We start from the raw sequence: 72,089 nt of genomic DNA, 5'->3' as shown, positions 1-72,089 counted from the left end.
AGTATTCTCCAAAATTGACCTTAAGTCAGGATACCACCAGCTTCGCATTAAGGAAGCAGATATTCACAAGACTGCTTTTCGAACTCGTTATGGGCATTATGAGTTCACAGTGGTACCTTTTGGATTGACTAATGCTCCATCGATTTTCATGAGTTTGATGAATGGTGTGTTCCGATCTTATCTGGACAAGTTTGTACTCGTGTTTCTTGATGACATATTGATATATTCTAAGACTTAGAAGGAGCATGAGGAACACCTACGGTTGGTATTGCAGTGTTTGAGGAACAATCAGCTTTATGCTAATGCAGCTAAGTGTGAATTCTTCAAAACGGAGATTCAGTATTTAGGGCATGTTATTTCAGGTGATGGTATTTCAGTGGATCTTGCAAAGATTCAGGCGATAATAGATTGGCCGACACCGACTAATGTGTCAGAGATTCGTAGTTTCATGGGTTTAGCTAGTTATTATCGCAGATTTGTTCAGAACTTCTCTAGGATAGCACATCCTATCACTTCTCTTCAAAGGAAAGGAAAGAAGTTTGTATGGACAAGAAATGCGAGGAAGCTTTCCAGAAGCTCAAGGAGATTTTGACCAGTGCACCGATTCTAGTTGTACCTGATCCAGAAGGTGATTTCATGGTATGTACAGATGCTTCTCTTGAAGGGATTGGGGCAGTATTGATGCAGAATGGATGGGTGATTGCGTATGAATCACGCAAGCTCAAGGATCATGAGTTAAATTACCCTACCCATGATCTTGAGTTAGCAGCAATAGTTCATGCCTTGACAAGCTGGAGACATTTCTTGTTGGGGCATAGATTTGAGCTACATAGTGATCATCGTAGTCTTCAGTACATTTTTACTTAGCCTAATTTGAATGCTAACCAGAGGCGATGGATGGAGTTTCTATGCGAGTATGATTTTGAGGTTAAGTATATTCAAGGTAAGGAGAATGTGGTGGCGGATGCTTTGAGTCACAGGAGACATGTGTTATCATTGATGACTCTTAGTGTGGATTTGAGGAGTCGGATTCTTCAGGCACTTCTTATGGATTCCTGGTATCAAGAAGTGTGCAGAGAGATTGATTCAGGAATATCTTTGGAAGGTAAGTTTACAGGTTACGTTTGAGAGTCAGATGGTCTTTTGAGACAGTTGGGGAGGATTTATGTGCCATTTTCGGATGAGCTTTGCGCCTTGATACTAGCAGAAGCCCATCGTACACCTTACTCAGCACACCCAGGTGTCAAGAAGATGCATGCTGATTTGAGGCGTTTGTTCTTTTGGTCTAGGATGAAGCGAGATATTGCTGATTTTGTGGCTAGGTGCCTTGAGTGTTAGAGGGTTAAGGTAGAACATTAGCACCCGGCTGGACTTTTGAACCTAATTTCATTCCTTCTTGGAAGTGGGATATCATCTCCATGGATTTCATTGTGGGATTACCTATGACAGTTCGACGTCATGATGCTATCATGGTCACCATTGATCGGTCAACTAAGGTGGCACATTTTTCATCGATTAGGTCTTCCTACATAGCAGTTTCTATAGCTAATATCTTTATGCGTGATATTGTGAGATTACATGGTATTCCTAGAAAGATCATTTCTGACAGGGATCCTGTATTCACATCCGCATTCTGGACATCGCTACAGCATGAGCTTGGAGCGCAGTTAAACTTCAGTTCGGCATATCATCCAGAGAGTGATGGTTAGACAGAGAGGGTGAATCAAGTCTTGGAGGATATGTTATAGATGTATGTGATGGATAGGCAGACACATTGGGAGGATTATCTCTATCTAGTGGAGTTTGCTTACAACAACGGGTATCATAGTTCTATTGGTATGGCGCCATTTCAGGCATTATATGGGCGTCCTTGTCGTACACCATTGAGTTGGGACAGTCTTGAGGATCGCATCCTGTTGGGTCCTGAGATGCTTCGTGATATGGAGCAATAGGTAGTGCGTATCCGTGAGCATTTGACTACAGCACAGGATAGGCAGAAGAAGTATTCCGATGCTCATAGGACTGATAAGCAGTTTGCTGTGGGTGATAAGGTTTTCTTGAGAGTGCGACCACGAAAGAGTCTGATCCAATATGGAAAGGGTTCTAAGCTAGCACCTCACTTTGTGGGACCATTCGAGATTCTAGAGAGGATTGGCCCGGTTGCTTATCGTCTTGCTCTACCGCCCAGCCTAGCTCGCATTCATGATGTTTTTCATGTTTCAGTGCTTCGGTAGTATATTCCTGATATTGTACATGTTCTTGATTGGAATGTGTTGCAGGTAGAGGAGGGGCAGCTGACTTTGGAGCCGGGTCGTATTCTGGAGCAGCGGGAGTTGACCCTCAGGGGTCGAACCATCGAGCAGGTAAGGATCTAATGGGACCCTACTGATGATTCTTCAGCTACTTGGGAGGATGCAGCTAGATTGAGGGAGTTATATCCCTACTTGATTGTAGGCTTCCAGGAGTAAGCCTAACCCAAGGGGGGGTGGATGTAGTGCCTACCCTCATTCACATATTTTCTGGACATTGTTATTATCTTCAGACTATGATAGACTAGTTTTATGTTGATGGATTAGTGGTATTGTTTTGACACTATCAGACATTATGTTATGGATTCAGTGGTTATATGATGAGATCATTTAGATTTTACATTTCATGCATACATGATGATCATTATATTGTTTTCAGTTATTATTAATGATTAGATGGATGGTTCATTATCTTATGTGTTTTATTATGGATACTAACCCCATACTTGCATGTGTATGGTGTGTGTGTTTTCTTATTGTATGGCGTTTCTAATGTGGTTAAGGAAGGGAGTCGTAGTCACCTGCTTAGTCGGGATCTACACGATGCACCACTTCCTGCCATTGTCTGTTTAGCTTAGCATTATATATATATATTGTATGTACATGCATAGTTTTTCTGCAGGTTGCAGGTACCGGGTATCGACTTCCCTGAATTGCCAGGATGAGCGTACCCTATTATACTATCTCAATGATAAGAGAAGGGAGATAAATTCTCAAGTCCAAATCCCAAACCTTTAAACCAATTGTCCTAAAGAGGTAGGACAAGTATCTAGATATTTTACCCACCGAATGTGTCGGATGACATGATTCGTGATTTTTAACCCTTTAGACTGATTTTGAGTGATTTGCTCTATGATGGGTTTTCATATTTTATCTTGGAGGTCTATGGTGAATTTTCTATTAATTAAGTCTTAATAAATGAATTTAATTAATAAATTAATTATTTGAGAAAATTAATATAAAATATCATGTTATTTGATATTTTGATTATAATTAATTAAATGGAAATTGATTGAGGAAAAATGAATTAAATAAAATAAAATTAGAAATTAAAATTAATAATAATAATAATAAAATAATAAAGTAATAAATAAATAATAATAATAAAAGTTATAAAGTTAAAATGAAAGTTATAAATATTTAAATAGAAATTATATAAAAAGTGAATTGGAGTTATGAGCTTGCATGGGAATTAACGCACTTCTCTAGTTCTCATGTGTCAACAACACGGGGGTTTGTGCATCAATTAAGCACATGGTGTCTACAACCCTAAGGCTCATCTTGAAGGTTGGAAAAGGCCCATGCTTAGTTGGTGACACCTTCCAGTTGTTTCTAGAAGCATTCTAGATGTTTCCTGAAAGCTCTTTATATTGAGGCATTCATAGAAGCTTAGACAGAGCGTTGGGAGAGCAATTGGTCATTGGAGGACTCGGAAATTCTGAAGAAGGGAGGAGCTTGCTCTGCGAATTTTCTGAGGAAGAGCGATTTAGCATCAGAATCCGAGTAGATTTTTGTGATTTTACTTATGCTATTTTTGCATCACGCATTCCCTGTCTTCTTCGTGTCTTCCATATGTCTTCTAAGAAGTTTCATATTTATATGCATTCTATAATTCGAATATCTTACTCTTAATTGTAGATATAATCTTTGTGGAAAAACAAAAAAAAAGAGGTTATATGTTCAGATATGCATCCATATACATATATATAAATATATATTTATATATATGCATATGTATACATTTATTATGGATCTATTGTAAAATTCGAATATATATATATACATATATACATACATACATACATATATATATATACATACATACATACATACATATATATACATACATACATACATACATACATACATACATACATACATACATACATATATATATATATATATATATATATATACATACATACATACATACATACATATACATACATACATACATACATACATACATACATATATATATATATATATATTGCACCGAATGAAGCGATTAATAAAATCGCAGTGGGAGAATTTATTAATTCGCATCGCGATTTATATCGCATGAAACAAAGTATAGTATATATCATATGCCGTGGGCATGTTTCGTTCCCCGCACCGGCGGATGGCAGAGACCTGTCGTCGCAGGTCTGCGGCGACAGGGGTACTACGTACCCTCTGTCGGTGCAGTGCCTGCGACCGCAGCCAGAGTTGGGGGGAGGGGGGGGGGGGGTTTAATTGATGTTTATGTATGCAAAAAAATAATAATAATAAGTAACGTTTATGTTAGAAACGTTTGTATACAGTCGATTTCTCATTACTATGTAATATGAAGTCAATTGAAAATTGTTAATTCGATTTTATGAAAACGTATTTACATATGTATGTATGTATATATATATATATATTTAAATATATATATATGTAATATGTAAATATGTTATTTAAGTTATTGTTTGATAATGACTTATATTGAAGGTTATTTTCATAAAGATGACTCTTTAATAATTTTCAACTATTTAATAATTTAAATGTTTTAAATTATTAAATAAGGAATTGATAGTTGAGTGGGGGATTTATCAAACAAATGTTATAATTTGGAAAATGGATTTTTAGTTCTAATAAGGAAAACTTTTATTTATCCAAAAACAATATATGTGTTCTTCCATTCATTCTTCAGATTTGGAAACTTAAACTGAGATCTCTACATTTAAATTCAAGTTGTAAAACCAAAACATGTGTTTACATTGTGTATTCTTTATGCTATTGTTTTGAGTTTTGGGTTGACTAGTGTTGACCAGTATAGGATGTCTACCAGAGGCTTGGGGGTTATGTGATTGTGGTGACATGATGATGTTTTAATCTCAATGTTTATAAACCCAACCATGGTTATGTGATGGAATGCTCTATCTATTGGTTGTGATTACTGATTGTTATAGTTGAGATTCTTATGTATGAGACACTTGACTTAACCATTATTTTTGGTCATCGATTAGTTATCCTTGGTTATTTTTCTAGTCGCCATGATGGGATTGTAATGTGGATTTATTTTGATGATGTCATGATGTGATATGTTTGACTCAACCATTTTTGGAGTCTTCGATCAGTTTGATTGAGATATTTTGGTTATTGAGAACCATTGGATATTTGATTATCAGTGATACTTCAGTTGCCAATAGAGAGCTGTTGTGTTCATGAGTTTCTATGGATGTTGCTCATGGAGATTTGATGCTTTTATGCATATTTGATGATTTTATGGATTATCTTTTGTAATTTTGAGATTTATGAGTCCATGAGCATTAGGGTAGGATATCTGCATGTAGTGACGGGAAGTAGCTTGCAATGGGGGCCGGGGCCCTAAGAGGCTGCCAGGGTAACTCATTGTAAGTTGGATTAATAAGTGATAACATTCACACCTAATACTAACTGAATGAACCTAAAAAGATAAGTGTTTTGTTCTCGCCCATGCCTTGAGCGCTTGTACAGGCTAGGATGGGAGTAGTGAGACGCATGGTTGCGACCTTGCATTCCGTAGTATGCCTCGTCAGTATGAGAGGATACTAGTGGCCGCATGAAATCAGTATGGACCCGTGGAGTTTAGCTAACTGCCAGGGTAACTTGTATGTGATAATTGCGATGACACTTTCTCGCTTGCATAGTAGGTTCCTACATGTCATTGTGTGCCTCTGGGATTAGATGTCAGATTTTGTGTTTGAAACCTTTGAGTTAGTATACTTTTAGGATTCCTGGACTTATAGAGATATAAGCTATGTGATTTTGATAGTCTGTTTGGGACTTGAGATTATCTCCTTAGCACGGTGGGAGTGGACCACTTAGGTACCACGCGGTCGGGTGGTAGTGTATTTTCCACTCTCATCATTTTGAGACTTATAGAGACATCGTGGCTGATGCGTCTTTCATAATGGTGGAAATGTATCCTTTTTCATTGATGATTAGCATATGTTAGATGATGTTGTCTTATGCTTTTATTTGCATATTAGATTACTTCTACACATGATGTTGTATTTATTAGGAGTGACATTCCTACTATGTAATATCGATGATCTCTTCGGTGATTTGGAATGTTACGCACGGAGGGATGGCTAGGATCCACGATGGTCTAATGATGCTATTGACGGTTGGGAGGAACCGTGCACTTAGTTTATTATGTTTGATCTTTATGATGGATGTATATGTCTTCTATGATGTTGTATCATGTGTATCATGTGATTATCTCTACTTTGATGTATCATGGATTAGAATAGGATGATGTACCTTATTCTATGTATGTATATTCTTTGAGCTTGTCATACCCTATGACATGTACAGTGGATGAATGAGCATTTGAAATGTAATGTGTAATCATTGGACTTATCATTATTATTTCATGTGGATGATGTACTAGATGGATTCATGTATGTAATTCAACGTTAAGGGATCTTAAAGAATGTAATCTGTTATTTATGTTATGTATACTTTCAGATGGACAATGCTATTGCTTCCATTATTGTGCATAAGTTATATGTGATGTTTACTAACATGGAAAAAAAAAAATGTTACTAAACTTAGTGAAATTCTAGGTTAATTCTTTGGATCCCTTGGCGGGGCATTACAGATTAGGTATGGGAAACAACTGGGGGACAAAAAAATAGTTAAGTCTCTCATCAGTTACCTACATATCAGTTGCATACCTGTCAGTTGCAGTTAGTTTATGGTTACTTTGCAAGAACCTCTTTCATCAAGGGTATCTATTTAGGCAAAATCTTTCTGGAACACAATATCAACCTCACCATCTTACATTCAACAAGACTCAATCTCCAATAGACTCATTTAGAACCAACCAACATAACAGCAGACAAAAAAAACATATTTTTACCAAATCATTTTGAACAAAATAAACATTTTTAACACTCAATTCATTTTTTGTGATTTCGATTTTTTGTGATTTCGATTGAAAAATGGCTCTGTTGAATGAAGAATATACTTATCCATCTTAAAAGACAATATTAAAATCCCAACAACCCAAAATTAATAAATGATAAAAGTATTACAAGATTACTTACTATCCAAAAAGCTACAATAATACCTAACTAGTTCGAAGGAATAAATGTATAAATAAGTTTTGCTCTGCTTGATCTCGTAAATCCCATTAAATTTATGCAACTAGGAGTAGTAATAATAGTAATTGAATCGTTGCAATGGTTGTTTATTGTGCGACGAATGATTATGCTTAGTTTGACTCTTCCTTGGTAGCTTGCGGAATATTTCATCATTCATTCAGTCGTTGATACCGATGCCTATGCAATTATCTCTTTTAAGCTTCTTCCTTCGGACGCCCCATCGCGCATATGAACATCACACCCCCCTTTGCCATTTCCTTCCCTCGGCAACAAAGAATTTACGCAGATCCCTCTGTGACTGCAAGCCCTCAACTACATTCTGAACGAGCTATGTCTGGAAGATTGTGTGCAATATTCCCGACCCCCGTTGGATTATTTTTTGCATGTATTTTGACTATTTTGTGACATTTTTGAGACTATTACATAACAGCTAAAAAAGCTCTTAAACACTAGAGTAGATAGAAAACAGAGCAGATCTACTATGAAATATCATACGAATTTGACAAATGTGAGGTTTTGCTTGACCTTCAATTGAGCGATCTCCTCATACAAATGAAGGAGAACATTTGCAAAGTTCCAATTTCTTCTCCGTGTATCCTGCATACATCAAAATCATACTAACTAGCGAAATTCATACTTGGCGTGTATAAATTTGAGATTGGTTTTCAGGGAGCATTCTAAGAACTTATAAGAGACTGATTTTTCCAACAGTAACATTGTTCTCAGGCTTTTTTTTCACACAATAAGGGTGGTTTTCCATTTTGTAGCTTAAAATTAATCTTGTAAAGAGGAGCTTATACATCTTTAGACAGATGTAGACAGTTGTACAGTTGTCACAAATTGCTAATGAAACATCATGAGCGTGATTGACCTCGAAAGACATGTGGCTGTAACTTCAAAAACTATTTATCATATTCTATACTATGGTTTGAACTATTATTACCATACTGTTGTTCATTTTTACTAAAAACATGATATCGAGATTTTAGTTTATTTTAAAATTTAATAGTATATTAATTCAAGCTATATTTTAAGATACAATTTACTTGTTGAAAAGTTTGAAATAAAATTAGGGAAATTAAAAAATATAAAACAAAATTTTATGATATTTTTATTAATTTTTCGTTTAAGTATAAATTTTTTCACTCAATAAACTTCATTTATTAGAATATTAAAATTTTGCAAAATATAATGAAAAGTGTAAATGAATAAATAAATTTTATATTTTTTATAATGTTATGATTATGAATAAGATTTTGAAATTCTCAGATTAAAATAGTTTGACCTTGCTTCAGTTATGCTTAGTTTTTAATACTCAATTTTGCTTTCCTATAATTTTTTATTCTTGGAGTTCCATTTAAATAAAAGTTTCCTAAAATATATTTTCAAAATAAAAAAAATTGTTTCAGATTTTATGTCTAATGTTAACGATGTTCTTTGATCAAATCAATTAACAAAATGTTTGTGCAGAACGCTTGAAACGCCACTCTCATTTCCAACAAACTTTTGCATTGGCAGATTGCATACACAAAGGTATGGGTAGATGTCACATTGTCACTTGATTTGCTACAAAGTTCCAAACAAATGCAATGCAAAAATGGAACAAAATTTTCTCAACCTTTGTCTTCTTCCCTTAAAAATGGGAAAATCAGAGTTATGGAACAAATTTATGGGCATCGCTTAAAGTACATGTGATGGGGATTTTCCAAATATCATAGATGGAAATGCTTGGTGAAAAATGAATGCAAAATGTGAAAGCTATAGCAAAAGAAGAATATTCAAACATCAATTTTTATTTAAACAATGTTTATGATACTAGAAAAATTCATAGAAAACAAAGTCATGCACCACTACTTAGAAGTAAAGATTTATTTACAAAATAAGCATTTAGAATTACTAAACCAAATGTTAACTTATAGCCTTGTCTTATCAATGGCCAAATATTTACTTCAATACCAATTAAGACATTAGTTCTAGATGGGGTTATAAAAAAATTAATTAATATATGTTATTATATAAACACATGTTCTCAATCCTATATCTTTTGTTTGAACAAATGATTTTATAATTTCTTATATCAGAAAATTACACTAAACTATTAGAAAATTTGACAACTACCAAAGAATTTTTATAATCTACTTTCTAATGCTTAGAAGGCAAGGACTCCAGCTCAACCAGAGCTCTTGTTTTATGTGTAATCGTGTCAAAACTAGTATGAAATGATGCCTACTAAATATGCTTAGTCAATCTAGTTTAGTACATATATTAGGTCAATTTTTTGGTAAATATATGTTTATAAATTATACAATTTTGTGTGGAAATAGGAATAAATTTTAGTTTTCTTTATTTATTTATGTAGATACAAAATCTTATATATTTATCATATTTATCTAATTATAAGTTTATTTTTGGACAACCTACTATATTCTTTTATTAGACAGGGACAATTAATCTGATCAATACAATTTTATTTTTATCAAAAATTTAGATTTGTTATATAATTTATAAATTTGTACATAGTTTTAAATTCTAAAAAATTAACTATCAACTTTAATATTTGTTGTTGAGAAAAAGAACAAGGAAAAATAGAATAATAAATCTAATACAATTTAATAATCAAAACTTAAATAAAATATACTAAAAGAAATAAATATTAACATGAAATATAAATATAAATGTTAAAAAATGACTTTACTCATAAATCTAAATCAGTATAGTAATAAAACTGTTTTAAGTAAATCATATATTAAAAAGATGAATTTTTTTAAGTATAAATCATATTTAAAATGAAAATTTGTAATAAACTATTTGATAATTGATTTCAATATATTATTTCAAATTATGTTTCTAAAGATTGTTATGTTAAATTAGTTAATCAATGTTTGTGCACTTCTCAAAAAATATTTAGTTTTTTATAATTTATTGAATAATATTCTCTTCTCTTTAAAATTTATTGCTATATGATATTTAAAAATTTTAATCTTCCACTAGTAACACAAGGAAAGAGCTCTTTAATTTTTAGAAACACTCATTCTTTCATTCAAATGTCATTTTATTTTACTATTATAATAGTATATAAATCCTAGTTTTAATGTCTCCTTTAAGTAGACTTATATATATATTCAAATTTTTAAAAAAATTAAACAGATATAATTACTTTATTTGCAATTGAGAAGCTATCATAGTTTTATGATTATTTCAATAGCAATTTTATTTTTTAATAAAATATAAGTAATATTATGTTTATTATTAAATATTAATAATTTAACATTTAAATGGTGTCAAATAATAAAAGATTTTAAAAAAATTGTTGACACAAAGGTCACTAAAAGCTACATTATTACAATATTTACATCACCATTAGAATCTAATTCTTCTTGTCATTAAAGTTCTATGCAAACTTGATCTATACAAGCAAGCCCTTGGACACTGCACCACAGAATACAACAGAAAGCCATCTAGTAAGTTGTATGTTCTATGACCAATTTGCGGAGTGTGGATGTGTAATAGCTTCCAATTCATTATACAGACTAATCACATAAAATGCAATAGATTTCTTATAGCTGAAACAGATTTGATGAGAGAAATTGCTACTTACATAACCACGTTCTATTGGTGATATAATGAGCAGTGATATATATTGCCATTTTGTGTGAATGCTTTTGTCATATGATTATTTTCATTGTAAACCCATTAGCCTATTGACATTGTTTCTCTCCCAAAGGTTATACAGGAAACCATTTTTTGTTCAACATTGCTGAGATCTACTAAGAAAGATGCTAACAAAATGAACAAACTTGGGTCCCAAAAATTGACTTTGCCAAATCTGTCTGAACACAAAATGCATTTTGCAAGCCATGCAATTTACTTCCAAATTGGTTGCTCCCAACTACTCTTTTTATTTGTACAATATATATTACACTAGTAAAGAAAAATGCTGCTGCTCTTACAATGCAAAATGCTTGTATTAATAATGCTATAACGAATCAGAAAAGCTCTCCAGCCGATAATAGCTGGACACGCTCATTTATACCATGAAGAACCTTCAGAAAACAGGCATATCATAACATTCATTGACATGTTGCGGGGTTAAAAGCATTCTTATCTTACCATTATCTTTTATTTCCACAAGCTGACGTCAAATGTTATCAACCAATGCTCTGATAGCCACTAGCCTTCTAAACAAATCGGAATGTCCTTATTTTTTGGAGATAACCCTCCTCTGTCAGCTTAGTACACTAGAAGCACCGTAAGTTGAAAAATGAAAACTGTGGACTTTGTGAGATAAAAGCAAGAAAAAACACTGCCGTATATTTCAATCAAAACAATTTTATTGGATACCCAATAAAGCTTTTTTTTTAAAGATTTATAGGAAAAATGAAATATTAAACATAAGACAACTGGATACTGCCCCATTTTAGCTATTAATTTTGCAAGAGATAAAACACGAAAAAACCACACTAATTTCAATCAAAACAACTTTAAATATAGCTTTCTTGTAAAGGTTGGAAGGAACAATGAAGAAGCATTAAATATATGAGAACTGGATGCTGCCCCAATTTAGCAATCATATTTACATTATGTACGAAGACCACCATTTTTGTCAGATATATGGACAAATTAGTATCCCATATGGAGCAAGTCCCGCAGCATATAGGCAAGCTTAACCATCAGAATAATGCAGGTATGTATAGCTTCCAAGAAGCTTTCCAATTTATCATCTGTTACAAATCATTAGAATTCTGCATATTATATATAAGCCATCGATCAACCATCTAAATAATGTAAATGATTCAGGGACTTTTGTTGCAAATTATCTCCTGAAGCATTACCACCAACTACATATGATGAATATGCCAATCAAAATTACTCAAGGCATACCCAAAAAGCTTTCTTAAAGAAATTGCAAGGAACAATTAGGAAACATTAATTTATATAAGACAACTGAATGCTCCCCAATTTAGCCATCGTATTTACATAAAGACCCCTCACCATCAGATAGATGGAAATATTAGTATCCCATACAGAATCAGACCCGCAGCAAACTGACAGGCTAACCATCAGAACAATATAGTTATATATTGCTTCCAAGAAATCCTTCAACCAAGGAAGCCTCACAATTATCATCTGCTAAAAATCATTAGGTTTATGCATTTTTTTGAATGAGCAATTGATCTGTCATCTAAATAATGTAAATGATTCAAGGACTTTCGCTGAAAACCATTTCCTGAGAAATTATCGCCATATATAAAATATCAGTAGCAATCAAAAAAGAATCAGCTATAGTCATTCTAAGAAGGAAAATTCTAGTTTGAAAGATTATAGAGCAACTGAATCTAGAAAGCAATGATTTAACTAAAGAATAATTCAGTACTGTGATATTGCTATCAGGATTTAACTGTGTAGTTTTTGAGTCAAACTCATTGACCCATGTTTCATGAGTAGTGATTCAACACGAATCCATTTCTCATGAGAATAAATAGAACACTTAGCACTCATTGGATCTAGGTGATGCTCATAGAGGTGAAGCACCAGGACTTCCTGGGAGGTCACCCATCCCAGTACTACTCCAGCTTAATTTAAAAACAGAGGCAGTTCATGCCAATGCAATAGATAATCTCATCTTTCCTACCAAACGTATTTGCCAACTTCAGGGCAGTATAAATTAGTCGATCTGCTTTGGTTTCATATTGAAATATATGACAAACTGAACAACAAATTCAATAGTTGTTTTTAATAAATTTTTAAAAGCATGTTACTCTCACAAAAGGTAATTTACTTGTTCTAGTAGAGCGGATTCAGTAAATCTCCAATATGGCTCCAGCCAGCCAATGCATAATAATTCATAGACATACAAGTTTTCCACAGAATATTGAGTCACGTCATCTGGTAAATGTGGTATCATTCAAAAAAATTATATATTGAATAGACTTGAATCGTACCACATAGATTCACCCTTTGCAGGTGGAATGATATGCAGAATCAATAGTAAATTCTAAGTAGAGTAATTTCAAAGCTTATTAGAGGATTTTGACATGGATTCAAGGTACAGTTCATCTAGGGATTATGTAATCACAAGAAGTTGGCATCATTCATATGGAGCATCAGAAAAGGAATGTGGATCAGAGGAAATCTCCTTTTGAACATAGCAATCATTTATTTTTAGATCTGTCACTTGAGTATGCAAGAAGCGGGCCTTTCCTATAGCCACCACCAACACAAAATACATGAGAACAATGATTGCAGCAAGTGAAACTACAATCATCTGTGAGTTTTTGGTGGAACTTCTATTCCCAAGGATCCTATGAGCCATTCCAGATATTGTACTCAGAGGTCTTTGCAATCACTCAGAATCCTACAGAGAACCAAGTATACAGCAAAGTAGACACAGTTCAGTCCGAAAATCAGGTATCAGGCTTCATTAGCAAATCTTCACAAAGCCATTAGTACTAGTAGAGAAAAAAGTAATTCAATTGTGGGGACTTGATCAAGCTTTCTGGATCTATCATTAGCAATTATAAGGACTGAATCTTTCCACTAAGGAAGGGAGTACTGAACAAATTAGATACCATCTTTCTCCAAACTCCCTGTGTAGGGTCATGTTACTACTAGATTTGAAACTTAGTAACACAGTCATCTCTGTTATCCCTATAACACAGTCATCTCTGTTATCCCTAGCCAAGTTTTCAACTTAACAAATATAAAATTTTGGGACTTATACAAGGCCATCAAAATGCATACATCCACTGTTAAAAGGTTAAACCACTGCCCCCTCTAATTTATGGAAAATGAGGGAATTTATTATTTAACCAAAGGTATAATAAGGCAAATGCATATATGAAAAGAAAAATGGAAATTTTATCATGCAGCAATTGTATTGTAGTCAGAATAGTAATTTCAAGACCAAATATTTCTTTTAAGTCAACAATACAACAGCTAAAAATACACACAAAAAGCCTTAACAGAGTGGTATGATTGGGGATACCTTTCCACAGACTGGGCAGTTATCGCTTCTCTCCATCCACTCATATATACAGCCAAGATGAAAATGATGAGCACACTGTGTAGAAATTTTAGGGTTTTCGGCGGTATATTCTGCAAAACAGTAAGTGATTAGCTATAACAAAGGTTCTCATGCTTTATTTAAAGAGCGATGCTTCATTTTTTTAAATGGAGCTCCAGTATTCAATATATAAACAGATAGTGACTAGCAAAACAGTTTCTTAATTTTGGGGGCCAATGCAGAAAAAGAAAGTTGTCTAGACTTTAAAAATTAAGAGTCTTCTATTAAAAACAAGTTTTTTTTTCGTACTAAAATCGAAAAATGAAAACAAGTATAGATGCCCAAAAGTTGTTTGAGCCCAACATTCAGAGTGAAACATATTTTAATGTGTGTGATTGAGCAGCTGTCATGGCTCGACAACTTGTGGGCTAAAACTCCAGCCATCTTTGTACAGCCAAGGAAGCTTGACCTGATTAAGATTTATCATATTACACAATTTAAACAAAATAGAATAAGCATCCTCTGCACATAATCTAAAGAGCTTTCTTCATTTTTGAAAGTGATCAAATCAAAATATTGATAACAATCAAATTAAACAACATACAAAAGAATCTGTCAGCAGCTTATCTTTGGAACATAAAATTACTCAAACAGAAGACCACTGCAAAAAAGAAGTCACCCTGATATCTAAATATGCAATTCCTTACCTGAAAAATAACTTTAATGGCAACCAATATAAAAAACCTAATATATATTGCACCAATATTTTTAGTTAGTCCTTTGCATATTTTTCCAAACAATGACCAAGAACATTCATACAGATCAGAAAGCCAGTTTCCATTTCCTCACAGGACCCCAGGAGGACACCCTATAAAATTTTGTGTGGGGCACATCTCAATTCCTATCTTTGTACTTGGTCCTACTAGTAATAATTATACCATAGCCAGCTGCAGGCGAAGCATGCCCATCACTAGATTCTCTCATTGAATCCAGTGCATTTCCTTGGTTCATTCCCGATAATCATTTCAAACAGAAAAACAACCGTGTCTTTGTTGCTGGTTGTCTAATAACTTTTATTATTTGGTGGTTTTTGATAATTTTTTATCCTTAAAAAAATTCTGGTAGGGTTTATAATTGTGTCCCTTAAAAGTTTATTTATGGGTTCTAATAATTATTTCCCATTAAAAAAACCTGTTGGGTTTTAATATATTTTTCCTTTAAAAAATCTTGGAGGGTTTTATAATTTTTGTCTACAAAAATTATTGTGGGTTTTGTGTGATTTTTTGCCTTCCAGATCATTTTGTGTCTTGGGATTTGATCGATTTTCTCCTTGGAAATCATGTTTTGGTTTTTCAATTTTATCCTCAAAAAATTGTTTCTAGGTCTTGCATGATTTTGTCCTCAAAAATCATGGGTTCGATTTTGTCCTCAAAAAGCATGGATTCTTGTCTAGAGGGTCTTCTAATTTTTTCCACACAAAATTATGTCAGATGTTCCTGCTTAAGGAATGCTTATTAAAGATTAGTTTCAAGGTTTGCAAAAATTGTGGTTTCTTGCAGTTTGTTTTGGGTCTCACTTGGAGTTGCTAGGGCAAACTTCTCCAAACATTTTTTTGCAATTTTTGAAAAAATTGTGTCTAGAGGGTTCGCAAATGTTTCCACAAAACCATTGTCAATTTTTTATCAGTTTCATCAGCTAATCTCAGCGGGATGGCTTTAATACCCAACATCAAGTTGGATGGATCCTTATGTTGGACTAATCACCAATGATCCCCTTTGGGATTCTTGACATGGCTTAACTGCCTCCTATATTCTTTAAGTCTAGTGGTTGCATCGGGCATTGACAAGTTGATCTTTTGGTGCAATGGCAACCTTAGCTTGAAACACGTGGTATAAGAGCTTGGTCACATGTTCAAATCTCCTCAGATGACACTGCGGGGGGATCGGACAAACCACCAACATTCCCTTTTGAGATTTGTTAGATGAATTAACCACCTCTTGCGTTTTATAAGTCTAGTGGTTGTATTGGGCATTGACATGTCGATCTTTTGGTACAACGGAAACCCTGGCTTGTAACACCTTAATCATTAACATTTTGTAGATCTAGGAAGGGTATCAACAGCAAAAGAGAATTCTAATGAGAATGGGGAAGCCTTCTTTGTATTTGTGACCAAAAGACTAAAATTGTTAAAAACTAAATGAACGAAAAATTGGAGTGAATATCGCATTAGCAATGAACTTTTAAATAGAATTTAAAATACTAATAATAGTGTGAACAAAGTTGTCTAAATAAGAAAAATAACAAGAAAGCATAAATGACCATTAACCAAGGTTCGAGAAGAATGAACTAAATATAGCGAGAACATTAGATGCCAAATTAATCTAATACCCTCCCTTAATGGCCATTCTATCAACTACCCTAAAGAAGACAATACATGCCTTGCAGTCACAAATACTTCAAAACATTCTACTGTTGTTGAGACCGTCAATAGATCTAAAAAATGTCAATGACCAAGAGTAGCCTAGAAGACAAATAGAGGTGGTCCCCCTTCTTCAAAATGGTTTGCAATAATAAAGTAGAGCCTAACACAAACTCTTCCACTAACTCTCCTAGAATCTGCAAAACCACTGATCAAAAACTATCACAAAAACATGCAACCTAATGTCAGATAACTCAGTTGCCCTTCCCTGTAGACAGACACACTAAGAAGAGTTGCCAAACCCTCCAAACTATTACGGATGAGCAGCAAGCCCCAAAATGGACAGCCAAAAACTATGATTGAAGAGTACAAAGCATCTTTTTTTTGGTAAAAACAACAAAAAACATTACAATAGCATCTCACACAAACTTCATCTATTACTGAAACCAAAAATGACTTTTGAGGCGAAAATTCCACTTAAAACAAACATGATTTTTTGAGGTGAAAAATCAATCAAAACCAAACAAAAATAGAGACAACTCAAAGAATACACTGTTTTTCCTCGGTAAAACCCAACATAATTTTTTTAAAGAAAAAGTAATAAAAACCCTCCCCATAATATGAGCTGATCAAAATGCATAGGAGGCAACCTCCTTATCTGAATACAGAGCAGTTAGGGCCTTCAGTTGAAATTTGTCCTGTGAAAACCATGCGGCTGCCAACGATTTCCTCCAATCTTTCTTTGATGTGACTAAGCTTGTGGAAATAGTTGCACTGAACACTCTTCTTCTTTGAAGTTGTCGACGGTTTACCTGATCCCTTCTGCTCAAAGAAGTGAGAGCTACCTATGTTTTTGAATGAGGCTCACCCTAGAAAGGTCACTTGTTGAGAAGAGGAATGATTGTGACTTCCAAACTGTTGCTTCCATCAATCCTTCTGCAGCTTGTTGTAGAGATCGGAGAATATTTGAGCAACACAAGTAGAAGTGATATTGAGTGTGTCTATGAAGTGCTCGTAGGATTGGTGCAGACTTTTAAGCGCAATCTCTACCATATCTTTTTCCTCCATCTTGCAGCCAATAGCCTCTAACTAGTCACAAAGATCCTTGATTTTTAGCAAATGTGCCAGGAGAGATGTTTGCTCATCCATCGCGATAGAAAACAATTATTCTGTTGGAAGAAAGTGTGGCTCTTATCAGATATATCATTAAGATCCTTCAAGATATCCCAAATTTCTTTAGCTATTCTACTAGAAGGCACCTGAGGGAGCTGATCATCTGTAACTAAAAGCTTGAGTAGCATGGTAGCTTCCTGATTAAGTTCATCCTATTTATCTTGATATATTTAAATTGTGAGAATCGTGCGGCTGCCAACCATTTCCTGCGATCTTTCTTCATGTGACTAAACCTGTGGAAATAATTTCACTAAACACTCTTCTTCTTCGAAGATGTCGAGGGTTCACCTGATCCCTTTTGCTGAGCGAATTGAGAGCTACCTAAGTTCTTGTTTGAGGTGTGAAAACTATGCGGAACTGTGCGGCTGCCAACAATTTCTTGCAATCTTTCTTCATGTGACTCTGCTTGTGGAAATAATTGCACTAAACACTCTTCTTTGAAGATGTCAAAGGTTCACCTGATCCCTTATGCTGAGAGAACCAAGAGCTGCCTATGTTCTTGTTTGAGGTTTTCCCTAGAAAGGTCACTCATTGAGAAGAGGAATGATTGTGACTTCCAAACTGTTGCTTCCATCTATCCTTCTGCAGCTTGTTGCAGAGATCAAAGAATATTCAAGCAACACTAGTAAAAGTGATATTGAGTGTCTCTATGAAGCAACCTATAGTTTGTGTGGGAGATGACCACCCAAGACTGGAGTGTGCAAAAGCCCTTCTGAGGCAAGGTTCAGTTCTTTCTACAAAGAACTCATGTTATTGGTTCTACTATGTTAACTTTTTCCAACATAGAGGCATTCCAATCATCTCCAAAACAACACAATGTTGAAGCTCGTCTGAGGATGTGCATATAGAGTAGTCCTATCAAATCAACATCTGTGAAACACATTTGTCATGCATATCGAAGGCAACCTTAAATTTATCAAGATTATTCTTGAACCAGATGGATTAGTGGCATAGATATAATGCTCAAGGTTGAAGTCTCAATTTGGATCAACTATAATGTGACATTAGGATCCAAAAGTAGATGTCAGGAACTGAATTTTGAACAAGGTTTTTTCCATAAACATAAGATCATAAAATGTTCTATTGTGCAATAATTCTGTAGATAGAATGGAGGACACTAAAGAGGCTCCATTTGGAGGTCCCAAATAACAAGTTACGTGTCTACATTGAAAGATACGAATGATTGCTCCACAAAGGGAGACTTGCCTCTTTCTACTGCAAATTGGGTCTATATGACGACCAGGTGTGGAAAATGTTGAAGTTCTCCTTTCCCATGTAGAAGCACCTAGTAGGGAGTAATAGAAACTTGTGTCATGACTCTGAGCACAATTACCAAGAAATGAGAGTCCGTAAAGGTTTAATATCCATACTTTGTGCCTGCTTAGGTTGAAGACAGAATGATAGTGGGGGCATGAAATGATGATATTAGCAATGGCAAATAGCAAATAAGTCTACAAGCAATCAAACCCTATGTCAAAATGGTGTCAGCCGAAGACTAGCCAGTATTTCATGAGAATAGTTCATCCATACTGCATTGTTCATTCAAGCAGTTATTTTCCATCCATACCACTTGATCCGCAAATTCAAGATATTTTAACAGCAAACTCCTTCAAGAGCAGTTCATGGTGATTGAATTGATCTCCTTTGACAGTAATTATCCATTCTACCTTGATATTTTCTTCTTCAACAGAAAAGCCTCTTCATGGACTTTCTCACTTGCATGGCATAACCTTCTTGGGGCATGGCCAATCTAATACCACATATTGGAAAAATGAATGTATGAATTTGGGAAAGTTACTTATATTTCTTATTGAGTGGGAAAGTTACAAGGTGGTTGTGCCTTAATTGTTCCTTTCAGGTATAACAAATTTATTGTTATTATATCATTGAGATTAGTGATAAATGTCTTCGTAAGTGTACTCTGAGTTCTCACATTATATCAAATATTCATTCCTTTGTTTGCAAAAAAGTTAAAAACCTGATTAATGTAACTCACAAGAGTATCTGTTAGAAGCAAGCATCCCAATGATCTTCACCGGTTCAATACATTCATGTGGTGCAATCCTTCAGACCACTTAACAGGATATAAGTCATTACTAAGTCGGCTTGAGAAGAGCAATTACCATTTCTTTACCCTTCAGATCCATAAAGGAACCACAGTCATGGCTCGGTAACAAATATCAACACTGCTGACACAGTCTTTTAAGTTTTTGTTTGAAACCTTAATAAGTGTCTATGTTGAACAACGTGAAACAATGTCCCTGAACAGGGTCCTAGAAATATTTGTGTGCATCTTCTATACAATTTACTGTGACTGCTATCTAAACTTCAAAAATCTTAAGAATCATCATTAAAAGTAGATGTCTTACAAACTGCAGCAATAATTGGAAAAAGAATTTACAATTACAAAACTGTTTCATAGTTTGCTAGGTCAAAGACACCCCACACACACACACACAGAGTCTATGATTCCTACAGAAGTTCCATGTGTTCTTCAAAACCTTAAAATATAATGCTTCTATAACAATAAAATATTAGAATGAAAAAGTGAAAAAAACAAATAACAAGCAATACCATCAAGACAAGTGGGACAGATGTCTTCCTCTTCTATGAGAGCAATAGCGGATTCAACAGTCAGTGTTGTCTTTGAAGATTGGCACTTTTCTGGCTTTTCAGTACAAAATCCTTGGCTCTGCTCTTCACTTTCAACTCCAATCTTCTTCTGCAGTGTAGTTATAGTTTCACAACTGCCATTATCTCTTCTGAGAGGCTCAGACTCTTCGTGCAAATACATACTCGTCTTTTCACGCCTTGATACCAACCCATCACGCTGTAAGTGAAGATATCTAGGATCTACATCATATGGTAAGGGTCTTGGAGGTGGGCGATATGTATCAGGTGGAGAGGTATCAGGAGAAGAAATACCTAATAATCCAGCTGATGCAGAAGATGCTGAAGCAGCACCTCGCCGATCAACCCTACCAAAGGCCGTAGAATACTGTATTATGTAAGAAAAAACAGGAATGGATATATTAGCCCATGCTTTTACTGAGTTCTAAATTATCTATGACACAGGTAATGCATTTAATTATTTTAATCACAATTACAACGACATATATATCATATTCTAGCAATGTCAAAATTTCAAAGGAATATAAAGCTTTGACAGAGTATTTGGCTACCATTCTGACAGCCAAATTTCAAACATAAGTTTGCATGCATCACAATCCTGATAAACCTAACAAAAAGCAGGCACTTTCCTTGTATATGCTTACAGTTTACCCATCATACAGACATACATAGGTACTTAAATGTCTAAACATTGTATAAATATGTATTTATGTATAGACAAATGTACATATCTATCTAATGACCCCTAATAGTCCAAGATTTCATGTAGATACTCTATTGAATATCTATGTGTGTGTGTCTGTATAGCTCTAAATCTTCATCTCAAAACCCATTTATTTTGAAGAAAACAACATGAGATGTTCTCAAAGCTCCACAATTTGTATGGAATAGCAGAAGAAAGATAGTACAGCCAATTCGCAGTATATTGTAATAGTAACAGTTCCAATGCTCTACCCATAAGCTTGCAAATCCAGTTGCAGTACACGTTGAAACCAACTTTGGCATGCATCTCCAAAATTAATGCTAAAACCGCCAGCACAGACATGGATATGAGAACCGGGGACATGGTTACAGGCATAATGTTTGGGTACGCGTGGGTATGTGCACAGAAATTTTGAAGAAATATACAGAATTGTAAGACTCCATGCAATTGATAGCATGATGCTTCATCCTTGATCAAGGCCAAATGCCAAAATGGTAGTCATAAAGAGAAATATTAAATGGTACCAGACAAATGATAGTTAAATATTTAATATTTATCTTTATCGATTGGCATTGATTGTGGTCTCCACTACCAGACCCCCCCTCATTGCAATCAAATTTCTTATATAACAAGAGACTCCACCAACTTGTAGGCCCTAATGGGTGACAGGGGCAGCAATGGTTAGTATGAAAATTAGGGACTGGAGAACCTAAAGCCAAATCAATGCTATCTTAAATGGATCTAAATGGGAGGCAATCTTTAAGGGTAATCAAAAACATATAAATATGCATCAATGCTAATCCAAATGCTTGAAGAAGGCAAATTCCCTGTGCTGTCCTCTAGGGGTCGCTGGAAAGCACAGAGTGATAATTACAAGTTGATTTTCAGTAGTTTTAGTGTTTCCTTTCCTAGTGAAGAAGAGCAGAAGCGAGTCTGAAAACTTTCTCCTAATTGTATGAACTAGCTTAAACTAACTTTTAGTTTTATTCCCATCAGCATATGCTTTAGATATTACAAGGAATGTCCCACAAAATTAATAATTCAAACAATATAAATTTTCAGATGTTACAGACTGCAGAATCACAGGTGAATAGAGCATGCAATGTCTGGTCTAAAAGTGATAATCCAAACAATCTGCATATATCAAGTGTTTCAGTTTGCAATAAACAGGCAAAATAGAATAATTCACAACTTCACACACAGGAAACAAATGGTGATATAACAGGAGTTACAGTAGTTTACAAAGGTAACCTTATTACAAGAGCAGAATGAGAACATCGAGAGTGAAGTTAGCAAAATGATACTTGTATTGGGCGAAAATAATGCTTCAGGGGCATTTTATGGTTCTTGGATGCAAAAAGAAGTTAGGAAATGTATTTTTTGATACATTTTGGCTTTGGGTGCGCTTGGGTACATACCTGGGTGTACCCAAACTCCTGCTTAGCTATCCCAAGGCATACTCCTGGGTGAACCCTATGTATGGGATGCCTCAAGGTCATACCCAGTAACTAAGAAGTCTAAAAGGCATAATCCTAGGAGACACTTAGCACAAATAACTATAGAACTTTTCAGATTCGAAGGAGAGAAGTGAGCCAACAATTTTATGTGTTTCCCTTTGCGGGATTTACAGTTCTAGTTACGATATCAGTTATATTTAGCTGGACAAATTATCATGTCTGTAGCTGATAGTTTCGAGTCAACTGCATCTAGTTCTCTTTACAAATGCCATTCAGCATATATAGGGGAAATAATTAATAAATTTTCTTCTAAATATCACATCAAGCAGTTTATTACAAGATCATAACCCTTATTGTAAAAGATCAAATGTGGAATTTTCCAACAAGCTGGTAAGTATATAAATACATATAAGAACTCTACATTAGGATATTAACTTAATAATTGGCAAACACATAACTGGGAGCTTCCTATCCCACACAGCAATCTCTTTTACACCCACAAATTACATTAATTGTAAGGGACTGACGGTTAGGAATCAGGATTCATTAGGCAATTCAACCTTCTGAAACTTAAAAAAAGATAAGTGGCAGTTCAAGGAAAAAAAATTATACAACTAAGAGTAGACCAGAACTGGGATAAACAAATATAAAGATGGCTGCATCCTTAAAATGCAAAAGTGAGCAAATCATGTCAACTGTATTTAAGACAAATAATGTTTTATAGCAGAGAACACTCACAAAGAAATATCTTAAAGATGTAACCTCTACAAATTTCAACCTAACTTTACACAAGAATTCTGGATGAGAACACATGAAGCATGAGAAATTCAATTCTACAAATTTCAAACTAACTTTACGCGAGAATTCTGAATTAGAACACATGAACTGCAGAAAATTCAATAGTGTTGGATCAGAATAGACATGAAACATAGGCCATGCATGCCACTGCCAAACAATGAACATTATATATCTATCCAGATGCAGAGATTTTCACAATATTGAGATCAATGCAATTTCATTAGAGCTTGAAAAGAATTTGTCAAACATAATTTAGCCTTGTTTTCCTAATTATTCGTGCTCAGAAAACAATACATCTTGTTATCGTTGCCATAGTAAAAATATTATCATATGGAAGGCTTATTAGAAGCATTTTAATAGAATTTTCAATTTTTGTAGTTGATAAATAAAGCCCTCAACCTTCACCACTGCAATGGAAGAAATTTGTCCTAATTCCCACTAAAGGTTTATGTAAGTCAATGGAACTCATAAGGTAGCATCAGTTTCCTTATCATCATATAACATGAATACATTGTCATTACCCATGTTTATTATTATAAGTTCTAACTGCCTTCGATTTCCTGAGCCATGCTGCTGTTTCTGTTCACATGCATCCCCTGCTCCTCATGGGTTTTACTTTCTTTGATCCATTTCCTTGGCAATCCATATAGACGACATAATTCACCATAAGTTGATGCAAGGACATTTGAATCCACAAGCAATACCCAACCCCTGAGATCATTAGTAGATTTTGTTTCCAGCTTTTCTTCAGTTTTGGTATAGTCACAACTTTGTGACTTCATGTAAACATGCATCCTTGGGAGTGCTGTAAGAAACATACAGCTTTCCTTGTTTAATCTACTTGTACAATGCTTCAAGGTACCTATGGGTTGCTTCAGTCTCCTTTTAAACTGCTATACTCAGTCTCATGTGTTTATAAGCTGTTCTGCCACAGGACCTATATATTTCTGCAACAGGGACCATGTGGTAGATGGTTCTAGAGGAGGAATGTATGTGTTGTTTTAAGTGTTTATGCCCAGGTGACATGCTGAACAGGAATTATTAGGGGTGGTACAAATCTTAATATAATGTGTTGATAAGGTAATTGTCATTGCTTTATACAATACAATCAATATAAGGACGTACTTTAAAAGCTACCAGCTGTCTTCTTTTGACCAAAAAGTTGCTTGTTGCCTTATCCCAATCTTGGTGGCTCCATGAGACTTTCATTGTTTTAGCAGTATGGTGACTTTTTCTATTCGCAGAGTTTTTACATGTGGCAGTTGATTCTGAAGCTCATGTTTTTATTTCTTTATGTTTGGACTGCTAACATTTACTCTGTTCTTGACAATAGCATTCTACTAATTGCCGATTTCTTTTGCATTCCCTTGGGGTAGGTCTTTTCCTGGCCCTTTTCTTTGCTGCTCAGACTGTTCATGCATTCCTTGCCCATGCAGTAATCTCCTATCTTGCATTAGTCAAGTTTTCTCTTCGACAGAAAGGCAATATTTCCTTTACTATTTATCTTGCACCATCTGGCCGTTACCATTATCTCTTGCTGCATCTTAACTGCTCAACTATTCCTTGGCCTGCATGGTTTCCTTTCCCTCGTGGCTATGATCCATTCCCTGAACTCAGTAATGATTTTCACTACAGACTTCTATTGTTTGCTGGTGGCTATTTTCTTGATTGCTAGCATGTAAATATGAGTTGGCGACAGGACCTGTAACAGCTTCTTCACTAAGGTAGTTACTGTTATATATGACATATATTTTATATTTAGGGACTCTCAACAAGAATTCTTTGAAGGCATGGTTTGGTAGGGAGAAAAGAGAAGAATATCTCTGTTCATGAGAGTATACAAGGCTCATGGAGAGAGAGAGAGAGAGAGAGAGAGAGAGAGAGAGAGAGAGAGGGCACCTCGGTAGAAAGAGAAGTAAAGTTAAAGTGATGACCCCTGAACATGAAAAGGGGATGTTAATAAGAGTGAGACTGCATGAAGCCTCATGGTGAGAGAGGATACAGGTTATAGAAATTCTTTTAGTTCACTATGGCCTCGTGTATTTGTAATGCTTATTGTTTGCTGCTACAGGCAACCAATAAAAGTTATTGTAGCATTTTAAATTTACATCCATTGTACATGGGTGTGTGATTAGTTCTGTAGCCTGCTAGACAGGGTAACTTTTTCGCAGACTCCCTAGTCTAGACTGCATCATAAGTAAATCTAGATTTAATAGAAAAAAACTAGATTAAAAGAAGACACTAGAAGATGGAAAAATGACTAAAAATAGAACATTAAAAACCAATAAAAGAAAAAAAGGGTGGCAATCCCAAATCAATTAAACACTGGTTGAAATGCACTAGCCATGTTAAAAGACAATTCCACGAGAAATGTACCAGCAGACAGCCAAAAGTAATCAAAATGTCCTGACCATGCCAAGAGAGTATTCCACAAGAAAAAGAAGCAAGCTGAAAGACGGCCTGGAAATGAGTGCTTCCTGATCCATGTCAAGGTATGAGAAGGATGAACCCACTTTCATCACCACCCAACAGCATCAAAGAACCAATGCAGGATCTAAAAATAGTAAAATACCAACGTAACACCAGCACTGAGGGGCATTGGACGAGATTCTGGAACTGGAAAAAAGGGCCTCGATTTGTGGATGGCAGATACTTGCACATAGCAAAATTGCCACACAAACCAGAACCATTGAACATTCAACATAGTAACATAGTACAAACCCAATAGTAACATTCAAAAATCTAAACTTAAATAGAAATCCAAATTATCAGCAAATAGGATTTATAGTAGTTCTATCAAATATCAATTATATCATAAGGATAATTACAATGAGTAGCATCATGCATGATATGAATCACAATCAATATCAAAAGGAGTACAAAATCATGTCAAAATGACAAAATGTAGTGACGGCAAGCCTCTAATCATTCCCCAAGCAAAGGTCCTCATCACTAGAACTACTGGACTACTCACACTCAAGTGCCGCAAAAGGAACAACCACCAGCCCTACATCTGTTCCTACTGCAATCTCAACCTCATTAATCTAAGATGGATCCTCTAGCTCTACATCCCATCGTGTTGTTGGGATCTTTTAGTACACGTGTGTCTTGCAATCTACAATACACAGGACACTGTGTACAAACACTAGCTTCTCCGCTCTTTAAGTGGTAAGCCTATTCATCTTAACAAAGTGGATGACGCACCCAAGTATAGCAGTACCCCTAACATCCCCAAGCACCCAAGCAATGCGGCGACACTTGGGCTGTGTGGGGGTACTTGGGTACTAAGAACTCCCAAGGACACCCCTGCACCAGGTACTCTTGAGTTTTGTGCCCGATGCACGTCCCCGGGTTTCACTAGAAAATACCAATTAGAGTGTGTCCTAGGCTAATAAGAGGAACAAGTTGGGCAATCTTAGAAGGATGTAGAGCACTTCTCCTTGAACCTCTCGTAACTAAAATTCTACAATCATATCTTCAAACTAAATCGGAAACAGGAATTTCCAGTGTAATGTCCCCTCTTTGAAAATGAACCCAGACTAAATATGTCCAAATCAAATTTGATGATTCCTATCTGGGAATTAGAAGTATGCTTTATTGAATTCAGTTCTGAAACTGAGATATTCAGAAATACTATTTTTTTGTTAAGACTGAGTGTGAAGGATTAATATTATTTTTTTATTAAGACGGAGTGTGAAGGATTAAAAGAATTTGAAAATGGAGGCAGCTATGAGTGGCCTCTGCAAGCCAAGGAAGAATAACATGCTAAACAGCTGCTGATATCAAGCACTGAATAAGGCAAAACCGAATCAGCAAATAAGACAAAAGAAGAGTCATGTTGTCCGTAAAACTATACTATAGTCGTCGATGGTATTAATTAGTGTCTGAAAGGTTGCGTGACGGTTGAGTCACCCCTTTAGGGGATATACGTACATCATCTGAATGGAATTATGAAGCATCATTGTACTCGTGATTGTATATTTGCTTATATGAGTAAAGTAGCTTGTTTTGTGTTACATTCTAATTTCTTAATGCGATAACTATCTGTTTACCCTGTATAATAAACATTTGGCATCATTGCCTTTTGAACCTGGTACAAAAGATGTGTTATGAAGATTTATGCCAAATTTGCTCAATAAAGATCAAAATAAAATCAAATAAAAGGATGATGTACGCAATAACACGGGAAGCATTAATTCTCACACAATAAGCAGAACGAAAGTAGAAATTGCAACTCGCTGATGGGCATCAAAGTGGTGACAGAGCACAGAGAGACAAAGTGCATTCACCTAGCAAACCGAGAAGTGTTGAAGACTTGCTTGAGGAGACGCGACAAAGATTGAATTTAGTGGAAGAGACAAGGGAGGAGTTCCTAAACTTGTATACGCCAAGGGTAGAGAATCCGGATGGAAGAGAAGGAATCCGCACGATTCAAGGTGTCAAAGGAACACAAGCGTGGGGTGAACTCTTTGTTCCCAATACATTAGATGAACGGATACAAGTTGAGAATCAAACAACTTCGCCTCTTCACACTACGAAGTAACACGGTTATCCAAAATAACGCAATTGTCCAGAGTAACATGTTAGAAATAATAGTCCACCAAGATAACTGGGGGGGGTGAATCAATTATCCAATAATTAAAACATTTATCAACCTTAAACAATCTTATCCATTCAACCAAAGTAAACAACAACCATAACAAAATGCACATAGACAATTACACTAGATATGTTAACTAGGGAAACCCTTGATCAGAGGGAAAACACCGATGGGAATGATACCCACAAGATGATGTGATGAAGGTACGCTCTAATACCACTGACGAAGGGCCACACTACCCTTACCAACTCACAACCAAGAATGCAACGATAAGGAAACAAAGAGATGACAAAATACTTCCCAAGCAATTTTATTATACTTGAAAATCCACTAGCAATTACAATAACATGTCTGCAAGATCTCTCAAGATCCAATCCAAACCCAAGCTAGTCCAGATCCACACTCTGGTAGAAACCTCTGAGATCTCAACTTGTGCTCGCAAGCCACCAAGCAACCTCCTTGTTTCTAAACCGCAGCCACTAGCTCTTCTCCAACCTTAATCCAAGATCCAAGTGTAAACTGCCTCACATTCGGCGCTTTGTCTACACACTCACAAGTCCACCACAATCCTGCTGTAAACTGCCTCACATTCGGCGCTCTGTCCACAGACTCAGGAAAACTCACTCTTCACTTCCTCCTTCTCTCTCACAACTTCCAAGCTTTCCAAGCTTCACCTTCCACAACTTTCACCTTTCCAAGCTTTCCTTCTAAAGCTTCTACTTCCCAAGCTACTCCTTCTTAAGCTTCTCCTTGAGCTTCTACTTCTCAAGCTACTCCTTGAGCTTCTCCTCCTCGAGCTTGATTAGAAATGCTCATATGCCTTGCTTAAATAGGCACTTACCACCCCATGCATGACTTATCCACAAGCTTCTAGAATTCCTCCACAACCTTCTACAATATCCACAACTTTCTACAATGTTCATAACTTTCTAGAATTCTACCACACACCTTGATAAATGAAATGACAACCATTTATTGTTTTATTTTTTCTATTATGCCACCTATGCACCTCAAAAATAGAATTCCTCTTTTTCTTTCTTTTCTCCTTTTTCCCCTTTTTTATTTTTTTATTATTTCTCCTCTAATTTTCGTCACTTTCTCTCTCCTCCAGATGTTTTTTTTTTTCAATTTTTTTTTTTTTTTCAATAATTTTCCCATGCAAGATGCTCCTGCATCAAACTCCTCCGGTAGATAGAAAAGTGTGTCCCACACTTTGACGCCAAAAAGAAAGGTCTACAACCATCTTCATCTTCACCAAAGGTTTCCACCTCAACGGGGACAAGAAAACCAACATGCAAATCTTCCACATCTGCATTACTCTATCAAACACCAGAATCTCAACCATCCAATCAACATGCTCATTCCCAAGAACAAACTGAACATAATGCTTCATTACCAAACTCCCATTCACAACAGCAACTAGTGAATTCACACTCATAGCAACAAACCCCACATCAACAGCTTCATGTAGATCTCCATCAACACATGCCAAACTCTCAACACCAGCAATCTCATTGCTCACAAGAAGATGCTCTGCAATACATAACTCACCTCCAACAACCGGATCATCCATGACCAAGTGCTCTGCAACATACAACTCACCACCAGCATCAACTAGATCGTCCACAACCGAGTGCTCCACAATCTCCATGTCAGTCTCAACCATTTGATCATGAACACCAACCTCTGTGCCAACATCAACAACGTTAAGAATATCTTCAGCAACAACCTCTAGTTGCTCTGCAGGTTCTGCATCAGGCTCCACAAACTGATCAGCAAAACCATCCTCTTCCACCTCAACCTTGCGATGCCATCTTCTCTCACGAACCTCCTTAACTTGATCAGCCAATCTATCATCCAACCGAGAAATCATCTTAGAAAAATTCCTCTCCACTATATCATGGATTTTCGCAATCATCTTAGGGTCCAATCCTCTTGGAGCCATCTTCCAAGATCTTCGTGAACCCTCTGCAACAAATCCTTCCCACGCTCCTTGTGACAACCTTGAATTGTTTGCAAGTCAAATCGCAACCTGCCACCTTGCATGAACAATCAAGAACCACATCACAAGTCTAGGACAACGAATTTGCAATCCACCAGCTCTCTATGATCATGCCTCAACAAGTTCAATCTTCCATCTTCACATCCATCAATCTTTATGTCCTCCCAAGGTCCTGGTGCAAACTGCTTTAGCTTCGGCGATCTGTTTACACGCTCAGGAACTCCCACTCTAATAAACTTCACCCAACCAAGGTCCTAGTACAAACTGCCTCACACTTTGGCGATCTGCTTGTACACTCAGGATCTCCTGCTCTGATACCACTAATGAAGGTACGCTCTGATACCACTGACGAAGGGCCACACCACCCTTACCAACTCACAACCAAGAATGCAACGATAAGGAAACAAAGAGATGACAAAATACTTCCCAAGCAATTTTATTATACTTGAAAATCCAATAGCAATTACAATAACATGTCTGCAAGATCTCTCAAGATCCAATCCAAACCCAAGCTAGTCCAGATCCACACTCTGGTAGAAACCTCTAAGATCTCAACTTGTGCTCGCAAGCCACCAAGCAACCTCCTTATTTCTAAACCGCAGCCACTAGCTCTTCTCCAACCTTAATCCAAGATCCAAGTGTAAACTGCCTCACATTCGGCGCTTTGTCTACACACTCACAAGTCCACCACAATCCTGCTGTAAACTGCCTCACATTCGGCACTCTGTCCACAGACTCAGGAAAACTCACTCTTCACTTCCTCCTTCTCTCTCACAACTTCCAAACTTTCCAAGCTTCACCTTCCACAACTTTCACCTTTCCAAGCTTTCCTTCTAAAGCTTCTACTTCCCAAGCTACTCCTTCTTAAGCTTCTCCTTGAGCTTCTACTTCTCAAGCTACTCCTTGAGCTTCTACTCCTCGAGCTTGATTAGAAATGCTCATATGCCTTGCTTAAATAGGCACTTACCACCCCATGCATGACTTATCCACAAGCTTCTAGAATTCCTCCACAACCTTCTACAATATCCACAACTTTCTACAATGTTCATAACTTTCTAGAATTCTACCACACACCTTGATAAATGAAATGACAACCATTTATTTTTTTATTTGTTCTATTATGCCACCTATGCACCTCGAAAATAGAATTCCTCTTTTTCTTTCTTTTCTCCTTTTTCCCCTATTTTATTTTTTTATTATTTCTCCTCTAATTTTTGTCACTTTCTCTCTCCTCCAGATTTTTTTTTTTTCAATAATTTTCCCATGCAAGATGCTCCTGCATCATGATGTACTAATATAAATATTCCTTGTTAGAGGATGGACCCTATTATGAGTCTATTACAACATTTAGTACATAAGAGTCCCTATTAGGAGACTTTGAATCCCTATTAGGAGATTCCAACCCTGTTAGGAGTTATAGAAGACAGAAGGACCCACTGTCCAAATAGCTTCTGGGGCAAGACCACTGAACTCACTATCCAACTAATCTCTCAACTATTCCTTACAAAATAATTGTGTACACTGTATTTCAACTTCTTTCCTCTGTCCTGTCAACTAGACCAATGACCTTGTAGACCAAGTCATGAACCTCAGATCCAAGTATTCAACTTTGGATCACACAATAAAACCTCGGCAATAAAATTTCCTTCACCTCCGCTCTCCTCTGCTTATCTTCGCATTCTGCTCTTCAATCATTCGCATTCATCCATACATACTTTATTCATTACTTTGTCTCATGATAAAGGAAAATGTCCTTCCTTTATACCAAATCCATTAAACAATTCCCTGAGTCAGCTATTACACCACCTCAATTAATTATTATAGGACCACATTAAGAACATGTTACACTTAGCGATAACATTAATCTTTCACCTTGCAACTTGAATAATTTTCCATACAAATAATATTATGACGACCGAGTTTAGCCACATCATCACCAACATGTCTTATTCACATTTATAACTTCGCTTTCTCAAAATAATAACTCTGCTATGAGATATAACAAATTTACCAGAACATGCCGCTGTAAACTCTATCTCAAAACAGTCTTCACCAAAACTTGCATAACTTCTTCCAGACTTAATATCTTAAGCTTCTGAGGTTACCTTCGTGTACTAGACACAGTATAATCTCCCTTTAACCTCGCTACAGAAAGTACCCAACGATTTGTCCGTACCAGCTTGATCTTTCCGTTGTTCTTCTGTCAGATACCACAAAAAACTACTATGTTGACATCAATAACAAACACAGTCATGAATGTAACATATCATCATGATAATGATCTAATCATGTTCCTATAATACTCCCCCATAGGAATATCATCAGTCTTCATGTTTCCAACATAACAAGGTTGTCCAGAGTAACGCGGTTGTCCAAAGTAGCACAGTTGTGCAGAACAACGCAAGTACTTACAACAACGCGGGTGCACAAAATAGTGTGGGTACGAAAAAAGTACAACAAATACAGAAGAAGTTAACAATGGCAAGGCCAAAGGAAAAACTACCAAAATTTAATGGCGATGGGACGGTCGATCCAAATCAATTCGACATTGTAAAACATGTGAAACAATATAGACTGTGAATGGCGTAACGGACCAGGATGACTGGATATGACAATTTCTAGCTACCTTACGAAGTGTAGCAATTGATTGGTTTTTAGACATCGATCCGAAGAAGCTAACTACATGGGCGGACCTCAAGAAGGAATTTACAGTAGAGTTTTGACTACTCAAAGATGACAATGAGATCGTAGCAAAAATTTAAAGTACAAAACAAGGAAAGAATGAAACAATCCGCATATACACGAGGAGACTAAAGGAGATGGTAGGAAAAAATGGAAAGCCAACAAGCAGACGGGTTGAAGAAAAGATGGTTCATCAAAGATATAATCGCGCGATGAACTTAGAGGGTGAACACAAAACTAACAAAAAGAAGAAAGACAGATCTTCGGATTCTAAAGACTCATCCTCTGAAAGCAGCAATGAGGAATCGAGTAAAAAGGTTCAGGCATCACAGAAGGATATGCTACGTATAACAAAAGAGTTTTAAAAACATGAAAAAGAACCCTAGCCAAAGTAAAGAAGCAGAACTATGGTGTATGGATTACAAGGAGGGCCACACAAAGGGCTCTTGTCCTAAGAACCAATTCTGCAATATCTACTAGCTTGCGGGACATTCCACCAAGGAATGCACATTCAATATGAAAACAAAGGGACACCAAGTGCTACTAACGCAAGAAGTGTCCACCTCAGAAGCAGGAACAAATACAAACAATGATGAGGTAACCTCAAAAGGGTATCGAAACAACCGAAGTGGACAAGGCGACAACAACAATAACGAGGATTGTAGCCAAATACAGTACAATCCAATCGAACGGCCAATAATACAATGTCATGCGTGCCACCTCTCGGGCCGTCGCGCCAAAGACTATACTACGAAGGGAACACTGCAGCTATTGTGCAGATGGTGTGGTCCTAGAGACCACGATGACTCAAAATGCCCTAAACCTGGGGTGAACCTGTTGACCATAGAAAGATGTGATGAAGAAACATTAGCAATCACTCGCGCGCAAGCAAAGAAGGCAACATACCTAGATCTGGAAGAAGAAAAGAAAACGATGCAATAAGCAAAAGCAGGAATAGAAAAAGAGATGGAGGCCGAAAAAAACGCAAGGACACTGTGGGCACCTCAAAGAGGAAACAGGCAGAACAAAACATCATACGACAGGTAATGCAAGCTAAGGCTCCTATGATGCTGAATGACCTTCTTGCCATGCCTCAGTTATAGACTACAGTCTTAAACACGATACCATCCCCGAAGGCGGTGGAAGAGCTAGAGAAGAACACACAAGGTGGCAGCGGAACAACTATAGTAGATCCAATGCTACTCGCACTAAACACAAGAAGACACCCTATAGTAGTTGAGATGGGTATTCTCAGAACTATACTCACAGACACCATCGCAGATGGAGGGTTGGGCGTAAATGTGTTGCCAAAAGAAACATGGAAGAAGTTGGGACAACCTACCCTATGGTCGCCTACATTCGAAATGCTCACCACCGATCAACACAGAATCAAACCCCTTAGAACTCTAATGGTACAACCTGTAACGATCGCGACACAACCTTTCTTACTCAACTTCATGGTCATTCCGTTGAAAAGAAAGGTTACGACACCATACTCAGAAGAGGTTGGCTAGTGCAGGCAAAGGTAAAACATGAATGGAAAAAGAACACTCTGTCCATGGAAAGAGGAAGTCGTAGGTTCGTAATTGATCTACATACCTAGATGGTGGAAGAAGAAGCGACGTTAGATTTCGAAAGTGAAGGAGGAGACGACGAAGGAAAGAAAAGAATGGAACCCAACGAAGAAGGAATCCTAAAACAATGATGACTTGGACTTGGTGAATGGCCTACTCCATTGGCAAATGGAGGACTACGAACTATTTCTGAGCTGTCACGTGCTAGGGCTTGAAGAAGGAAGAGAGGAAAAGAACAAATTTCCAACTAAATACAGAGTAGTCAAAGGAGAGGCACAGATAGATGAAACACCTGCACATACATTCAACAACAAAAAATCTATTAAATATGAAGAACCCATGGTGAAGATGGTGAAGTAAAGGGACAAGGCTAATCCAAAAAACATATTTGTGGGAGACGATTGGAATCCAGTTTTGAAAGCAACAACATTTAAGATATTCATGGAGTATAACGATGTTTTCATGTGGACATACAAAGACCTGAAGGGGGTTTCGCTAGAATTGTGTGTCCACTGCATCCCACTAATACAAGGAGCAATACCCATATGGAAGCAACCATACTGCATGAACAAAAACCATGCCGCACAGGTCACAGACGAGATTAACCAGATGCTTGAGGCAGGTATTATTTTTCGAGTACAAATGAGTGAATGGGTATCCCCAATTGTGATATGACTGAAAGAGGATACCACTCAAATAAGGATGTGTAGACTTTCGTTGTCTAAACATAGTAACAATGAAGGATCCATTCCCAATACCGTTTACTGACAATATTTTGGAGGAAGTTGTGGGGCATGAAATATATTCATTCATGGATGGATTTTCCAATTACAACCATATATCCATCGCAGAGGAAGATAAGCTCAAAACAACTTTGTGGTAGAAGATGGAGTGTACGCCTACAACAGGATGTTGTTTGGTCTGTGCAATGCCCCGGCAACATTTCAAAGAATCATCTTGCACATCTTTGACAAGATGTCAGTAGGAAGCTTCAAAGTGTTCTTGGACGATTGGTCAGTTTTCAGTGTGGAGAACAAGCATCTAAACACACTCAAGGAATGTATGGAAAGATGCAGACAGGCACGACTAACACTAAACCCTAAGAAGTGCAGGTTTATGGTACCTCAAGGAAAATTGTTGGGACACATCGTGTGTAAGGAAGGATTAAAGACAAATCTAGACAAAGTTGATTCCGTAAATGTCACCTTCAACCGATGTGACTAAAGTAAAATCATTCCTAGGACACAGGGTATTATCGATGGTTTATTAAGAACTTCACCAAAATATCTTACAGAGAACCCTACAAATGGGAAACAGAGCAAGATGAAGCCTTTCAGGGATTGAAAACACGACTAGCCACAACACCTACTCTGGCTTATCCAAATTGGGGCAAGGAGTTCCATGTACATATCAATTCATCAAACTACGCAATCAGAGCAACGTTGGCACAAACAAGTTATCACGGATTGGACCACCCGATGTACTTCACAAGTACTCCTATCAAAAGCAAAAAATAATTATAGCACTATGGAGCAAGAGACTCTCAAAATGGTGTACCAATCAAAAGTTCAGACACTACTTACTGGCGACCCCATTCATGTTCTACATAGACCGCCAGGCCCTACTATATCTCGTAAATAAACCAATCATTCAAGGATGGAGAAGTAGATGGTTACTGCTCTTGCAAAAATTCACATTTAAAATTTTGGTATTGCCTAGGAAAAGCCATGTGAGCGCAAATCATCTATCTAGGATCAAGTCGAAGAACCTCTAAAAGGAGTCAATGATGACTTTCCGAACGCACAACTATTTCAAATCATTGTACTACCATCTTGGTACGCAAGTATGGAGGAGTATCTTTCAACAAGGCGATTTCCTAGAGAAATGCCACGAGAGGAGGAAACTCGTTCGGAGAAGGCGAACGTTCCAATTGATCAACCGGTTGCTATATAAGATGGGACCCGACCAGATTCTACAACAATGTGTTCTGGAGGAAGAAATACCAAAAGTATTGAAAGAAGCACACAAAGGGCCCGCAAGAGGACATATGGGGCTGAAGAAAACTGCACAGAAGTACTTCTTGCAGGATTGTGGTGGCCAACTCTACACAATGACGCCAAGGAGTGGGTTGTTGCATGTGATACATGCCAAAGAGTCGGGAAGCCACTGAAGAGGGAATTTATGCCTCTGAACCCTCAAATGCGCAAGAACTATTCGAATGATGAGGGCTAGACTTTGTCAGGCCATTGAAGGTAAGCAAAGCTCGAAGATGCAGATACATTGTTGTAGCAATCAAGTACCTTACAAAGTGGGTAGAAGCACGAGCACTACTAGACAACTCTACACTAAGCACAACGAGATTTATCTACAAACAAAGCATTACAAGGTATGGAATCCTAATACAACTAACAAGCCACCATGGAGGACATTTTGTCAGCCATGTCATCTGACTACTCACCACGAAATTCAAAATCTACCATTCCCTATTGAGCCCGTACTACCCGAGAGCAAACGGACAGGCAAAATCTACAAATAAAATCTTAGTTACAATAATTTACAAGTCTTGCACAGACAGTGTAACACAGAGACGTGTCCCACCCACCAAAACTGGGCCGCACCCAAGATGAGGGGATGGCATCTCAGGCGGCACCAGTTAAAGTGCCACCTCCACGGAAGATGACAAGACAGCTCCGTGTCCTTTGTGGGTGCAGGGGGACGCCGGGTCATCTCCCACGACAACAAGATGGGGGACATTAAAAAATTTAAAAAATAAGGCCTTATTTTAATATTTTTTTGCTTCTATGTTTTCTTATAATGGGATGTGGGGCCCATTCCTTCCTCTTTTGTTCAAAAGCCTTTTATTCTTCATTTTTATTCACATTTGCATTTCTATATTTGAAGAGTGATATATATTATAAATTTAAAATTATATAATTTGACACTCTTTCATTTGCTGATATTCAATGTTCATTGTTTGTTATTTGATCATGAATCATGATGTTCCAATTCAAAACTTCAATACAATGTTCAATGTTTAAGTTTTTTATATCTTTATATCTTATATTGTATAATTGTAGTACATCTTTTCATAAGTAGCATTTTAAGTACCATATGTATAGTATGTACACCCTTGCTCCCCTTCGTTCCCCCGTCTTGGAAACTTGTCCCCCCATCCCATTGTCTCGCAGGGCGGTGTAACTATGTATAGTTGAAGGTGAAGATTGGAAGAAAAAGTTGTCATCTACGTTATGGGCATATTATACTTCTTACAAAGTTACCATGGGACACTTTGTTTTGGTTAATGTATGATCAAGAGGTCGTACTAAAAGCAAAGTTCATGGTACCAAGTTTGCAGATAGCAATTGAAAACAAATTGAGAGACATGGAAAGCCTCGAAGAGAGGTTGTATAACCTGAATAAGCTAGATGAACGAAGATTACAAGCACAATAGGCCATCAAGGTTTCACAGTGTATGTGCAAGGTTTAGCATGACAACCACATGAAAATGGAACAAGTTCCAATTAGATCAATTAGTATTTAAATACAAAGGGTGTAATGAAATCAAACCTAGCGAATTCAAAGTAAAGTGGGTTGGACCCTACAAGATTTGTAAAGTGGGCGATAACGGAGCAATCAAATGATAAACGTTGGATGGGAAAGAGGTGGCCGATGCAGTAAATGGGTCAACGTTAAAAATCTATCACCAACGGAATGATGTTCCGCGAGATAATGGCACCTGGATGAACAATTCAAAAAGAATGTAAATAATACTAATAATATAATTAATAATTATTGTTATTATTATAATAATGGTAATAAACTAAAGAAGAATACTGACATTAGAATTATGAGACAGAGATAAAATAGTAGTACAGTATGACTACATTAGTCATACCGTACAGTGTCTTTGCACTCCACATAAGGAAATGTACTGTATGGTGATTGTAAATTAGAAAAGGCTCTATGAGGTCACGTGGAACACCGTATAGTAGTATAGATGATACCATACAGACACACAATTACAAGCTATGTAAGGAGGCACGAGTATACATAGAGTATGGCCGATTCGGGAAGGGAAAGAAACATCACTATATGGAAAACCATAGCCACCGTACGGTACTCTGGCATTATAAGGAAAAATAAACATTGCGTAGAAAGAAGGTAACCGAAAGGATTAAAGCACCATACAAACTCTATCATAAGCACATTGTACACCATACAGAGCTAAGTAAGGTGTACACTGGACGGCAGAAGAAGAAAGGTAACACTAGCACCGTGTGTATCATGTAATTGACCGTACAAAAGCACATCCATTATATACATACCGTATGGTACAAGAAATCAACAAGTTTTTAGTAGCAGACCATATTGACCGTACAGACTGCAGAATGAATAGGAGGGCACAAGAAGTGTTTATTTAATAATTCATTTAGTCCATATAGGCTAAGCATTGTACGGCCACATAGGAGAGCACAGTAATACAAATTGGAACACCGTATGATCATTGATAAATCACCATTGAGAGGAGCATTCTGTATGTCATTTGGATACAACAAAGATTCAAAGGAAAAGTTATCATTGCAAGGGTTGCATTGCTCTCACTATTTATGCAAGGAAAAGGAGGGAAGTAAATTGTACGACCTTGCAAGAAGGCGAATAGGAGAGTACATTGTGCAGTTGCTAGAGAAAACAAGGAGAAACATTGTAGGACAATGGTCATACGACACACAAAGTGCCTAACAAACGTCAGGCACAATACAAATTTGAAGGAATCGAAGTAAGGGATCAAGAAGTTGTACGAAGTTGTGAAGGGCCATTTCGAAGTGAAAGCAACAACCCTAATCGTTGTTGCCTACCATTTTTCTTCACACAAAAGGACAATAAAAGAGACAATTATGCAATCAATCGGGAAGAGAGCTTGGAAGAAGTTAGACAAAAATCTGACAACCAACATGAAGATGAATCGAAATGTGAAGACATTCCCTCAGGCGTTCGTGTTGCAAGAGGCATAAGCACAGGCACAAACAAAAAGAGGGGAAAACAGGCGGCACAACTAACGGCTACACCAGCACACCTCACACCACAATATTTCTTTCGAAGGCTTGAATGGAGTCGAATGCAGGAAATGGTGGCAGGATACTTCTGCGGACCATCCAGTGAAGAATAGCATCAAAAAGGCACAGGTAGAGTGGGCGATACAAATGTCAGTTTTTTGCATTCGTGATTACAAAGGCTTCTTGTGCACAATGGTAGAGACCTACAACCGGTTCTCTAGAACAAGTTCATTTGCCTATCTCGGGTGTGACTTGGTAATCTCATTCAGAGCACCAGACTTCACAGGGGTATTTGGAATACCTTGTATGTGTGAACTATTGCAAGTGAAGGTGCAGCTGATAGAGCTTGTATATGGTGAACTATTGTAGGCAGAAAAAGAAGCCCTAATGGACACTTTAAAGGGCAGAGGACTGAAGAAATCTAAGATCCAGGAAGGACACTGGGCCTCTTGGTGAAGAGTAGGCTCATAGGATCAAGTCGCACGTCTGATATCTCATTTCCACAGGTAGCGATGATGAATGGGATCTTGAATGGGAGTGTACGACTAGGCCACACTACTGGCCGAAAGAATGTATGAGTTCACAATGCTTCAGTTCAGGACATTCTATACGCCCCAATACGCTATTGGGTTATCCTTGGATGCAACAATGCAGATGATTCCTCTCAACAGGCTGAAGGTCAAAGTTGGCCCACTCCCGCTAGGTGAGCCCCCATCATGCAATGGAGACAAACACACCAAGCGAGTAGAAGGCCACAATCAGGCAGAAGCGACCTAGATAGGACTTGGATGCAAGTTCGGAGCATGGGAATACGGATAGTGGTCAACAAGAGACATCTTTTGACAATAGTGAGACTGATGGAGAGGAGGAAGAGGATGACGAAGAGGTGGAAGTTATTACGGCAACACCGTTGCTATTCCCAACGGCCTGCACTTTTGACGACAACACATTTGGTTCCTATGGGTACACATAGTACACACATTCCAAGATTTGGACTACTCAAACAACCAATAGTGATGACCCCTGTTACAGTAGTGGCTTGACAGACTGTAGCAACCCCAACCATTCCAAAGGTCCTGGCTATAGTTCAAACAGAGTCTCACCCATCACTGCTTACAGCCTTGCCAAAGGAGGTGATGGAGTTACTGGCACACAAGGTTCCTAAGAGTTCGAGGACACGATAGGTCAGACTGGAGGTAGTGGGATCTGAGGCGGTGGTCACTATCGTTGATGCAGTATTGGCTACCAGTGAGGGTGTTGCAGCAAAGGACTTGAGTGAGCGAGACTTGAGCGCGTACTTGAGTAGGAGATTCAACATTAGACCAATAACACCGACATCTGCCACTCACCTATGAGAGAAGTATCTCATGCGATGGATCCTCCAGCCCCACCAAAGGAGAGTCATCCTACCATAGCAATTGAGACACCACCCCCACCTCCAACAAGGAGTACTCATGAGAGGATGTTAAGAGCAGTACAGTCAATAATGGCCACGGAGCACCCCACATCACCAGATCCCTCGATAGCTATAGGGGACAATGTCAAGACGTACTTAGTGATCATGGTGACTTGAGGTCGCCAAGTAGTAGTTTCAACACAGAGACGTGCTTTAGAGGCAGTGGTGCGGAAGTTGGAATAAGTTTTGTCATTCATGCAAGTTGGTTGTCTAGCAGCCTTCTCAGTATGTTTCAAGGCACGAGGATGGCCGAACATAGAGACCCCAGTAATGCGCCAAGAATTAACTGCTACGAAGCCTCTAGCAGAGAGCAGAATTGTGAACCTGACGCAAGAGATAGTACAAGTGTATCGGGAGGCGTACTGTGCTCTACAAAGGAGTGAGGCGGATCAGGTAGCAGCAACGAGGACTTGGAAGGAGACAACTACCAGATTAGCCGTAGTAGAAGCCAGTTTAGCCACACAACAGTCAACTTGGGAGAAAGACAGGGCAGCACTCATTGCTGAGAGGGAATCAGAGAAGGCAACATTCGTATCTCAATAGGGGGACGGGAAGAGAGAGTCGGATGCAAAGGAGGTGGAGCTCCAAAACATAGTTCAAATGATGAAGAGAGCATTAGAACTTCAGATGCAGGCTAAGGTGGATTTGAATGCCCGAACACAACAGGTACATGAGTTGCAGGCACAACTGAATGAGCTACAAGCATAGAGGACATCTACTACACCATCCCTACCAGGTACACACCCCTCTTCTTAATTTTGTTCTTAGTGTTGATGTACTTAGTAGTTTAGTTGTCTCTTTTTGTCATTCGGAGACAACTTTTCTTTTGGGGGGAATGGTGTTGTCAGTAAAACTATACTATAGCCGACGAGATTAGTTAATGTCTCAAAGGTTGCATGATGGTTGAGTCAACCCTTTGAGAGAGATATGCACATCATCCAAATGGAATTACGAAGCATCATTGTACTTGTGATTGTGTTTCTGCTTATATGAATAAAGTATCTTGTTCTATTTTACATTCTAGTCTCTTAATGCGATAACTATCCATTTATCCTGTATGGTAAACAAGTCATAGGTTTTTATCCTAGGCATAAGAAGACAAAGGGTTGTCACAAGGGAATGGAGTCATCAAAATTAAAAGGCAGCACTAGGAGGAAAAAGATTAAAAGGCAGCCAATTGCATTTAACAATATTACCAAATGAAATTATATTACGTTTTTTATGGGAAGACATTTGACACTTGGAGGAATACTCTATTTAAGTGAATTCAAGTAAGGAGCAGAGGGCATCATAGAGAAACATTTTATTATCTGACTTTGCTCCCTGTGGAGCAGCAACTATGGTTCACTAAACCGGAGGACAAAAATCCTCTAAAGCCTGAAAATTAGAAGACAAAAACTTTTTAATTTTCCTTGTACAGTTGATGTACTAAAACCCCTGATTCAAGTAGACTCAAAGACATTTTGAAGGCATTTTAATGGTGATAAGAAATGAGCCAGGATCATGACCCATACGAATTTAGCAGAATGGATACCTCTCAGTCCTTGGCTCTCAGCCGAAGAGATTTCTGCCTAAAGGCACATGCTCCCATATCATGCAGCTTAAAGTTCTGTGTGGATGATATAAAATCCTCCATCCCAAACAGACATTACCAAGGTATTTTAATCGAAAAAATCACTGCAGATTTGAGACAAATTAATAACAGATGTAAAGTTCAAGTCCTATCCTTCTGAGATACATTCTAAGCATTAAATCTTAAGTACATAATGAACTGTTGAAACTACAATTTCTAGATTGAATGCATGCTTGCAATTGATTGTGCAACTATTATTGTGAGGTAAGGTTTATTGTATATAAAGAAAACATCAAAAATTTCAAGACGGGCATTACATCTGGCTAATATTTCTTGGAGGCAAGGCACTAGTTCACAAAATTCTACAAACCTAACATTTTTAACACTATCTTGGTTCCTTATTCGGTAGAAAATATAAAATCTCTGGCAAGATTTATAGAAAGTAAGTCCTCCAAAACTCAAATCTTGTCCTGGTGTGATTTGACATAAATGTGCAAGGAGATTGCTTCTACGAAAATTTAAACCATGCTAACCAGCCTCAGTAAGAATCCAACAGATCATATAGCATACATCCACGAGATAGAAAAATACAACTTAACATTAACTAATACCTATAGAAAGGCAGAAAAAGGAAATGCTTCTACTGACTCAGCTCATCCTGGACAGAAAACATTAGTCGTAACTCTAGTATTTATGTGATGCTAGTTGCTCCTTTTGGCTGAAAACTTTAGTAAAGGCTTAGCATTTGTGTCATGTTAACAACAGCTTTTGATGTGATTGCATAAATTTCAACATTGAGGTGTGTGACACCATTAGATGTATGTTCATGTGCTCAATTGTATGCAAGAGGTTCGATTAACAAGAAAAACTCATCTAAATTTTTTGCTAATATATAGTCAGTTTCATTATTCGTGACCTTTAACTAATTGGAAATGTATCGGAACGCAATCACTGAATCGGGTTTTGTACAATTTGCATACTTTTTAGAGCTTCATTGGCACTTTTCCCAAGGTGTTCTAATAATTTTGTAATAAGTTTCGCAATAATATTTCTATTTGTATGTTCTATGTGTGACAAACGGATGTTCATATCTAATTCATAAACAGTTTTAACTAAAAACTCTCAGCATTATATGTAGATAACTGAATCCCTTTCCCATGATATTAACTGCTTTCATCATTTAACTGAAATTAAACTGTAACCATATTCAAATTCAACGATTAACTATTCATAACTGTAATTCATGATCAGCTGAAATAAATAGATTAACGACTATCATAACCGTATACATGATCAACAGAAAACAACTGTAATCATATTCAATTGAAATAACTAGATCAATGATTAACTATTCATAATTGTAATCATGTTCAGCTGAAATAACTAGATTAATGACTAACTATCGTAACTATATTCATGATCAATTGATTAACAAGTAAGGTAAATGCTTAACAAGAAAGAAAGGAACATACAAAAATTATCGGAGAATCTTTAGCTGGTTGTGCAAGCCTTGGCATTGGTGAGAGAAGAAGCATTGACATAGGCTTAACCTTCCAACCTCGAACCATAATTATCGCCACACATTCTATTAAAATAGAATGGCCCTCCCTACTTCGCGATCGGGCTTGGGATGTTCTTCAGTCCAGCCACCTGAGCATTCTTTTGTTTTGAATGTTAGCTCAGTTATGAAACGGACATGCTTACATAACTGGCGCTACTGACATCAAGTGATCATTAAATGGCAAACATGCCTATAAACTACCTTGGCCAAGGATTTCCGATGGGTTCATCGACCCAATCACTACCGCTCGACTTGACAGCAGGTTCCATTACAAGGATAAGCATGAGCTATTGAGCATATTTCAAGTAATTCATGTCTGATTTCTTCTTTGTTTTCTTGCAGATTTGTTCCACCTTTTCATGGCTACCAATCGGTGAGTCCCAGATGCATTAAAAATTTATGAGCACTCTACCCTTTTTCACCTCTTCACCATTTTGTGGCTTCATTGCCGGTGATTCCCAAGTGCATTGGATGAGCATTTTGCTCTTAATATCTTTATCATGGATTGAAACAGCAAAATTCTTGCTACTGATATCAATATTATTCATGATGGTGCTTACAACATTACGAGACTCCTTTTTCAAAGTTACCACTCAACTTCTTTAATGATGGTTCAGGATACAATGAAAAAAATGGGAAACTCAATATAACTCACAAGAGATAGTCAGCAAGCTACGTATTATGATCTCAGTGTTAAGAATGGACTTCTATGCCTAGCCGACTGCAGTAGATCTTGCATCCAAACAAAGGAAAGAAATAAAAATGTAGGAAGTATTTCATGACCTGATAAATATGGTTTGAAGATCTTGACTTCTAATCGGCACACTTCGTCTCTTGACATGTCATTTCAGTGCCTAACCTCGCAAATCTAGCCGGAATTCTTGTTCGGATCAGTCATAAACGCACAACCCAATCAAGGTTTGAATCGATATTTGCAGGATGCTAGCAGTTGTACAAAAATTACTATGACAAAATAGAACTCGAGCTTATTGAAACAAGGAATTCGGAAACGGTGGCAAAAAAGAAGGTGAGAATGTGTACAATGGTGTCCGACTCCCTTCACGGCTTCTATTTATAACCTAGCCATGACTTCTTAGCTTCTATCAATTTAAAGATTTTAAACCATTTGAATTCCAAGTATTAAATCGATTATGGAAAAAGAGGGAAAGAAAATAAAATAAAAGTTGGAAAGAAAAATTGAAAATATTATAATTTTCAATTGTTATTATAATATATAGTTATATATGTGTAAGTATATCAATGAGGTGACATCATTAAATTATGATATTATAATTTATTGGTGCAATTTCATTTTTATATTTATATATCCATATGTAAATATTTATTATAATGATATGATGAAGATCAATTTAAAAATCCCTTGCGATATGTTTTATATTTTTAAATTAGATTATTTTATGTTTTTCTTAAATTATTTTCTCAATAGCTCATGCGGGTCCAAAAATGTATCCTGTGATCAAGTTGTTACGTCCTTTCTAAAGAAGTTTAAGGCCATACCTACCAATCCTGATGACTGAACTAAATGAACATCTCATTCCGATGATCCTGTTTAGCAATGCTTCCCCACTTCTTCATCTTCTCCTGCAATCACCCATGAAAACATCTTTGCCATACTAATAATTCATAAAAACATAATAATCGTTATTTTAAATCAAGCAACTACTAATCATCTAATAACAATTAATGGTTAACGACCATCTTCATTAATAGTTAACACAACGTATATAAATAACTACCTATTTCGCATGATCATGAAAGAATAATTCATTAAATCCAACAATTATGAACAAGTTAAAAATTTAGGTCAAAATTTTGGGATGTAACATACCCTCCCACTTAAATTTTTCATCGTCCCCGATTAATATCACAACAAAACTTTAAACAATACTTAATAAGTTTAATTTAAAAAAAGAAAAGAAATGTTCAATTTCCAACCCAAGAGAAAAGATGAGGGTATTTTTGAAAAATTTCATGATAATCCTCCCAAGTAGCATTATACTCTGCATATTGATCCCATCGGACCTTGCATTGTGTTACCTCCCGATTTTGTAAGCGTAGCTTACGCACCTCGAGTATTCTAAGCAGTTCCATTTCTACCACCCCTAGTTCTTGCACATATAATAGTTTCCAATCAATTATATGATCATGATGGGTGATGTACTTCTTAAGGTATGACACGTGGAAGACGTCGTGCATCCTGGCAAGGGCTGGTGGTAAAGCAATTATGTAAGCAACTAGTTTCACAACTTCCAATATTTCAAAGGGTCGGTCCCACATACCTTAGGGCTATCTTGGCATTCTTAACAAATTTGATAGTACTCTTCTAAGGTTTTACCCTTACTAGTACTTCTTCTTCCACTGAGAATTCTCTAGGTGTCCTTTTTGCACCTACATAACTTTTCTGCCTATCATTAGCTTCCTTCAATCTTTGATGAATTTGGATTATCTGTTCTTCCATTGCCTTAAGCATTTTAGGTCCAACAATTATTCTGTCTTCTAAGTGATTCCAGTTCATAGGAGTTCTACATTTGCGGCCATATAGAGCCTCAAAGGGAGCCATTTTAATGGTGGATTGATAGGAGTTGTTATACACAAATTCCACCAAAGGTAAATATGTTTCCCACTGGTGTTGCCAATCCACACAGTATTCTCAAAAGATCTTCTAATACCTAGTTTACTTTTTCTATTTGACCATCTGTCTCAGGATGATAAGCTGAACTGATGTTTAGTTTAGTACCCAATGCTGTAAATAATGTTTGCCAAAATCTAAAAGTTATTCTAGCATCCCTCTCTGAAATAATTTTCTCTAGAATTCCATGCAATCTGAAAATTTGTTTTATGAATTTATGAGCAATTTCTGGTGCTCCATCAGTTAGATTCCCTAATATAAAATGAGCAACTTTTGTCAATCTATCAACTATTACCAAAATGGTATTGTTTCAATTCCGTGTCACAGGTAACCCTCGTATAGAGCCCATGGAAATTATCTGTCATTTCCACTCTAGTACCTCATTAGAGTGCAAAAGACCTGCTAGGTATCGGTGTTTTGCCTTTACTCTCTGGCATTCTAAACAACCTGCGACAAACTCTATTATCTCCCTTTTCATTCCTTTCCAAAAATATAGAGGTTTAATATCAGACAACATTTTAGTTACCCCAAGGCGTCCTGAATATGGAGCTGAATGAGATTCTTCCAGAATCATTCGTCGGAGTTCAGAGTTGTTGGGTACATAAATCCTATTATGATATCTTAATAATCCATCCTCTTCTAAACTAAATTCTGAATACTTAGAATCCTGTGGATCTCTAATAAGAGCTAGGCTGATTTCTGCATAAAACTCGTCATGTTCTAGATGTTGTAACTATAGTAGTCATTGCAGAAATGTGTCATCTCCTACTTAGGGCATCTACCACTTTGTTTTCCTTGCCTTTAATATAACTTATATTGAATTCATAGTCTACTAAAAATTCTAGCCATCTTCTTTGTCTAGCATTTAGATTTGGTTGTGTGAAGATATATTTTAGACCGTGATGATCGGATCAAAGTTCAAAAGGTTTTCCAATCAAATAATGTTTCCACATTTGAAGAGCATGTGCAATAGCTGCTAATTCCAAATCATGAGGTGCATAATTCTGCTCATAATTTTTCAATTTCCTAGATTCATATGCAATCACCTGTTCATCCTACATTAGCACACCTCCTAAACCTTTTCCTGATGCATTTGTTATAACTACGAATTGCTTTTGTGGGTCAAGTACTTTAAGTATGGGTGTTGTAGTTAGTTTTTCCTTCAAGTATTCAAAGGCTGATTGACATTTTTATGTCTAGACGAATTTCTTTCCTTTTCTCTGAAGTGATGTAATCGGATAAGCTACCTTTGAGAAGTTCTTGACAAATTTCCTATAAAATCCTGCTAATCTCATAAAACTTCTAACATATTTTTAGGTATAGGTCATTCCTTAATTGCTTTAATTTTTGATGGATCTAGGCTATGCCCTAAGCGGATATAATGTGTCCTAAACACTGAATTTCCTTTTGATAGAAAGCGCATTTAGACAATTTTTCGTATAATTTATGTTCTCTTAACCTTTGCAAAACTGTTTCCAAATTTTTTTTATGTTCTTCCTCGTTCTTTGAATAGATCAGAGTATCATCAATAAAGACCAACACAAACTTATTCAGGCAATCTTGAAATATCCTATTCATGAAGTTCATAAAAGTTGTTGGAGCATTGATTAACCCGAATGGCAATACTGTAAATTCGTAATGTCCATACCTAGTTCTGAAAGCAATTTTGTGAATATCTTCGTCTTTGATACGAAGCTGGTGATATCCTTACCTCAAATCAATTTTTGAAAACATTGTCGCACCCTTCAAAGATCATCTATTCGAAGAAGTGGATATCGATTTTTGATGGTAACCTTATTGAGCATTCTGTAATCTATGCATAATCTCATGGTTCCGTCCTCCTTCCTAACAAACAACACGGGCTCCCCATGGTGAAACACTAGACTGGATCAATTTCTTGTCTAACATGTCTTGTAGTTGTATCTGCAACTCCATTAATTCTGTGGTAGTCATTCGATATGGTGCCCGAGAAATGGGTTCTGCTCCTGATATCAAATCTATGGTGAAATCAAAGGCTCGGGAAGGTGGTAGACCAAGGAGTTCTTCAAGAAACACATCTTGATAATTCTTTAGATAGGGATTTTTTTTCGAAGGATTCCTTTAATTTTTCTCTGATTTCCCCATCTTCAAAAATGTAGCCATCTCCATAAGTGGTGTTTTTAGGTTCTCTCATGTCCTCAACCCTGACTACAAAGATCTCATAGCCTTTTCTTCCATATTTCTTAAGTTGCATGGTAGATATCTGCTTTGATTTAATTTCATGTTTAATCCCTATAATGCTTGTTGGCCTACCTCGATCATCCAAACAATTTACAGATTTGGCAAGACAATCCACTTTGGCCTTATGCTCATTGAGCCAATTAATGCCTATGATAATGTCGTAAGACCCAAGAGGTGCTACATACAAGTTCAATTCCGTTGAAAAATTTGGAAAATCAACCTGAGCCTCAAACAGACACTGCTCTACCTTAGCCCTTGACCAGTTTGCATATTCGATTGTCCATGGTTTTGCCATAAAACTAGATCTCTTCGAGAATCTACTTAACAGTCTAGGTGATATAAAACATTCAGAAGCTCCAATATCAATTAAAATGGAGATAGAGTTCCTGTAGATCTTACTCGGAGTTTCAATCGGACCTATTTGTTGTTCTACTTGCCTATTGTCCAGAGCTGCATGTATCCTCTGCTAATAAACTTGTTGTGTTGTGGATGAGGTGGTTGTTGCAGCTGATTGGTGTTGGGTTTGATAGGGCATTTATTAGCATAATGATCTCCTCCACAAGTGTAACATCCTAAAAATGGCCCCTTCCTTTCATTACTCTTATTATTCTTATTTGCACTATAATTACTTTTAACATCCTTGGCTCTATTTCCCTTTGACTTTGGCTTGGTATAGTTGAAATCTTTAAACTGTCTTTTCTGAGATCCAGAATCAGCACCCTCCGTATTCCAATTTGTTTTCCTTTAATTGTCTCGGAGGGAGTCATGTTTCTTGACTTTGTATTCTTGCCGAACAGCCTTCTCTAGAGCTTCCTCCATAGTTTGAGGAGTGAGAACATCAACTGCTCCTCTTATTCTGTTGTTTAGACCCATAATGAATTTCCTCACTTAGAGATTTGTATCCTGCTAATATGGTGGTACATATTTCAACAGTGGGGTAAATTTCTCCCAGTGCTTATCTACTGTCATATCTCCTTGCTTCAAGTTTTGGAAGTCTAGAAGTTTCTGGTCATAAAAGGTTTGGGGCAGCCAATATTTTCTAAAAATGGTAACAAACTTTTCCCAAGTAATCTCAATGGTTTTAATGTTTTGCTCAACTTTGATGTTTCTCCACCAAGTTGCAGCTTCTCCAATAAAGAGGCATATTCCCCAAACCGATTTTGAGGTTCAGAAGAGTTTCTAATTTCAAAGTACTGTTCCATTTCAATTAACCAAGCTTCTACTTCCTCTCCGGACTCAGAACCGACAAACTTGGGTGGTTTGATTTTCTTAATATCTACTGACAAATCAGCCACTATTTCTTGTTTCTTTTGTTTTTCGTTTTGTTTGGGTGCAAAGGTTCTCTTGTTATATCCGGAGACTTCTATCTCTGTTCTAAGAGGAGGTGATGATTGTGTTTCCTCATGATTATGCCCCATCTGGCTACCATCTTAATCATTCTTCTTTCCATGTTTTCCAACTTCAATTGCGTTTCTTGCAAAATCTGAAGTAACAAGTCATTGGAAGATTGAGTGTTTTCACAGATTATGCCCTGATCTGTGACGTTCTCATTGCTGTTCATTTTATTTTTGCTTATTCGTTTCACCTGTTAATTTGCAAAATTTGTGTCAATTTATTGAATTCATACATATTTAAGTGTTTCCACAACAGAAAGAGTTTGCAAATGCATGAAACACATGAATTAAACAGATTTAATTATTTAACTTAACACCTTGCTGCTGCACTTATAGCAGCTTATTTACAGAAAAATTCCTCTATTGAGGATGTTACATCAGAATATTTAACCTTGCTTTTCAACATTTAGTTTTGGTTCAGATTGGTAAATATCCCACACCATCCAGACTCTATGGAAATGTAAACGAGAGTTGCCCTGTCGAGCATTCTAGTTTTGAATTAACTTGCTCCTATGTGTTGCTTTACTAGCAAGGGTCCACTTGACTCTTTCTTTCTTCATTTATTGCAATGCCTAGTTCAAAGTTTCGTTATCTTGGGGCATGGAGCAGCAAGTATAATCGTATTTAGGCATTTTTTTAATAAAAAAACAGAAAATGGGATGTCAAGCCTTCTTGCGGGGTGTTTTACGTACTTGCATCCTGTACAATCATTCTAAGAATTTTTCAAGTTTACATAGAAGGTAGTGTGCCCTAGGTTCAATGTTGAACCTGGCTTTGATACCATATGTGACAAATGGATTTTCATTTCTAATTCATAAATGGTTTTAACTAAAAACTCCCAGCATTATATGTAGATAACTGAATCCCTTTCCCATGATATTAACTGCTTTCAACATTTAACTGAAATTAAACTGTAACCATATTCAAGTTCAACGATTAACTATTCATAACTGTAACTCATGATCAGCAAAATTAATAGATTAACGACTAACTATCATAACTTTATACATGATCAACAAAAAATAACTGTAATCATATTCAATTGAAATAACTAGATCAATGATTAAATATTCATAATTGTAATCATGTTCAACTGAAATAACTAGATTAACGACTATCATAACTGTATTCATGATCAACTGATTAACAAGTAAAGTAAATGCTTAACAAGGAAGAAAGGAACATACAAGCATTTTCAGAGGATCTTTAGCGAGTTGTGCAAGCCTCGGCATTGGTGAGAGATGCATTGACATAGGCTTAACCTCCCAACCTCGGACCATATTTATCCCCAAACATTCTATTAAATTAGAATGGCCCTCCCTACCTCGGGATCGGGCTTGGGATATTCTTCAGTCCAACCCCCTGAGCATCCTAGTGTTTTGAATGTCCACTCAATTATGAAACGAACATGCTTACATAACTGGTGCTACTAACATCAAATGATCATTAGATGGAAAACATGCCTATAAACTACCTTGGCCAAGGATTTTTGATGGGTTCATCGACCTGATCACCACCGCTCAACTTGACAACAAATTCCATTACAAGGATAAGCCTGAGCTATTGAGCATATTTCTTTTAAGTTATTAATGTCTGATTTCTTCTTTGTTTTCTTGCAGATTTGTTCCACCTCTTCACCTTTTCATGGCTACCTGTCGGTGAGTCCCAGGTGCATTAAAAATTTATGAGCACTATGCCCTTCTTCACCTCTTCATCATTTTGTGGCTTCATTACCTATGATTCCCAAGTGCATTGGATGAGCATTCTGCTCTTAATATCTTTATCATGGGTTGAAACAACACAACTCTTGCTATTGATATCAATATTATTCATGATGGTTCTTACAACATTATCAAACTCCTTTTTCAAAGTTACCACTCACACTTTAATGATGGTTCAGGATACAATGAAAATTAAATGGGAAACTCAATATAACTCACAAGAGATAGTCAACAAGCTACATGTTATGATCTCAGACTTAAGAATGGACTTCCAAGCCTAGCCAGCTACAGTAGATCTTGCATCCAAACAAAGGAAAGAAACAAAAACATAGGAAGTATTTCATGACCTAATTAACATATGGTTTGAAGATCTTGACTTCTAATCGGCACCCTCTCATCCCTTGAGATGTCACATCAGCGCCTAACCTCAGCAATCTGGTCGGAATACTTGCTCGGCTCAATTATATTTTGCACACCCGATTAATCATTAAGGTTTGAATCGGTATTTGCAGGATGTTGGCTGATGTAGAAAAATTACTATGACAAAATAGAACTCAGGCTTATTGAAACAAGGAGTTTGGAAATGGTGGCAGAAAAGAAGGTGAGAATGTGGACAGTGGTGTCTGACTCCCTTCGTGGCTTCTATTTAAAATCTAGCCATGACTTCTCGGCTTCTATCGGTTTAAAGATTTTAAACCATTTGAATTCCAAGTATTAAATCGATTATGGAAAAAGAGGGAAAGAAAATAAAATAAAAATAAGTTGAAAAGTATTGAAAATATTATAATTTTCAATTGTTATTATAATATATAGTTATATATGTTCATGTAAGTATATCAATGAGGTGACATCATTAAATTATGATATTATAATTTATTGGTGCCATTTCATTTTTATATTTATATGTCCGTATGTAAATATTTATTATAATGATATGATGAAGATCAATTTAAAAATCCCTTGAGGTATATTTTATATTTTTAAATTAGATTATTTTATGTTTTTCTTAGATTATTTTCTCAATAGCTCATGCGGGTCCCAAAAATGTATCCTGTGATCAAGTCGTTGCATCCTTTCCAAAGAAGTTTAAGGCCATACTTGCCGATCCTAATGACTGAACTAAAAGAATATCCCATTCCAATGATCCCGTTTAGCAATGCTTCCCCCACTTCTTCATCTTCTCCTGCAATCACCCATGAAAACATCTCTGCCATAATAATAATTCCATAATAATTCATAAAAACATAATAATCATTATTTTAAATCAAGCAACTGCTAATCATCTGATAATAGTTAATGGTTAACAACTATCTTCATTAACAGTTAATATAACGTATATAAATAACTACCTATTTCACATGATCATGAAAAAATAATTCGTTAAATCCAACGATTATAAACAAGTTAAAAATTTAGGTCAAAATTTTGGGATGTAACACTATGCTCATCCTGTGCATGGTTCTATTCTTTATAATAAATTACATACATGCCTGGTAAGCAAACATTTCGATCACAAAAATTAGTCTAGATGCTATTGCTGGATTAAAGTGCACAAGCATTTGAAATCATGTGATTGCAATCAGCACCCAGCATACTGTTCGAGTGGTTCCACTATTTGGCCTATTGGGTCACATGTATTAGACTTGACAATTTGCTCTTTGTGATGGTATGGAGTTTCTGCTAAGTTGTCGATTTGGGTTTGGGTTTGAGGTTCGGGTTCGTGGGTTCGGGCAAAAAATTTTTTACCTATTTGGGTTCGTGGGAGGGTTTGTGAGTATATATAAATACAAGAGAAACATGCATAGTTACAAAACAAATTCATTTCACAATATGAATAATTGTTGCCTAATCATTGATCAATACCAAATGTCAATGATAAACATTAAAAACTCGCTCATTAATCTATCTTCATGATTGTAAAGAAAATTATACATTGAATTGCTAAATTGCAAAACATAGACTAGTTCGCCCAATAATAAAGTTTGAAACATGATGATAGATGACAAGTGTTTAGTAGTTTATCAATGATCATAGTACCAAATGCCCTTCAAAGGTCAAATGGATTATCATAAAATGAGAGATCAATGGCTTCATCCCCAACTACAACTATATCCAGATCCTCATCATTGGAACCCAAACTGGTTCCACTAGTCCCATAAGTTGCTATATGATCATCCTCCTGCTCGACATAAGAGATTACATGAGTGAAATGTTTTTTATTAGGTTCCTTTTAGAGTTACATTAATAAAAAGAAAAAATTTAAAACACTCTTTAAAGTTGTTTTATTTCACATTTTGGACCCTACTGCCCCGTGTCTTCCCGGGTTCGCTGTGGGTTTGCTCCAGCAAGGACCCGGGCGAACCCACAGTCCAAACTAAGGACCCACAGCGAACCCGGATGGGAATCCAGACTCGTGCGGACCTGGACCTGGACCTGAATCCAGGCAACAGGGGACGAAACCGGCTTCTTCAAGTTTCTGTTCTTCAATGCTAACAAGATGCAAAATATATAGAACTTCAAGAAGGGTAATTATTTACTGTCAAAAAACCCACAAGATAAATAGAACTAAATTACATTTAAGAAACTTGGGTCATAATAAACATTGCGTTTCAACTGTCAATAGCATAGGACACACACATAAACAGATCATACAAACAACAGTCCACAGAAGAACCACCCAAAATAAACAATCATAAAAGGGAGGGTAAAAATCTTCAATTTTATAAAACTATAAACTTTTTTTTAATTCATATAAAACAGTCACCACCATATCATACAGCATTTAAATTTTACTACGCGATCAAATATGACAATTGTTGCCTCTACCCTTGCTCATTATATTCATTGACAAGAAGATAACAGAAACAATATAAGCACCTCATTCAAATGAGATACTACTCTAATATATATATATGGTTGCCAACTCCTTAACAAGAACAGGAAAAAGAAAGCTTCAGACAAGCAACAACATTTGCAATTCAGAGCTTAAGAGTACATCTTATATTTTGAATAAAACAAGCAATCTCAATAAGTTAACATCACTACTGAAGAGCCAAAAAATAAACAACATGAACTTATCACAAGTACATTTGGAATCAGTGATTTAAGTGAACGTACCAAGCTTAGAATCCGGTGTACACAACACCTGACGCAAAAGCAATGCTGATATAAGGATCCATTGGGATAAGATGCATATTCTTCCAGGTCTTCTTGGCTTGGACAGCAACATAAAGCTCCCATACTCGTTTGATATTTTATGTGCTTAGAATTGAAAAGCTACAAAATACTAGTTCATCATGTCCTCTTCACACCATACAGGGGCTTTACACTGAAACTTTATCATTGTTGCCTGCACATGCTGCAAAGTCTGAACAAAACTGAAAGTCTAAAAGATTCTATGTAAGCATTCAGTTTGGGCAACTCTTTTTCAAAGAAATGGGCTTATCAATTTTCATACAGTTCCAATACTGTCCATATTCTGAGTGAAGATAAAGTGTTAACTAACATAACTCTTACAATCCCAATAACACCAAATGATAGTACCCCTTCCATGTTCTAATGACAATCAAAAACAAACACTCACAGGTATTTTGTTCACAATACCTCAAACAACACTGAGCCACCAAAATAAGGAGATATGAAACAACAACAAACAAACTTTGATCCAAAGCATAATCACTATGTGTTGTTCAAGAGAAAACATGTATAGCTTAATCTCTCACAAATTCTTCCAGCTTGATTCAAGTTAAACCATCAAATTACACTTCATTCGCATTAAAGCAGATTAGAGCTTATAATATTTTACTCTTGTTAATTAAACAGCACTTGAAGGTTTGAAACATTACAACAAACAAGAAAAGTCCTCTTCACACCATACAGGGGCTTTACACTGAAACTTTATTATTGTTGCCTGCACATGCTGCAAAGTCTGAACAAAACTGAAAGTCTAAAAGATTCTATATAAGCATTCAGTTTGGGCAACTCTTTTTCAAAGAAATGGGCTTATCAATTTTCATACAGTTCCAATACCGTCCATAGTCTGAGTGAAGATAAAATGTTAACTAACATAACTCTTACAATCCCAATAACACCAAATGATAGTACCCCTTCCATGTTCTAATGACAATCAAAAACAAACACTCGCAGGTATTTTGTTCACAATACCTCAAAAAACACTGAGCCACCAACATAAGGAGATATGAAACAACAACAAACAAACTTTGATCCAAAGCATAATCACTATGTGTTGTTCAAGAGAAAATATGTATAACTTAATCTCTCACAAATTCTTCCAGCTTGATTCAAGTTAAACCATCAAATTACACTTGATTCGCATTAAAGCAGATTAGAGCTTATAATATTTTACTCTTGTTAACTAAACAGCACTTGAAAGTTTGAAACATTACAACAAACAAGAAAAGTTCCAGCTGAACTCCTCGTAGACAAATGCATTTTTTCTGAAAACAATTTCAGAAATTCACTCATCTCAGAGACAATATGATGAAACACCTACAGATTAAATAATTTTAATTTTATTTCAGTTTTAGCTTTCGAAAATACAAACAGAGCACAACTGAGAGGCTAATGTTCATCGACTCAACTTCTGGTATTTCCGGCTAATGTTCATCAAGTCCTACCTGTCAATGTTGGCATTGTGCTGTCAAACTAAGAGTACTTCTACCAGGACAACTTGACAAAGGATCATGATGCATTATACGCATTAAGTTCCCCGTCTTCAACCTTATAGCCCAAATCTTGACGATAAATCCAGACTGACTGATATCTGGACATATGATGCTGAAAAGAATATCATTAAAATATTCTTGCCACATGACACAGTGAATAATGTCCTTGTATAACATTGTAAGATGTCCATTAAGGGGAAAAACCAATGTTAAACCAAGCAACTCAGATATAAATTTTCCAAAATAACAGTGCAGTTCATGGTTGGTCATCTTATCAAGTGCTTTGAGATCTCATTATCCTCTAAATAAACATGAATTCTACAATCTTCCCATTCAGCAAATTTTTTGGCTGCCAAATGCATTCATTTTTCAGATGATTCAACAGATGTTTGCTTAAATGTTCCATTCGACCTTTGTTTCCCTCTTGTCTAATACATTCAAAAGCAAGTTCCGTTAGTGATGTACCAACCCTGATTAAAGCTTGAAAAACATGACATTGGGAAACACCAAAAACAAGAGTTTGATCATAACCAATGCTTGCCTAACTGTTGCATTTTACCTTTGTTTGCCTCCTGACAAATGAATTTGAGCTAAGTCACAGGATATGCCAAATTCCATTCATGAAGTTCTAATTTCAGCGAAGTTTTACCCTTTCCGAACTTCATCGAAATTTTATGATATTTAATATAATATTGTTATTTATGAAAATGTTATTGTATTTTAAAATAGTATTGGGTTATCTAGTTTACTTATTTAGCAATGTCAAACTATTTGATAATTTTGTAGATATATTACTTATATTTTAAAATAAGTAGATTTATATAAGTTAAATTTAATGTTCATTTTTTTCCGAATTTTTTACCCTTTCCGAATTTCATCTGAATTTTATGATCGCGAACTCAAATCTGAACCTTGTGACTTAGCATTTGAGAGTGAGTCTCATTAGTCATGTACCAAGATTGATTAAGGTTGAGATATTTAACATAGGGGAACATAGAAAACAAGAGTTTGATAAAGATTCTTTAGACAAGATACATTTGACTGACTCCATACAAAGAATATTTTGTATGGGTGCAAGTAACAACCACCATACGGATAGATAAGACTAGCACACAATCACTTTTAACAATTTTTATTAAGGGTATACCTTGGTGGAGTCCAAAGCTAGAACTAATACATAGAATATAAGCATAATTTGATCAATTTAAGTAACAAGAGACACCCTAATATTGATTCTTAAATGAGCAATACCCATTATAGATCAAGGAAAGGTTGTACTATAGGCAGTGAAAATCAGCTTAGATACTAGAATACTAGAGATAGCAAAATAATAACAATGTTGTTAATATCAAATTTAGCCCAGAGGAAAAATTCGGAAAGAAAATATTCTTAATAAGAAAAAATTGAAATGCAACAAAGATTGTTTTAGTCATTTTCTGATTGATCCAAAAAAAACTATTGTCCTTCAAAAATAAACTTAACATTGATATGACTTAACTAATGCTCATGAACCCCATAGTGAAACTGGTCATTGTACAAATCAAAAAACAACTTGAGGTGAGCAGACTTGTAAAATTTGTGATACTACTGAAATTGCAGATGAATTCTATTTCCTTTTAACGTGTCATGTCTTTAATATTGTGATAAAAAAAAATTCACGAGTTTCATAACTCAATAAGCTTTCAAGACCTTGTAGCATAAAAGAATCAAACATCATTACACCTCTATTTCCACCAAGTTACCAAATATAGGAATGCTAAGCATGTTTGAAATGGTTACAATCATAAAAGTATATCCTCAAAAAATCCTGACTTTCGTAGTTGTTAAAAATTCCTAGCCTAAAGTTTTTTCCTCAAAAAAATCACATGTTAATCAGCCACAATTTTCAACAAAGTTCAACAACTTTTAATGGTTCAAATTGCAAAATGATCCCATAAAAATCTCCTGGGAAATGAATTTACTGTCCACCCAACCATCATAAAACCCTTATTATGGCCCATTTGGTTGCAGGCATAGAAATGGAGAATAGGAATGCATATTGGGAATAGGAATGGCTATTCCAATAACAGCTATTTTTTGGAATGGGTATAAGCTCATTTTAGAGCCAAAATGGGAATATGTATTCCTATTCCTTATTCCAAGTGACGAACCAAACAGAAAATAGAAAACATATTCCAAATTTTCTATTTCTATTCCAGCAACAAAACAGTCCCTTACAGCATGAAAACGCTATTTAATCAGGTTTTCCATTGATCTTCAGCACAATGAGCACCAGCCTGATTCAACATCAAATATTTCTGTAGATTTCATCATGTTGCTCCAGCATATCACAAGTAGGCAACCTTGAATGGGCATATATTTTTTATTGATGTTAAGGACATCAACATAGAGACCTGTTCTTTTGTATGACATGGAACGATTAAGAGATGTGCTATTTTTTTCTGGGTATTTCACACTACTGTCATTGCCTTAAACTCATCGTAATACTTTACATGCCCATAAATCCAAAGACACAAATTTAGTCATAAGGCTTCTATCTGATTTTTTTGACATATCAAAACCTTATAACAGTACATGCCAAAAGTAAATAATGAAAACCATATAAAAGCTAAAACTGAAACAGAACTCTATTGGCTTGATATCAACACAACAAAGTTTGTTTACATGGAATTCTTGTGATCCTAACTATTCAAAAGAATTTTAATATTTCAATCGTCAACAATAATACCAAGGTGGTTGTTTAGAACTTTAGACTATCAAAGATAGATCACAAAAAACTTTGTTTTCAGATGCTAACAAAGTGTGATAATGTGGAGCTTCAAATTGAAACTAGCCATCAAGTTTTAATGACAAGCAGGTAGAGTAGTGACAATTATATAATGATTAATCAAGTGGGAAGCAAACGTATATACATGAAAGTATATAGACATTGTGGAATCAAAAGCAGAATGGTTCTTACCAAAAAGATAAAAATCCGATTGTAGTGATAAAAAAAATAACTAAGGCAAAAATATTTATCAAAATGAGGATTGTTTAATTCTATCAAATTTTCATACATGTTCCACAGGCTTAAAACTTTGATAATTAGTGAAAGTCACAGCTTAGCCCTGCAATTATTAGACTAGGGAGCTATATCCTATTTAGGCTCATCATGTATGCAAAGTTTTAAACAGCCTAGAAAAAGTACAATAGCAGTACATGAATGCTTTAGACATACAGTGTAGCATTCATATATGTTAAAAAGGCATCAGGGAAACACATATGCACCTTGACAGCAGTCATGCCCTAGTACTCCGGCTTATCTTAATCCCTCCGAAAGCAGGCCTCATATATTTTTTCTTTAATGAGGCAAATAGATTTTAGATGATAGCAACAATATCCCATTGAAAGGAGGCAAGAGCCTAGAACACAATGGTAACTTGTGAGCCTCTTATGTGGAAGGTCTTGGGTTCTATTCTACTCAAGTTTGATAAATAATAATAATAATTAATCACAATACATAATAAATAAACAATCTTGGCTTCAGCCTCTTACCGATCCAAAAAAAAAAAAATTCTCATTGAAAGGGAATGTTCCTCATGCTTTGATTTAACATAAAAACTTGTACCTAGAATCTCTCAAATTCTCAACTCAAAGTCCCTCAACGCTTCAATTCCATCATCCACTTATATGCAAAATCAAAGAAAAATTACTTAATTAACAACAGCTAAATTTGTGGCTAAATTAGTTCCTCTCTTCTTTTGTTAGTACTAGCAGGTTCTTATTATCTAATGGAAAAAATATTTAAACACTCCCTTTTCTATTTTACAAATCTGTCAAAATAATTATCAATTAGAATATTTCAATATAATTTATGCTCTTTTGAGATGTAAGATAGTATTTCAAAAGCATTTTCTATTACTCTATCCTTGGCTATTTAATTCAAAACCTATGAAGTTGAACTATGCAATTGCTTCCTTTGTCATATATTTTTCCTTTCATGCATTGTTCAGGATCCTAGACCTCTAAGATGACGACAAATTTTGAACACCAAGCTCAAGAAGCCTGCTTAAGTCCATGAGCAGATTTAATCAATATGCAAACCAAATGCTCTTTATTTCTCTTGAACTTAGAATCCTTCCAATTGAACCACATAGACTTCCTCAGCCAAGTCTCCATTTGAGAAGGCACTTTTGCCATCCATTTCATATATCTTCCAGTAAAATTGGGCTGCAATGGAGAAACCCACCTAAAGTTTCTTCAGTCTACTCCTTCCTATTATGAATACCCTCTGCCAAAAACTCGTGCTTTGTACTTACCAAAGAAACTATTTGATTTACATCTCAACTTATTAACCCATTTACAACTTATGGGTATCTTGCCTTCAGCATTAATTTGGTCTTAGTGACTCTTAGACATCAAATTTCATCATCATCGCAGCTTCCCCTCAAGCTTTCTCATGGCCTCTCCATATGTGTTAGGTTCATATGCCTAAGAGACAACAAAAATAAGAGCAAAATTTCACCTGTGTAAAACCCTGCACAATCTAATTACCTGATCATGCACATTGAAGTTCCACTACCAATGGCAATTCATCTTGTTGAACAGCATTTAAAGTAGTATAATATCATTTTGGTTATTGTTGTTGGTTCTTACATGTGATTTTTGGGATCTAAGTACCATTATTCATCATCAAAGCCCCGCTTGGAACTTAATGCTCCAAATTTTTCCAACTACAAGCCGCATTTTACTTCAAAAACAAAGCTTATTCTAGAATTAGAAGTATTAGTAAGCCATACACAACTATCAACAAAGTTATCATTAGCCTATAAAAGTAGTACCTCTTTATCTACAGACTACAACAATAACTCTACTAGTGGGGGGGGGGAAATTAGAGAAGTCTAGTAGTTTGGATGCTTTTAACTAGTCACTTTAGCCAACAAACATACATGTCAAGCTTTTTCCTTCTAGTTTTCCTCTCTTTTGAAGCAAATTAATATAACACAACCAAAAAATGTGAGTCAATTAACAACGATCTCCTACTTAACCATGCCTCCTTGAGAGTTGTAATTTATAATGTTTTAGATGAACTCCAATTAGAAATATTTAGCATTGCATTCCATTCTTCAGTCCATATCAATAGAGAGTGTTTTGGTTGTGCATCATGTACCTTACCTTTCCATAGTCATCTAATTCCTCCATCCCATAAATCCATTTTCCCAAGGAATTTACAAGCTAGCATACTAACTATGTAAATTGTCCCTATGGAAGTCCTAAAATCATTTTATTGTAAACTCATCTCCATCATAAAACCTAAGAGTTCTGATTTGTTTACCCTGGTTGTTTCACCACCAAGGCTTTGAATGCTACACACTAAGAGAGGTATTCAAACTTACTTTTAGAAAACAGCTGACATTTTCCTAGAAAATGTCATTATGTCATTAACCAATAGCTAAAAATACTTTGGTCCAAACACAATGGCACCTTCATTGGACTACACAGATCAACATGTAATCCAGTCAAAGACTCCTTTAGCACAACATGCTTCACCAATTTCAAATGATGGTCGACTTTGTTTTCCCATTCCATAGCATTTACATACATTTTGATGTATTTGAATGGATACCAATCCATGAACCACATTAGTCTTGCTAAGTACAAAAAGACTAATAATTGAGGAGTCCATTTCTTTTGTGCCAATATGATTTTTTATTCTCATCTCCTGCAAGTGCAAATGCATTTGGTGATTTGAGATGGTGATAGACCCTATATGATCAAAACTATAATATCATCGTCATCCCCTAGTTTTTTAATAGCTAAAAACTAGCCACTAAAATCCTCTGATTGCAGCAAGGATTCACATAAAGATCCTCCTTTCAACTCAGTATAAAACATGAGATTCTTGAGATTTAATGCCTACACACCTTTTGATGTTGAGTACATGTTCCTCAGGCTTACTCGTGGGGATGCCACCCAATGAGAATGTCATATTTCTACTACTATCCTGTCTGTAACCAAGAGCTTTAGAGCACCCTACAGTCGCCTTAAAATTGCACAAAATATTGAATCAATGTGTACTCAAGCATTGTGATAGAGAAGCAAATAAGGCATCCAACAAACTCGCCAACTTTCCTACATATGGGGACAAGAATAAAATTATATCCAATGATCTTAAAAATATAGGTTTAAGCAAAGATATTTGGCATCTCTAGCCATGCAAGAGGGGGCAAACCGTGATATCATTTCAAGTTAATGGGGTTGAATGTGAAGGCATATGTTCTCAAGGTAATCATGATGGGGAAGGAAATGGGAGGCTGGCATAATGTGTGATAAGGATATTTGTTCAAGACCAGATAAGGATATTTGTTCAAGACCAGCAGCAGATGGGCTCATTCATCAGATGGTTGTTCTTTTTTAATAATTTTCCTCCTTTCTTTATATCCTATGATTTTCAGCAGCAGGTTTTGTGACCATGCAAAATTAGCTAACAGAAACCTATGTATAGCAACAATTATGCATTTATGAATTTGATCTCTAAAGAACCCTTCTAATTCACATGCAAGCAAGATGCATGGCCACGAAATCACCTGCTGCAGTGTTTTAAACTCTAAGCTAGCACTTGTTCAGTCTACCTTATGCTGCAATAGTCTGAACAATCTTTAAATAAGCTACTCCCTCCACAAACAAACAGGTTATGATACCTAATAGGCTTATTTGCATAGGCTATAACATGCATTCCACTATTATCACCATATCTAAGTTGGCAAACACATAACAAATATCCCAGAGGATAAATGACAACTTAAATTGGGAGTTTCAACAAAACTGTCTAATTTGGCTTAATGAAACAACTATTAGCTTGCCTAATTAATCTAAAAATACACAATCATTACGTCCAGCAGAAAAGCTCGAAGTGTTTGTTCCATTCTAATGGATTTTTCATTACATGGGAGTTATCACAAATAACACGAAAGCAAATAAGTTCAAATGCACACAACTGTAAGAATATTTACAACATGACACTTTCCCTGTAGGAATGCTCTTGGGCTTGCTAGCTAATAAACTTGATATTCACATGTTTGTTCATTATGGAACAGATATGAGAGCAACACATTTATGGAATCAACTTTGCCTCTTCTACAATGGACAACATCTCTCCCCTTACATAACACTTGTGTCCAATGCTTCATCTCATGCTCACCAGCATTGTAAATGTGCTCTAGGCATCAAACCGAACATCTACCTATTGCTCTTTCTTTTCAAGAGGTCATCCTTTTGGAATTCTAATATAGCTTGTTTCTTTTTTATGTTCCCCTTTTTTATCATCTCTCTCTTCTTCTTCTTTCAATTTTCTATTGACCTTAGATATCCAAATCACCCAACATATTTTCTAATCGATTTGTCATGGGGGATCCTATTTAATCATAATCTTCTTCAACTATATACAAGATTGAAATTTGAAAAATTAAAAACCATATTAATGTTAGCACCCCTCCAACATGGGCATTTTCACACTCAATTTCATTTAACACTTAACAAAGCTTACTGTAAACACCACCTGCAGATGATCTAGATTTGTAGGGTTTACAAATACCACCTCAATTAGATTTGTTCAATAGAAGAGGCAAGAGAAACCCAATTACAACCATCCACAGCCAAAAATACAATAGAACAGGCTTGAATGTAAAAAATACACAGGTACGCAAAAAGAAGGTATCCATTAAAACCTACATAATGTTACCCATCTTATAAATATAAACATCAAACTATGATAACAAGAATGTCATTGTTCCTGTGTAAATGGTATAATTGGCCACTCTTGCTGATTTCGACTGGGGAGTTAGGTTATGTTTAGTTGCGGTAATTTTGGTGGTCTTGTTCATCCAACAATAATGATTCAGCCTTCAAATCTCATTCTGCAATGCTGCCAAAAAATGACAACAGCTCAAACATTGATTATTTTAAAGAGGGGTAAACACTTTGACCTGGAGCTATGAACCAGTGAGGCCACAAACGGGGGACCTCATCCCCATTGGATTTGAACCTTGATGGCAAGGATAACAACTCAACAATTTAACCATCACAACATGCCACTATTGGCTAGCTCAAACAATGATGACTGGAAGGCAAGAGTTTTATTTCCTTGGAACTACATCTCTTCATCTTCCAAAGTTTTCATTATACGTGATTTCACGTCCGAAATCTTGGAACGAAAATTACAGGCTTCTAAATCAATATAACCTGTCATTACATGTTGCAGTAATTTTGGTGGTCTTGCTCATCCAACAATAATGATTCAGCCTTCAAATCTGATTCTGCAATGCTGCCAAAAAATGAAAACAGCTAAAACATTGATGACTGGAAGGCGAGAGTTTTCTTTCTTTGGAACAACATCTCTTCATCTTTCAAAGTTTTCGTTTTACGTGATTTCACATCCTAACTCTTGTAACAAAAATTACAGGCTTCTAAACCAATAGAACCTGTCATTACATTTTAACTCAGTTCTATTCATGCGCTTTCATAGTACTCTAACTGCTGTAAATGATGATTGTATAAACCATTTCCACTCATAACACTTCGAATCTCAGTTAGAGCCTAGAGGCTTTAAACATGTTGTCACCCAAATCACCACTTGGTTTTGGAACACAATGCGCATAGACAATAAACAATTACAACATTTCTCAATGGCATCTCAGTTGTAACTAATAATGATTGAAATGCTTCTGGAATGAGCTGTATGAATTTTATTCATATTGATGTTTCAGATGACACTGAGTGATCCATCATCAAGATAGCAAAATGTGATGAGCGGATTGCAGAATTAGCCAGTCGTATGAAAACGTACCAACTACTGTAACTCAAATTTACTTAAATGATAAATCACAAATATGTTTACACAGCATCTGCATAACATACCTTTATTAAAATTGAGATCACCGTGTAGAACTAGAACAGCATTTCCTAACAAAACTAAATTCGTTTTCTATGCAAATAGTTTATAAACTGTATATAATAAACAAGGAGGTGGAAAGTCCAACTATTAAATGATAACGATTAAAGAAAAGACATTATGGCTAAAAGCCTACAACTAGAATGTACTGAATATGATATTGTAATAAGAATTACACATAGCAATTTTTGAGGTAGGTTATTGGTTGCTCAAAAGGGAATCTTCAAAGCATTCACTATTTCCCCAAGCTTCATTCAGATCACTTCTGAAAATGATTTGTCGACAGATTGTTGTGGAAAGTGAAAAAAATATTGTGTAGAAATTAATCAGTTTTTGGGCCATTTCAAGGTGGCTAATTTCTCACACAAAATAAATAATTTACTCATCAGGGAAATTGGCTCCGGTAAAGACAACACCTCAAATGGCTAGTGCCTAGATAGTGGCAACTGTTCGAACATAGGTCTACAAATGCAAATAAGATTTCACTATATTAGGTTACTCAACGCCTGGCCTCAGGTGCACTGTGATGGTGATGGTGATGGTATGGTGATGGTGATGGTGATGGCGATGGCGATGGCGATGGTGATGGACAAAAATAGGGCATATACAAGCATGACTCAGACTCAATTCAACTACTGGAAATTTAAATGCAGTTTTAAATGATTGGTGTTTGGGGTTAACTATATTTTAGAGCGGCCCACGCTTACAAACATAAGATTGTAGTCCAAGAATATACCTCATTAATGGTTGCCCGTAACCCAAAACGAAACTAACAAAGGAAAACAAAATCACCACAGAAATATATGGAATACTACAGCTGATTTAATTTAATCTACAATATCAAAAACCCTCGAACCAGGTCAAAATGGGCTCAAAATCCCTTGCAGACAAACCCCTATATCCACAAAAACCAACCCAATAAACTGTTTCTCGCATGTCGTACAAATTACAGGGCCTCAAACGCGTTGATCTACCTCCAATTCTAACGTAAAACTCTCATTGTACAGAAAACAAAAAATAGAATAGCGAATCAGCTCAAACCAAGCCTGCAAAAATCACTACATTAGGATAGCTTGTGGTTTAAGAGTAGACCCAGAACAATAGCATACCTGTTAAATTGCACCTGCCGCGACCTTTTCACTCCTCTTTTCAAATAATTCGGCAGGTAACAAGAATAAATTGGGTAGGTTGCCAAGCTTAAAAACACCGAAATCTTGAAACATTGGAGATGCTCAATTTTCCTACTCTCTGATAAAATTCTAACAATATGTGTTAAAATTGATGACTTTCTTGTTTAGAACATCGTAAAAGCAGCCAATGTGGAGATGCGTCTTAGGCCCAATGCTTGCATGCATCGTGGCCCGCCAAAAGCGAGTTAAAGGAGAGAAATGGTATTTTTATTTGGCCAATGCATTCATCTCGCATGTCGTTTGGACTAAGACATTCATCAATTATTGTTGGGTTGGAAAAAGACATTTTTCATTCTAGAGTTAAATTTATTTATAGAAAGTAAATTTGGCCTGTGAATAATCCTAATTTTAGAAAACTGTTTTATCAATTAGATTTATAATGTAAAATATATATTTTTACAAACTATATGTATGTACAATTTTGATGTGTGATAAGTATTTATAATGTACTTAGTTTGTACCTATAAATAAGATATAGATTGTTGGTCCTTAGACTAAGATGGAGGAATACTTTCTATATGTCTATATAATGTAGAAAATCTATTTTGATATTTGCGTATAATTTTGACCTCATTTTTTAACAAGTACTTATTTATTTTTATGTTGTAAATCAATATAATTGGTTCTTATAGGTATGATCTTCAATGTGCTTGTTTCTAATAGGTATGATCTTTAATGTGCTTGTTTCTTGCAGGTATGATCTTCATTTCACACATTATGTTGCTAAACTAGTACATTTATTTTTTCAATTGTTAAATCAATATGCTCGTCTCTTAGAATATCACATCAATACACACAACATAATTACACATTTATATATTTTAATGCACCAAACAACATTGACAATTAATTAAAAACCACTAATCATATCACCATTGATATCCACCAACCCTTCTACCTATATAGTTTTGGTACCATATAGTTAAAGTTGGGTTTTCAATGGGATCTTTTATGATTAATTTCATCATTGAGCCTTTTTCTTGCTTAAAAATTTTGTTCTTTTATTTTATGAGTCAATTTTTGAAATAAATTAAATTGTACTAGTTAAAATGATGCATTTATATTTTCTTTTTTCCTTTTTTTATTTGAATCATTGTTTAAAAATAATTTTATAAGTGGTTTATATTTACATAAAGGTTCATAAAGTAATCTAAATTTTGATTAATTTTGAATCCTTAATTTCAAGTATTCAAACTTGATCTATGTTTACAAATGTTTTTCGCTGGTTATATTCTACAACTTAAATTGAATTAAGTTTAAACCCCATATGTTTTTAAATTACAATTATAAACTTGATTTCGTATGAATTGTGGGAGCCATTATAAAACATCTTTAAATGGTGTTTAAGGTGCCCTAAAGAAGACAACCCCTAAGTCCTCACAAACATCTACAAAATATTAGAATGTTTTATACACATATTAAGATAGATCATTTGAAAAGCATTGCGTAAACATCTATACGTTTATCAATCAGTAGACGTATTTCATGGTTTCCAGTTATTTTTGGTCATTTTATTTAAGTTGTTGAATCAACTCACCTAAGAGTTGAACTAAGGGGAACATGAACCTCGTTTAATAAGTTCCTCACAAATATCTATCAACATTGTCAATCACTTATAGAGATGTAAGAGAAGTCAAATGGACCTACTTTTGTATTATAGAGCCCAAGAGATTATGTCTATGTATACAAGGTCCATTTCATGACACCCAAATTGATTTCACATTCTACTTATATCCTAGGTCAATATTGTTGAAGGAAGTTGACATAGAGCATTCAATTATTAAATTTATAATACAAATCTCTTCATTTGATAGATTATAGGACCTAATGCAATGAGCAATCACTTTGCAACATATATCATGGCATTATTATTGGCAAAAACAAAGCTACCCACTAATTTTACATATTTAAGTTGTCATGTTTATTATTATATTTGTATGGCATTTTCAATAGCCAATCTATATCTCAAGGCAATTGCTCAACTTTCATAGGACATTAATGAGGGTTCAACTTTTCTCATATTTCTTGTGAACCAAATTTATAACCTTCTTTGTGTTTCATTAATAGATTTTAAGGTTTGGATTTAATTATTGATGTTTGTGTAATCTGCATTCGCCCACCTTGGGGGTGTGCTTTATTATTAGTTTTCTTATCATGGCTTCTCTTGCACGTAACATATCTTCATTTGTGGTTTGTTGACTTTGATGTGTCTGTGTCCTATATGCAATCTAATATTTTATCCTTCATGGTTTCACATCTTTTTTATGGCATGGATGAGGATGTATTTTGTATGGAGGTGTTTATTTTTTGTGTTTATGATTTGCACTCCTTTGTAGTGTTGGTAATTACTTTTCCATTATATTTTAATTACACTTGATCCATTATTATGTGTTTTATCTCATTTGTAAATTTACCTTGCTTTATAGTACTGATGTACACCATAATACTTTACCATTACTTGCTTCTTCATTTTTGCATAGTGGTGAAATTCCACACTTCACAACTATTCATGTGATATTAGATATATTTGTTGTGGTATCAGTTATTTATGTCATGAAAACCAGATGCATATCTTGATAAATTTCTTTTATTTTCCTCATTCCCCTTTTTAGGAGGTTAAGGATAGTGAATAATGTTAAATTCTTTTTTTAACATGCATAATGAAGTTGTGTCTTATGAAGATAGTCCTTTAGCATCATATTTGGTTTATCTAGTTAGACGTGATGATTCATTACTTGATTCTATATTTTATGATACGTGTTTGCCCTCATAATTAAATATTTGATTCATTATGGTTCTAATGATACATCTTTCAATGTTAATTCTCAATATTTTGATTGAATGATATATTATTGATAAGTGTTAAACTTACTTTGAGTGATCAAGTATACTTGTGATCTAATTCATCTTGTGTGTTGTCTTATTCATCTTTGGCATCGATATATGACTTAATTACATATTTTTCTTGGTGTAGATTGTTAAAGGATATTTTTTACATATCTTGATGGTAGCCATTAATTTATCGTTTGATGATTCTCCCTATTTAGATAATGTTCAATGTGTGGTATCTTTTATAACCTTGGTTTTAAACCTAGGGTTATTGATTATTATGTATCTGATCGTCAATATCCCTTTGTATAAATGCGAATCTCGTGAACTATTTTAGTATTACTACTATTTTTGTGGGATATACTTATTAGTGGATAGGGGAAGGGCATAAAGTTGCATCTAATCAATTAGTTAGACCATCTTGTAATCTAGGTTAACTTCTTTCATGTGAATTGTAGATAAAACTCAAAAAATATACGATTTAACTAATCAACCTATATATACTTTAGAGAATAATTTTAATTGGAAAATAACAAAAGCATTCAAAATGCATAATTACAATCTAGAATATGCAATAGAAAAGCACATTTTACTAGACCAAACACTAATCTTATAGCAATGACTTTACTTGGGAATTAATTTATAAGAATTTTACTAATACTTATTTTATCCTCATAAGCCTTTGTGTAACACTACTATGATAAAATCCAGTGATATATGTCATGCACCCATTGATACATAATGGATGGCGAATATTTATAGTTAAGGTAGTTGAAAACTTTCTACATTAATTTGGAGATGATGACTATTCAAAACTTTTTAGATCTTTAAAAAGGTTACAAATTTTTTTTAAAAAACTAATACACATAACATCCATTGATTTACATGGGGAAAACCCTTTTGGGAGAAAAAAATCTAGATTCCAAAAGTTGACCAATATATTATTCAAAAATCAAGAATATATATACTTATATATAAAGCTTATCACATAAGCATTATCGATCAAAGATTTGAAGGTGACCCAATAAATATAAGAATCTTACACACAAAATTCATGTACGTATGATACAATACATGAAAACATCATATAGTATTTCTTTAGGTAGAAATTACACACACCAAGAGACATAAAATATCATTATGGACTGAAAAATAATTTCTATTAGTACTTGTCCTTGCCAATATACTATTTAGCTTACCCTTGTTATATAAATTCGCCTTCTAGTGTTGTTTAGGGAAGAGACTCTAGATCTCAATCTTCAACTGCAACTCAAATCAATGACACCAGTCATACAACTCCCTTGAGTTTCCTTATTTTCTTGAGTGTTACCTAACAAATTAATTATTTCAAAATAAACTATAAATTGACTCTCTTTGTGCATATTTAAAGACAAACTGCTAGCACATAGTTGAAGTTTTTTTATAAAAATAGCAATTTTCTTTTGAATTTTATAGGTGCATCTCCCTCTAATAATATAAATGGAATTTTGGGGTTATGATTTTAACCAAACTAACACTTTTCCATCACCATGAAACAAGTGTAATAACTAAATTGACATTTAAAGGGAAATGTCTAAAAAACTTAAAGGTCATTCACTCAACCCACAAAGGATGATAAGAAAATAAGTATAAATTCATAGTGAATGGATTGACACTCAAAGATAATAAGATAAACGTATTCATGATTTAATAGAACAAGTAATAATCATCAAGGAGTTACTGCAAGACACAAAGGAAATGAAAAGAAAAAGGAAGTACATATGAACACAGAGATTTGAAGAACTTCTTGATTTCCTTGGAAAAATAAAATAATTCAAAGGAGCTCTCCTCCCTTTTACAATAGAACATTTGTGCCTCAAAGGACAATGGGACCAAAAGTTTCCACTTAAAACTTTGCAAGTGGCTCTTCTACTTTGCTTGTTGGATCTTGTGATTAATTGAGGAACTAATGTAAAATGTTCAACATGTCAGGCCAAGATGGGGTTCTTGGAACCATATCAAGTCCCAAATATTGTTCTAAAATTTCCACCAAATGACAAAACATTAGAAGTATTTTCTTTCTTTTACCTTTAGATCAAATTCAAAGCATATTTTTGATACCTGATGAACAATTTGGAACACCTTCAACTGTCATTTGTGTTAAGTGGACCACTTTGTGTTTTTTCCTTATTGACATCTCAAATTAAAGTTAACAATTCATTTTCCATTTTATTGGCTATATGGTAAATTTATAGTATTATGCCAAGAGCCACTAGTTGCTTTGTAACTGTCACTAAGTGCAAAACCACTTTCTTTAACTTTGTAGTGAGTTCCAAACTAGCATTGGAACTAGATGGTGGTTCCATAATTATCTTTATAA

General features: G+C 35.7%; 1 protein-coding gene across 1 annotated transcript; it reads right to left on the bottom strand.

The window, feature by feature from the left end:
- Positions 1-11,890: 11,890 nt before the first annotated feature.
- On the bottom strand, positions 11,891-67,152 carry LOC149539912 (E3 ubiquitin-protein ligase At3g02290-like). The gene is made up of 5 exons (XM_089801129.1): positions 66,821-67,152; positions 55,215-55,446; positions 20,596-21,019; positions 14,412-14,521; positions 11,891-12,653 (listed from the first exon to the last, which is right to left on the bottom strand). Exons 2-5 carry the CDS (start codon positions 55,335-55,337, stop codon positions 12,627-12,629), a joined length of 684 nt encoding a protein of 227 aa, XP_089657255.1. The 5' UTR covers positions 55,338-55,446; positions 66,821-67,152; the 3' UTR covers positions 11,891-12,626.
- Between the last annotated feature and the right edge of the window lie 4,937 nt (positions 67,153-72,089).

The sequence above is a fragment of the Cupressus sempervirens genome, chromosome 9 (genome assembly GCF_028749045.1).
Source record: "Cupressus sempervirens isolate cs-2001-9-10 chromosome 9, ASM2874904v1, whole genome shotgun sequence".
Taxonomy (NCBI): domain Eukaryota; kingdom Viridiplantae; phylum Streptophyta; class Pinopsida; order Cupressales; family Cupressaceae; genus Cupressus; species Cupressus sempervirens.
Note: the sequence above shows the minus strand (reverse complement) of the source record. Positions and strands in the feature narration are given on the sequence as shown.

Coding starts and splice junctions, on each gene's coding strand:
- LOC149539912 (XM_089801129.1), bottom strand. CDS start 55,337: ATGGGAGCTTTATGTTGCTGTCCAAGCCAAGAAGACCTGGAAGAATAT. Junction 14,522..20,595: donor CTGTCCCACTTGTCTTGATG/GTATTGCTTGTT, acceptor ACTGTTTTGCAG/AATATACCGCCGAAAACCCT. Junction 12,654..14,411: donor ACTGCCCAGTCTGTGGAAAG/GTATCCCCAATC, acceptor ATAATTTCTCAG/GAAATGGTTTTCAGCGAAAG.